The 71,722-nt window shown below is 40.3% G+C and overlaps 4 protein-coding genes across 12 annotated transcripts; 2 read left to right on the plus strand and 2 right to left on the minus strand.

Moving 5' to 3' along the window:
* Positions 1-2,856: 2,856 nt before the first annotated feature.
* LOC103999258 (TATA-box-binding protein) lies at positions 2,857-15,865 on the minus strand. Of its 4 annotated transcripts, none has more exons than XM_009420968.3 (10): positions 15,659-15,860; positions 15,248-15,535; positions 13,605-13,692; positions 12,901-12,972; positions 4,415-4,465; positions 4,215-4,259; positions 4,039-4,131; positions 3,538-3,639; positions 3,382-3,455; positions 2,857-3,296 (listed from the first exon to the last, which is right to left on the minus strand). In XM_009420968.3, coding segments are annotated over exons 2-10 (603 nt in total). In that variant the 5' UTR covers positions 15,325-15,535; positions 15,659-15,860; the 3' UTR covers positions 2,857-3,295. The 4 variants fall into 4 exon arrangements, with proteins under 4 accessions (XP_009419243.1, XP_009419235.1, XP_009419253.1 ...); XM_009420960.3 differs by having other exon boundaries at positions 15,625-15,860; XM_009420978.3 differs by lacking the exon at positions 12,901-12,972 and having other exon boundaries at positions 15,625-15,865.
* Positions 15,866-15,986: 121 nt separating this feature from the next.
* On the plus strand, positions 15,987-35,751 carry LOC135586137 (PHD finger protein ING2-like). 5 transcript variants are annotated; one of them, XM_065136792.1, is made up of 8 exons: positions 15,987-16,370; positions 16,469-16,560; positions 16,659-16,730; positions 18,910-19,130; positions 33,494-33,557; positions 33,951-34,201; positions 34,325-34,363; positions 35,340-35,751. In XM_065136792.1, exons 2-8 carry the CDS (start codon positions 16,515-16,517, stop codon positions 35,439-35,441), a joined length of 795 nt encoding a protein of 264 aa, XP_064992864.1. In that variant the 5' UTR covers positions 15,987-16,370; positions 16,469-16,514; the 3' UTR covers positions 35,442-35,751. The 5 variants fall into 5 exon arrangements, with proteins under 5 accessions (XP_064992864.1, XP_064992863.1, XP_064992865.1 ...); XM_065136791.1 differs by having other exon boundaries at positions 15,987-16,314; positions 16,433-16,560; XM_065136793.1 differs by having other exon boundaries at positions 15,987-16,314; positions 16,433-16,560; positions 18,940-19,130.
* A 1,861-nt stretch (positions 35,752-37,612) lies between these two features.
* On the plus strand, positions 37,613-54,479 carry LOC103999283 (uncharacterized). 2 transcript variants are annotated; one of them, XM_009421010.3, is made up of 5 exons: positions 37,634-37,752; positions 52,556-52,583; positions 52,671-52,781; positions 52,889-52,926; positions 53,934-54,479. In XM_009421010.3, the coding sequence occupies exons 1-5, from the start codon at positions 37,687-37,689 to the stop codon at positions 54,117-54,119; spliced, it is 429 nt and encodes a 142-aa protein (XP_009419285.1). In that variant the 5' UTR covers positions 37,634-37,686; the 3' UTR covers positions 54,120-54,479. The 2 variants fall into 2 exon arrangements, with proteins under 2 accessions (XP_009419278.1, XP_009419285.1); XM_009421003.3 differs by having other exon boundaries at positions 37,613-37,752; positions 52,556-52,781.
* Positions 54,480-57,308: 2,829 nt separating this feature from the next.
* Positions 57,309-58,262, minus strand: LOC135628765 (inactive protein RESTRICTED TEV MOVEMENT 2-like). The gene is made up of 2 exons (XM_065135662.1): positions 58,103-58,262; positions 57,309-58,000 (listed from the first exon to the last, which is right to left on the minus strand). The coding sequence occupies exons 1-2, from the start codon at positions 58,212-58,214 to the stop codon at positions 57,417-57,419; spliced, it is 696 nt and encodes a 231-aa protein (XP_064991734.1). The 5' UTR covers positions 58,215-58,262; the 3' UTR covers positions 57,309-57,416.
* Between the last annotated feature and the right edge of the window lie 13,460 nt (positions 58,263-71,722).

Genomic DNA, 71,722 nt, shown 5'->3' on the forward strand with positions numbered 1-71,722 from the left:
ACCCCTATAGAGTTCCAAAGAGGCCGATCCCCTAAAGAGATCAACCCCAAGTTTAGAAGGTTCTAACATCCTACATGTGAGTTTCTAATAATATGAATATTTCTAGATTATGAATTTTTATAATACTAAAAAGGCATCTTTGATTCCCTTTTTATAATACTTCTATAGTTCTAAGATATCATGTTAATAATTATATATTAATAGAAGATTCAAGAATATAGTGAGATCCCTAGGTAGGGACAAAAGATAATAAGTTTATAATCTTTTTGTTTCTTATTCTTATGGTTAATAGAGAAGAGGGAAAGAAAAGAACTTGAGAAGGGTGACAATACTCTTTAAGAGTTCTTTGCTAGAGGAGAATGTTCCATTCTAGATCTGTCTTCCTAGGTCACTTCTCCTTGCTCCTTGACATTGTTCTCCATCATTTATCAAAGAATTTTAAACTTTAGATCTACAAGTATATCAAAAATTGATGAGGATTTGGCTTAGGGTGGGAGTTCTTTACTATTAGAGGCTTCAAAGTTAAAAGCCTCTTTGGATTATCATATATGAACCATGTTCACCTTAAATATTTTTGAGTTTAGGACCAAGAAAGGGTTGGGAGGAGATCATCGAGGGAGAGGGGAATAACCTTCAAACTTGAAGGTGGAGGATCTTTTGCCGCTAGCGATGAAGGTTCCTTAGAAGAAGAAGCACCGATAGTCATAGGGACCATTGCTAGCAAAAAGGTGCCAACTTCAATAATCTTTATTGCCAAACCAACACCTAGGGTAAAAAAAAAAAAAAGCTTTAGAGGAGCCTCGGGGAAGGAGAAGAGGGGCATTGTTTGGAATAATAATTATATCTAGAGATGAGATAGAGTGATTAAGGGCTTTCTCTTAACCCGAGAGAGATTAACGATAATAGAGATGAAAGGTGATAAAATACTGTCTGCCTTAATTATCTCCGTTATCACGTTTCTACTTAGGGCTAAGGAGAAGCTACTGTAGGAGTTGATAGGAGTAGAGCAATTTTGAGGAACTTTGAATGAGGGGTACCATGCTAGATACATAAGGACTTGGAGGAACCAAATTTGGGTCTCTAGGTGACAACCTTATCCGGGATAACTTTTAGGGCCAACAAGACATCTAAATAGATCGAATTTTGTTGCAAAATACTAGGTGGCTCAACAATTTGGTCAAAATGATGTTAAATTAGAGTATTTTGTCTGTTGCACCTTCTATTAGGCCACTTTTGGATCTTAACCAAAGGTTTGTAGGTCAAGCTGTCTTCTACCTTCAAACAAGGCTTAGGAACCCTAGAGGCGGTCTCAAGATTTGGCTGAGTTTTTGACTAAGAGGAAAAGGTGCAAAGGTCAATCTTGTGATCCACCCTACTATATTTAAAGTATATATTTAGGAGATTTAATAAAGCTATGGATCGAAAGAACTGAGAACTTTCCTCCTTAGTTTAGGAGTCCTAAGGAAGAGGGTGAGAGAGATAAAAAAGAATGCAAACTTTTGCAAACTTACCATAAGTGCACGAAAGAGTTCATCGATTTTGAGGAATTGGATAATTTTTTAGGCAATTTGGTAGAGAATGTTAGGTTGTAACTTTCCAAGAGAAAGGCTAGGGAATTGGATCTATGTGATAGTTTTTTAAAAAATTTTAATAATGAATTAAAAATTTGACTTCCAAGGGATTAACGTTAGGGCTTGCCCTTTAATGAACTAGAGGTCACCAAGGAGGACATAAACCTTTTTTGTCATAAAGTTAAAATAAAAATAAAAGAAGTTGACGGCTAGGTCAATGATTTGACATTTCAAGGGTAAACCCTATAACTTAGGAGAAAAAAAAAACTTTAAGGGAATGATTTTACTAAGGAACTTATCATAAATTGTATTCTTTTAGATCCTCTCGAATAAGGAAAAGTTCTGTCAGGTCAAGCTCAATGGTTAGGGAAGACATGATTTTCTGAAGCTTAGCCTCAAGGGCAAAGTGCAGCCCCCAAGCTCCCACACTATGGGCTCCTCAAAAAGAGTCCACAAAACTATAGCCGAAAGGAGGGACTTGTGAAGGTATTTTAAGGAGGGGAGGCTTACGAAGGAGTAGGGACCTGTGGAGGACCGAGAGAAGTAGCGGGAGGTTTGTGCCTAAAAAAGTCTCACTCATGAAATGAGAGCCAAAGGCATTATTGAGGCATTATTGAGGTAGTTTGAGGCTTCCAAAGAACTCGGACTTATGGAGGGAGCACCGTAAGAGTAGTGAGGGATTCAGGCCTTGAAGGGGAGAGGTTACCAGGTCGGGAGCCAGCAGGGCTGTAGTTCATGGAAGAGGGCGAAGTGACTGAGGGCAGGAGTTTGAGAACAATGGGTTGTGCAGGGAGAAACGGAGGGTTTCGTAGTGAGAACTAACCATGACCTTTTACCCAGATTTCGTAGTGAGAACTTTGGAGGGTGTGAAGGATGAAGACATTTGAACAAGGCAAAGATATCTTTATATGAAGCCGGAGATCTAGACATGAAAAAAGTCTGTCACCGAGGGCAGAAATAATTAGAATAGAAAAGCAAGAGAGAGAGAGAGAGAGAAATAGTTGTCCCCTGTTGAATAAGCAGTGAACTTTGGACCTAAGCCCTGAGCATGAAAGGACGGGGGAAGCGAGGAAGAGGAAGGTTCCGCAGGCAGCACAACTGCATGAAGTTGTATCAGCACATCACTTTATTTCAGATTGCTGCAAATATACACTTGTTTGTATGTCATCTCTTACCTTCAGTTGGGATCTCAACATCCTTCCTTTCTTTCAAAGAAGTACTAACAGTATACAAATCCAGATGATAATGTTGAGTGAATTCCACTCGCCAAAAAACGAAACAATCCTGAACGAATACAAGCAAAATTTGCCAACCTGTGAGCTGCACTATTAGCAGTTCTATGTAGATATTTTCATCCAACAAAATTCCAAGAGTTAACATACATCAAAATACTCCCGATGAAACATCAAGACTTAACTGAGGAATTGGGACATGGATAAGCTATCGAAATTAGTGAACAACAACGAGCAAACCTACCTAATGATCTCTGGCCAGACCAAATATTATGCATACATGGAAAGAAACCCTGCAGATGTGGAAATAACACCGGGGGAAACATTAGATGATAGGTTTTTATTGACGTTATGCCTTGGAGTTTCAGAATGGAACATGCTGTTTTACAACTCAAGCAAGGCAAAACCTCGGATACAACTCAGTACAAGTTCCGGACATCATCTTTATGTACAGATCTGACTCCAGAATATTAGCACCAAAATGCACCAGCATCTGCACAGAGAACACATCTCACATCAATATAGGCAGGGTGGATCGAGAATAAAAGGGTGAACAACTTGTATATGCATGGATATACCATTGCTGGCTTTTCCTGAACTCTGTTAGAACTGGATATATGTTCTCAAATGCGGTGTATGTCTCCTCTCTCACCTGAGATGGAATTCCAGTATATGTAATAGCCATTACCAACTTAGCTAATAGGTTTGTAAAGAGTGTCATGCAAAGTTTTAACCTTAGCTCCAGTGATAACAATTTTTCCTGAGACAAAAATGAGGAGCACAATCTTTGGTTGCTTCATCCGGTAGATCAGACCCGGGAAGAGCTCTGGTTCATACTGTTAGAAGTAACAATCATCAATAGAGAATGTTAAAAACATTGCAACTTGGAAAGATCACAAGGTTTCTGCACAGGTGATTTGAGGAAAAATTTCAGCGAAGAAATAAAAAGAGTCATGTGCTTTGTCTGTCCAGCTAAATCTACTTAACTCAAAAGGAGTGTTTTAAGATAACTCAGTCTTAATGATTGGCTTTACAAGATGGAGCATAGCTTCTTCAACCAAAGACAATTAAGCTTATTTTTTATTGAACTTACTAAGATGAGAATTAATACAAGTAGATGATCCAACATAGAGGAAAAGAAGAAAATTGAAACAATTAGAGATCAAATAGTGCAAACACCTGCAAAATCAACTAAAACCAACAATAGAGCTGAGCCACATAGATCATTTACATACACTGCAGAAGGCACCATGAGAGTATGCAAGGCCTTCTAGTCTTATTGGAAATTTGACGTCACATGAACCAACAATATTCTGAATCTTGAAATCCTAGACATCACATAGAATGTCAGATAGAAATATGCATAAACAACAAAATGACATACCAAAATGAAAAACCTGTGAGCAATTACCTTAAATTTAGCAGGAAAACCAAGTTTCTGAATTATTCGAGCATACTGAAAAAACAAAGATGTCAAGTCAGATTACAATTCCAAGTGCGGTGGCACACACGTAAACTCATACAATACATAATCTTAATACTCTGCCAATACTGAAGTAAAGCTTTAGAGCATTCAAGACAAAAGACGGTCACTTGTACAAGTCATCAGACCTTCCTTGCAGCAAGTTTGGATTGATGCTCGCTCTTAGCTCCGGTACATACCTACCACGTGTATCTAGAATGTCAGCAGAAAAATCACAACCAACAGATGTGTTCAGAAGTTTGCAAATAGAAGGCAACAATGATAGAATAATGGTTGTAAAGCCAATTTAACTACTCCATAAGATAATGGATGCAAAATTATACCATTGCACTCAACCCTAGTTTAGACCAGCGATTTAAAAGGGTGCTCGAGCGAGGCGAGGCGAGGCGAGGCCCGAGCGCCTCGCTAATCTCCCAGGCAGCACGCTTCAAACAAGCGCCGCCTGGGCGCTCGCCCGAGCCCAGGTGTTAGGCGCTTCGGGCAAGCACCTGGGTTAACTAAGGTGACTGAACCAGGATTTTAGCTCTGGTTCGGTCCTGGTTCGATCTCCGATGGTTAGTTGGTTCAATCGAACCAACTAAAACTGCTATAAGTGACAACCGAACCCTAACCCACGCCGTTGTCGTTGCTCGCAAATGTTGCCACTGTTGCCACTCGCACCTCCCGCTGCTCGCCGCTCCTGCTCCCGCTCTCGCTCCTGCTCCTGCTGCCGCTGCTCGCCGCTGTCGCCGCTCGCAAACGCTATCGCCGCTCGCACCTCCCGCTGCTCGCAGCTCCTGCTCCTGCTCCCGCTCGCGCTGCTCGCCGCTGTCGCTGCCTCCTTACACTCCACTGCCGCTGCCTCCTTACACTCCACTGCCGCTTCCTCTTTTCTCAGTCAGTAGGCTCAGCACCCCCTTACACTTCCTTCTTCTCCTTTTGTTAACAGTATACTGTATACTGTTAATATTGTTAGGTTTATTTGAAATTATTAATTTTTAATACTGTTAATAGATTTTCTTAATTTAATAATATATTTTAATTTAAAATTTTAAATAATTATATTTATTAATTATATTATATATTTTTTATATTTTGGTGCCTCGCTTCGCTTGGGCGAGCGCCTAGCGCCTCGGGCATTTTTGGACCTTGACGCCTTTTGGCGTCTAGCACTTTTTAAATCACTGGTTTAGACTTCAGATAATGCAGGTAGTTTAAATGACTTAAGATAGCGCATACATAAGACAATTGACAAATAAATATTCACTTCTTAAAAGATCTAATACAATGGGAACATGACTACACAAAATGCGTTTACGCAGATAATAATCAGCAGCATGATGCATTTTACTTGTGATATACAATAAATAGTAGGCAATCAGATATTGCTATTCTCCTTAAAAGAAGGTACAATGTAGGTGCTATTAATCCACTTAAGATATTGCTAAGAAAAAAAGTAACAACTAAGACTTGTACAGCTTCTAATCTGAAGTCCTTAATAACGAGAGGGACCATCAGCACGATAAAGAATTTGAGGATGATAAACAGGCAATAAAGTAGCAACAATAGCAGTGTATGACAACACAATAAAGCTCACATCATGCTTCCATTCTCAAGACCAAATGTACCATATTTTCTTAACCTTCCAATTGACAGTAGATATTGAGAATGAAAGGTGGAGTCTCAACTGTTGAATTTCGTATTTTGATGATGAAACCAATTGATAAGTGTTTATGTTTTAATATGCGTTTTGAGTGACGCAGGATGCTTCGATCAGGATAAGACAATTAAAGCAGGAAGAATCATGTTGTGCCGGAGGAAAACATGTCAAAAGATTGGACGTCGGGCCGGAGGATCGATCGACGTATCGACAGAAGGCTTCGGGCATCGAGCCAAGAAGAGCGGATATTGCGCCAAGAATATCGGAGTTGCAGAGTCAACTGGCCAATTGGACAATAGGCCGCAAGAGAGGACGATGCACCGAAGAATTGGACGAAACGTCGAGGGACCAATGACTTGTTGGACAACATGATTAATGCTTAGTATTAATTGTATAGATCGAAGTGTATTTTACATGTGCAGGATTAATTACGATAACAAGGCATGAAACAAAATGAAGTCCCGGAGTCAAGGACGCAATTTCGTTGGGAGTTTGAGAGTTCGTCAGAAGTTCTGACGGAACCAACCGAGAAGTCTCGGAGCTTGCCAGAGAAGCTCGTCGGAACTCGCCAAGAAGATCGTCATGAAGTCCAGGAGCTTGCCGGGAGTCCGCCGGAACATTGCCGGAAGATCGCCGGAACATTGTCGGAAGATCGCCGGAAGCTCGTTGGAAGAATAGACTTACGGACTTGTGTAGCTCAGATTATGTCTTAGATTTCGTAGTTAGCACGTAATTGGGTTTGGATTTGGGCCAACCCAATTAGGGGCCAGCAAGGCCCATGTAAGGACTGTGTTGGGCCCAATGAGAGGCCCAAACAGTGCCCTAAGAAGTCTCACCGTCATGGCACAATCTTCGAGACTGTGTCAGGTGGTGGTACCGCCAATCTAGGCGGTTGTACCGCCCCTGGCAAGGTGCCAGGTGGTGGTACCGCCCAGACTGACACTGGGCGATGGTACCACCCAACGCAGGCGTGGTACTGCCCGTGCTCGGGAAACCCGGGATGAGATGTTTTTAGGCTTTAAGTTTGAATCAACTTGAAGCCTATAAATACCCCTCTCATCTCTGATTAAAAGACACAAGCACAGAGAGTTTAAAAGTAGAAAAATGCTGTAGAAATCTCTTGTGAGAATCCTCCTCTAGTCTAAGTGTTAGAATTCTGTAAAAGAGGAGTGAGTGCTTGTAAGGGTTGTCTCCTAAACCCGGTAAAAGGAGAAGAGGGGTGTGTAAGAAGGAGGTTGATCTTCGCCTATTAAAGGAAGATCAATAGTGGATGCCGGTGGCCTCGATGGAGGAGGAATCGGCGGAGTGGATGTAGTTCACGACGACCGAACCACTATAAAATTGGCGTGTTCTTTGGTTTGCATTTACTTCTTGCCATTTACATACTGCAAACTGAATCTTTACTTGCCTACTGCATTCACTTCATAAATGTACGTTTTCAAAGTTAAGTTTCCGAAATCGGTTTTCATCGGAATCGGTTTTAATCGAAACGAAAAGTTTTGAAGACGTGATTTTACCGCTGCACTAATTCACCCCCCCTCTTAATGCCGACCCCGATCCTAACAATTGATATCAGAGCCTCGTGATTTCTCAGTTGGTTTAACACCCAAGAGAAATGGCTCTTTTCGACTTTCAAAAGAGTCACTCTCTCATTCGTCCACCCTTTTCCAATTGGATGGACTACACATATTGGAAAACTCGAATGAAAGTTTTCTTGCTTTCTTTGGATTTGAACTTATGGAACATTGTCGAATCCGATTTTAAAAGGTCTTCTCTTCCAATGAAAGATTGGAATGATTTGGAGAAGAAGACGTTTTCTTTAAATGCTAGAGCTATGAACGCTCTATTTTGCGCTTTAGACAAAAACGAGTTTAATCGGGTTTCTATGTGCGAAACGACTTTCGACATTTGGCACACACTTGAAATCACACACGAAGGCACTAGCAAAGTTAAGGATTCTAAAATTAATTTTTTAATATATGATTTTGAACTTTTTCGAATGAAGCCTAGCGAAACCATTGTTGATATGTATACCCGTTTTACGGATGTTGTCAATGGTTTAAAAGCTCTAGGCAAATATTTTTCGGATTTTGAACTTATAAACAAGATTTTACGTTCTCTTAATAAGAGTTGGGATTCAAAAGTAACGACAATTCAAGAATTAAAAAAATTGAATACCTTTCCGATTAAAGAACTAATAGGGTCTTTGATGACCTATGAAATGACATGCAATGCACGTAAAGAACTTGAGAACCACATTCCAAAGGACAGGAAGGATTTCGGACTAAAAACAATCGAATACCACTCGAGCATAAGCTCAAGTGATAGTAAACTTAAACTACTCACGAACTTTAAAAAGTTAATGAAACAAAAATTAAAGAACAAAAAGAACGCAACTACTTGCTTTGAACGCAGGAAAAAGAACACACTTTGAGATGAATCGAGCTCCTCCGAAGATGAGGAAAAAATCAACAAAGGCGAGGTGGCAAACTACACCTTAACGGCTTTTGACAATGAGGTAATCAAAATGCCTTTAGTTTAATTTGAAATTACATAATGCTTCTCATGACTTATTTTTAATTTAGTTTAAGAAAATTAAATATTTTTTTGAATTGTATGTTTAATGAAAATACAAAAATAAAATTAGATCATGCTTACCTTTCTAATGATTTTAAAAATAATCATGAAAAATACATATTTTATGATAAACAAACAAAATGATTTTGATTGAAAATATGAAATCATGCTTGGTGAAATAATGTAATAATGCTTAATAAATCTATATTTCAAAATTATGCTTGATGATCCTTGCGATATATGGATTATTGATTTTTACCATAATGAAAGTGGGTTTTTTTCGATTTTAAATATGATGCATATTTCTGTTTGAAAAAAAAAAAAAACAAAGGCATGCTTATATGAAACAAACTAAAAAGAGGAAACCTTTCTCCTTGAAAAATTTCTCTATTTTATTGATTTTTTTAAAAAAAACAAGATTAATGAATATATTTGTATCACTTTTTTGAATCTCTTGAAAGTAATGTTAAGATTTTGATGATTTGAATTTGAAATGAATTTTATCAAAATTATGATCTTGATTTCTTGGAATAACATGAGATTACCTTTGATGATCATTTTAATTATTTTGATTCATGGAATTTTTGATTCATGACTTGATCTTTCATTTGTTTATGAGATGGTTGAAATCTTTGTACCTTTGAATTCTTCCCTTCTCCTTTCAATTTTTAAAATTATACATGTTATATGTTGGAGATTTGAAACCATATTTTGACATTATGCATATCCAAGAAATGTTGATTTGACAAATTGAATGAATTGAAAATGAATGATGATTTTTCTCTTGATTATAACTTATGATATTTTTTAAGAATCATCATCTTGATTTCTCGATATTTGATACATGAAATTTTTCTATGAATCAAGATTTTTTCATGCTATGATTCTTCTTGGTATTCACTAAAAATGATGTATTCAAATTAATCATGATATGCTACTTGACATCTTGATAATTTATGACTTGAATTTTATTATGTAAAATTTCTTATATTCATGAAATGTTTATCTCATCACGAAAATTCTCTTGATATTTTGAATGTGATGAAATGAAATTATGCATGAAATACAAATGAGAAGTTAATGATCATACATGATAGGATGTAATGAATTTTGACATTTAGATACCATCATTTGAAAAGCTATGATCATGTTGCCAAAATAATATATCATGAATGTTTGAATATCATGTATGATATACCCATAATGATGATTGATTTATTTGTATCATGTATGAAGTAAGGATACAAATGTAACGTTTTGAAATTGTGCATATTTCAAGTTGAAACCATAATGATGCACAAACATATTGAAATAAAGTTGATAATTTACCTTTGTCATAATCTGAAAATTGATATAAAGGGTCTTCCCTTCTTTTTGACAATGACAAAAGGGGAGATAAAAGATGCTAGCTCGCACAATTCAAGAAGAAAGCAAAAAATTGCACTTCTCAAAAGAGAAGAAAAAACTTGCCTCTTGAACATCTCAAATTGTTAGCTTCCATGTTGTAAAATAATGTAACATTTTTTTAGCTTGCATTTTTGCAAAGGAAGCAAAATAATCGCACTTCTCAAAAGAAAAGAAATTGCTATCTTGAACATCACCAAGAATTGCTAGCTTGAAATCTCAAGAAGCAAAACATGCTAAACTTACATATCTAGCAAAATTTACAAACTTGCAAAACTCAAAATTTTCACTAGTTTACATGATGATAAAACTGGAGATTATGTTTTTCATGCAATGATTGAACTTGTATGCTCAAACACATGAGAATTGGACTTCTCCTTTTTGTTGATGACAAAGAGGGAGAAGTATGTTGATGTTATGCATAATTTGATCATGACATGTTGCTTGGATTTTTGAATCCAAGGGTTTCTATCAATATGGCATATTGATAGGGGGAGTTTGTTTAAACTCCGGGAGTTAAGGTTAACTCCGTCATCAATTAGTTGTCATCATAAAAAAGGGGGAGATTGTTGAATCTCGTATTTTGATGATGAAACCAATTGATAAGTGTTTATATTTTAATATGTGTTTTGAGTGACGTAGGATGCTTCGATCAGGATGAGACAATCAAAGCAGGAAGAATCATGTTGTGCCGGAAGAAAACATGTTAGAAGATTGGACGTTGGGCCGGAGGATCGATCGACGTATCGATAGAAGGCTTCGGGCATCGGACCAAGAAGAACGGATATTGCGCCAAGGATATCGGAGTTGCAGAGTCAACTAGCCGATTGGGCAATAGGCCGCAAGAGAGGACGATGCGCCAAAGAATCGGACGAAGCGTTGAGGGACCAATGACATGCCGGACAACATGATTAATGCTTAGTATTAATTGTCTAGATCGAAGTGTATTTTACATGTGCAGGATTAACTACGATAGTAAGGCATGAAGCAAAATGAAGTCCCGGGGTCAAGGACGCGATTTCGTTGGGAGTTCAAGAGTTCGTCGGAAGTCCGGACGTTCGTCGAAAGTTTTGGCAGAACCAGCCGAGAAGTCTCGAAGCTTGCTAGAGAAGCTCGTCGGAACACGCCAAGAAGATCGTCGTGAAGTCCAGGAGCTTGCCGGGAGTTCGCTAGAACATTGCTGGAAGCTCGTCGGAAGAATAGACTTACGGACTTGTGTAGCTCAGATTATGTCTTAAATTTCGTAGTTAGCACGTAATTGGGTTTGGATTTGGGCCAACCCAATTAGGGGCCAGCAAGGCCCATGTAAAGACTGTGTTGGGCCCAATGAGAGGCCCAAACAGTGCTCCAAGAAGTCTCACTGTCATGGCACAGTCTTCAAGACTGTGTCAGGCGGTGGTACCGCCAGTCTGGGAGATTGTACCACCCTTGGCAGGGTGCCAGGCGGTGGTACCGCCCAGCACAGCACCCTAGGTGGTGGTACCGCCCAGTGCAGTGTCAGTCTCAGACTGACACTGGGCGGTGGTACCGCCCGTGCCCGGGAAACCCGGGATGAGATGTTTTTAGACTCGAAGTTTGAATCAACTTGAAGCCTATAAATACCCCTCTCATCCCTGGTTAAAAGACACAAGCATAGAGAGTTTAAAAGTAGAAAAACGCTGTAGAAATCTCTTGTGAAAATCCTCCTCTAATCTAAGTGTTAGAATTCTGTAAGAGAGGAGTGAGTGCTTGTAAGGGTTGTCTCCTAAACTCGGTAAAAGGAGAAGAGAGGTGTAAGAAGGAGGTTGATTTTCGCCTATTAAAGGAAGATCGATAGTGGATGTCGATGGCCTCGACGGAGGAGGAAGCAGCGAAGTGGATGTAGGTCACAACGACCGAATCACTATAAAATTGACGTGTTCTCTGGTTTGCATTTACTTCCTGCCATTTACATACTACAAACTGAATCTTTACTTGCCTAATGCATTCACCTCATAAACGTACGCTTTCAAAGTTAAGTTTCCGAAATCGGTTTTCATCGGAATCGGTTTTAATCGAAACGAAAAGTTTTGAAGACGTGATTTTACCGCTGCACTAATTCACCCCCCGTCTTAGTGCCGACCCCAATCCTAACATCAACAATCATTTAAAATTACAAATATAATAGATCTTCGCTTCATTTAGAACTTAGTTCCTCCACTGGAAAATGAACAGTCAAATAGTCTTCTGCAAGAAAAAAAGAACAGTCTTTTATTACATTAAAAGGTTTATTAGTAGCAATCCTCAACATTGATATGTGTACATGCTATGACCCTTCTTGTTACATGCAGTTTAAGACAGTTTAGAGGTCAGCTCATGCCCAATCTGAGTTTCAAGCATGTATGCCTGGAAGTATCTAAACCAATCATTATAACTAAAACCACAAATGCAACATCACATTTGATGTGTATTTTTCACTAAAACCACTGACCTGATACACAGAAAAAAAAATATAAATCCTTTTCAGAGCATTCCACATGTTTACACATGATGGCTATTCAATATATCTAATTTCTTACATAATCACATTTTCCTACAGTAAATAAGAAAAATAACATTTACAGCTTTACAGAGTTGTAAATAAGTATCTACAGTACCAGAATGATATTCATGACAGATTCTGAATTTTAAATATGCATCTGTAATATTTACAACTTTACAGAGTTAACTGTGACAATATAAAAAAACTGCGATATTATGTGTGAACAAAGGAACCTACAAGATTTGACAAAATAAAATATACTGATGATGCAAAAAAGCAATAGTTTTCTATCAAGAGACAAAAATATTAAATACACATCCTTCGTATCATTTGAAGAAAAATCTGGCAATCAAGTCTACAAAAAAGGAAAAGTACAACATATGAGATCTATAAATGTATCAATTGACTAGTAGAATAAGTTGATGCACATCCACTATGCCTATGAAAGCCTTCCAACATATAGAGAAAATAAAAATAAAAATAAAAATGTTTACCATTTTTCCTGATGCAAATATCAATGCAGTAGTTTTTGGCTCTCTTATTCTCATGATAACTGCGGCAAAACGCTGCACACAAGGCCATATGCAAAAATCAGCAGTCAACCTCACATCAACTTTTAGAATTGATATCAATTTCCAACATGGCACATTTAAGCAAATGTAGTTTGTGAGAAAACTTACAAGCCAAATACAAGTTTTTATTCTTTTAAAGAAAACTCCAGTTGTTGCAGTTTAAGATCATGAGATTGACAAGCCCTTGACTTTAAGAGCTTGAAATTCACTAAGGCAATAGGATGAGCTTTCTTATAGAAACAATGTTTATCTCAAAGCATGGACACAAAAGAGATAATCATGTGAGACATTTATATGTACTTCAGGTTACATTCAGCATGTCACTGAAAGTTCATAAACATCTCAATATAGTGTGTATTGAGTTTTCTATACAAGGCTTGCTTGTTCAAGTTGGTCCTTTATGATCTCAAAGTTCCTCATCTGATTTTAAATTAAGTTACAACATGAAATACCGATTCCATATGCTGATCATTAATTGTGGTTGATCATGACTTTAGAATCATGTGTCAGGAGAAATTAAAAATAACAAGATGAATGACAGACAACAACAGTGAGACACACAATCCATAAAGTTCAGGAACAGCCCCTGCATCTTAAGAGGATCAACATCTAACTTTACCTCATACCTTGGGATTGTACTCAGCATTACGAGCTTGCAGAGCAATTGCTTTGAGATCCAACTTGCAGTCCAAATTAACAGTTGAAACAATATTCCTGGTGCCAAAAGAAACTCAATGTAAGAAGAACCACTATGACTACGTTGTTACATTGTCAACCAACAGCAATATATACAAACAGGTCTCAGGAAGCAATAGAGGCTCATAATAATCAGTTCACATGCTCAGCAACCTCTAGGCAACATAAAGAACCTACATGTGGATATCAATATTGAGTTTCAAAACAGCTAAGTGTTAGTCTTTGCCAACTGTCAACAATTTGTGCAAGAAAAAAATAAAGGACTGAAACAAAACATCTGGAAATTCATAAAAAAGTTATATTTATGCTTCCTTTTAACACATAAAATTGTCTAAACTACCAATATATGACATCAAAGTAAATGGAAGAATTCAAGCTAATCAATAGGTTAAATAACCAACAGTTTGCCCCCTCTCATATGGATGGCACAAAAATAGGACTGAATACAAGCCAAACCCAGTAACTGTTTTAGGTGCTAAAAGGATAGTTGAGTTTGACAGAGCATGCAAGGGATAATTGAGTTTAATTTATCTCTCTAGGTTATTAACTACTAGAAAAATCCATGAGAAAAACTTTTAGCTGAGTCAAGTTGTGACATAATCTTGGAAGCTGAGCCTGCCTAAGTTCCATTATTTTTTTAAGCTGAGCCTCATATGAAGCTTGATTCATCTTATTTAGGAAATAACAAGAGCTCGCCTGCCCGAGCCACGTTCTATTATCTTTCTTCCACACAAACTTGCAACTGCTGGAATTAATTCATCCACAAAATCTCATAACAGCAGTAGCACAAATTTTACATTTTTGGAACATATTAACTGAAGCAAATCACATATGATGATGGTAAAAGAAAGTATGTGGTACTTAGTTACATATTTCAAGAAAAAATATATATCATTATAAAAGTTCCTTATAACACAAACAAGAGTGAAGCAATCACCGAACACCGATTAGACAGCAAATGCAGTAATTCTTTGCATGTGCCTGAACTGTTTTATCCGGTTTTTCACATTCTTCTCACTCACTTCACAACACAAAAAAGGTCATCTAAATTATATTGAACAACTCCCAGGCAAGCATGAGATCAATTCCCTATCTTCACATAATTTAAGAAGCTATCACAGATCAGCTTGATCGCACTCAGAATAAGTTATGAAAGAGGAAGCAAACATTTTTTTATTAACTAAAGGCTTGGAATTCCATGGAAAAAATGGTTCAACAGTCCTTTGATAATTTCAGAAACAAAGCCCCAGGACATCAATTAAGCTGACAGTGTACCACAAGTATACCAATCCTCAGTCAAACAGAAAGCTCAAGGGCTTCATTTACAATAATCATGCCAATACTGTATACAATCACAGGCACCTGGATCACAAATCTCTTGACAGAATACTAAAACACAAATCATAGCTCCATTAGTACCAGACTGCAGGTTGAGTATGCCTATGTAGTGGGAAAAATCTGGACAATCAGACTCAGAGATACCTGGATTAATTTTGTGTTCTTACATAATATCTAACATGCAAGTTCAGTCCAAGATATTTCTTTAGGAACAATACAGAGAAGAGAGAGTTACTGAAGCGTGGGAACAATGCCAGATGGGTGCTTCGAGAGATCGACCGGTTGGCTCCCCTCAAGGCCCTGATCAGCCATGATCCACTTTCCAACTCCTGAGGTGTCAATTACAACAAAAAAATTCAAGTATATTTGCTCGCTTCTCTTCAAAACCGCATATTGTACTCAAATTCCTTCAAATAACTTGACTTGATCTATAGATCACCGATCTTTCGAATATTTTTCCACTGAACGGGTATCACCAAATACATGCCGCTCCAAATCAACAGCAGGTCGAATAAGGGCGAATCTGATAGGAAGCAGGCAAAGATACTAACATCAGAACGATTTATCGGTGTCGTGACTTCTCGCAGACCAGAATAGAGGACATAAGCAAACCGTCGAAGGATCAAGGCAGAAGTATAGATCTCACGATCGGACCCAATTCATCATCGTATCCGCCGGCACCTCGACGAATTCTAGGTCTGCCCGGATGATTGGAGGTCGGCAAAGGTCAGATTAGAGCGGGAAATGGCTGAAAACTGCATATATAGGCCGACAAATCCAAAAAAATCGGCCTTTTATAGGGAGAGGAACAGATCTGGAGATAAATAGAGGAGCGGAGACGAACAAATGGGACGAGGCGGATGGGAGAGTTCAATCCACGCGATCATATTTAGGGCTTCTTCTTGCATATAAGCCCCCGGAGAGTAGTCTTTTTAAGTTTCTCCTGTGAAGATTCCAGAAAACTTGAATCTGACAATGAGCGCAAAGCCTCACGGAGTCACCCGTGAAACATTAAAATGCTGATGTGGTCATTAGGTACTTCATGCAAGCTTGTGGGCCATCGCATTGTTATTAAGGGCAACATCACCCCTGATAAATTTCTCGAGTTATTCAACCATTCTGTCAAGGGTTTGTATCTATTTTGGGCATTATTTTGAGCAAGGTGTAAGAGTCTTGGGAGTGGGAACTCGTCCTCGCCCTCGCCATCGATCGCCGCTTCCACCGCAGCCGCGATCGGCCGCCGCCCCACTATTTCTCATCCCTCCGCGGCCTTCGCCGCCGGGCCCGGACTTGAAGAGCGCGGTGCGTCGATCCACCGCAATCGCCTCTCTTCTTGGCTTCGTCGTTTTACATATTTGGTAACCGAACGTTTTGATTCGTACAACTTTTGATTTCCCAAAATACCCCTGTCGGTTTGCAGTAACCACTGCGTTAACCTCCGGAATACGAATTGAAGCCCCCTCGTCCCCGATACGGAGAAGTAACCCTAGCCTGAAAGATAGATGGCAATCGCGAGGACCGGGGTCTTCGTCGACGATTATTTGGAATGTAAACGATCTATTCTCTCTTTGCTGATCTTTTTGACGTAGATTTTTGTATCTTTTCTTCTGTTAAGAAAAACCCTTCTTTTGGTTGTTTGAATCAAGATTCGAGCACGTTGGCGGCAGAGCTCCAGAGGCTACTGTCCACCATGAGAGAACTCGACGAACGAGCTCATGGTGTGTGTTTGGTCCTCCCGAAATGATCTCCTCATCCTGGTCATCCAGATTATTCTTGATATGTGATTTATGTGTGAATTATAGTTGCTTTTTTCCTTGTCTGGGAATGAAATGTTTGTTCGGATTAGTGAATGCTAAAACGAATGATCCCTTCAGTTTCTTATTTAGCTTTGTTATATATCCTCTGATTCAAGCTGTCATAATGAGCTAAAGAAGATGGAAAAGATCTCATATTGCTCAATGATGGATGTGATAGTTCCCTTTAGTAGCGTTACACCTTTGATAGGCAAGAAGATTTTACGTGTATGGACAAGAAAATAGAAGTATAAGATTGACTATAGAAACTAATATGTTATGCTTGTATCAGTAAAATATGCATCTTGTCCTTTGATATATATCACAATAAGGAAAATCATTGTAAATTTGTTTTTACTTAAATCCATATTACAATTAAGGTTAGTTTTCCATGGGTTTAAAAAGAATATCTTCTGTCCTAGGAATTTGTATCAATTTCTAGTACTGTAGAGAATTTCAGGTTGATTGCACAATAACAAATTGCTTCTTTCAGTTGATGATGTATGGAACAGTTTGTTTATCCATTCCCATCAAAATTGAGAGGGGCCGCAAAAACATGGAGAAGTCAAACTCTAATTGTAGGTTGTAGGAACATGTATACAAGTACCTGATGTCCTTAGGCACCAGACCTGATTATATTTTATAAGCAATAAATAGTTGTTGATCTAAATGAATGCTTGAGACTATATGTCTTATTTCATGAATCTCAAATGATACAGAGAAGAATCTGCAGTTCTTTTGAGTAAAGGAAAAAAATTAAGTGTGTCATGTCTTGTTTCACACCACACATGTTCTTGTTTTGCTTGACAATTAGATATCAGCAGATAGGTTTCTTCAGTTTTACTTCTTTGAGAATCTTAAAAAATGTAGATGTTTAAGATTTAAATGATCAGAATTTGTGAATTACCAATCCACTATTTATGAAACCCCGATCAATTGTTAGCTACAAGTAACATGGTGGCACGGTTTATTTCACCTCCAGTAACAACATGGTTCAATTTCACATTTGCAAGACTATGCAAACGATTTGGTGGAATATATGGAATTTCTAACTCACTTTTATTTTGTTTTTGTAAATGTTTTCATCTGTAGGTGAGAATTGATATTCTAAGATGAGTTTGTTAGCATGCACATACACATTGTAGAAGAGAATGCCTTAGGAGCATATATTAACATGAAGTTTGGTAGGCAGAGCACCAATAACCAACATTTTTAAGAAGGTTCCTCCTAGTTGGTACTATCTACACAACGTCCTGGTAAGAAGCTGACTTAATGATAATGTGAAATATAGGAGAAAAGAAATTGCTTAAGTAGATAACCTATATTACCTTGTTATAAATGTAGTTTTGAATTCAAACTGACTCCCTACTGATTCTTTTATATATATAGATATATAAGTATATGTATATTATCAAGTTTTGAATTCCAACTCACTTACTACTGATTAAGCTATGCTATTCTGTTCAAAATTTACAATTAATTTTTATTTGTCTCTCATGGATGCATATTTTAATTTTTTTTCCCTAATCCTTTTATTAGTATGCTATATAGTTTAAATAAATATGATATGTATGTGATCATTTTTTGATATATATGCTTTTCTATTTGAATATTTTTACATACATGTGTACACACACAAACACAAGATGAATTCTGATTTTATGGCTTATAATTATGTTTTCTGAGTACACATTACTCTTTAAATCTACTAGGTTTTCAAACAGAATATCTTTAGAGATTTGAAAAGTATATTGAAAGAAAAGCATATCAAAGAAGTACAAATACAAAAAGATGATCATATTATGAATGGAATAGTTGATGAACTATTTTTCCCTGTAGTGACAAATGCTTATATTTTGTTCCAGTTTATTTAGTTCTTAATTTTAATGTGCATGCAAAATCTGCTGTTATAAAATGTGCTTTCCAGTTACAATGGACCAACCTTCCCTATTAGTAATCTTTGATGTATACAGGACCTGGTATAAAATATCCATTGTAAGGAAGGCAAAGCTGTTGAATATTATTTTCTTAATAACTATTTCTGTATAGTTCCAAATTTCAGTGTATTGATGTTATCCTCCTTTCTTTTTCTAAATATCTTCAGTTATTCTTGTACACCTGACTTTGTATGCAGGTATTATAAACCAGACAAAAGAACAGACAAGGTATTGTTTAGGAATGCCTTCTCACTACTCAAAGAAGGTAATCCATGAAGATGATGAGGCAGAATTCGAGAAGATGAAAAAAGAGATCGAAGCTAGCCAGGAAAATGCATTGAGCCTGTGCACAGAGAAAGTTTTGCTAGCCCAACAAGCTTATGAACTGGTAACCAACCTTTTGCTATGACAGGAGTTCTCGAAATCATCTCAATAGTTAACCCTAGTTTATTGCTACAAGTACATGGTTTTGTGTATGAAGCATTCTAAAAATTAATAGCAAAGTTTTCAGACCATTGACCAGAACTGACCTGCCATGAACTTAGAAGACTAACTTGTGACCTACTTTGTTAATCAACAATTTATGATATGTTGATCCTGATTTGAAAGTGCCTAGATGAAGGGTGTTACAAGCTTTATATTGGAATAGTATCAGTTTCAATTGCTCCATTGTAAAACACTGAATTTCAATTATGAGACATCTTAATCTGCAAACAGATTCGTTAAATCTCCTCTGGACTAATTTATCATTCAGCATGTTTAGACCAAAGCTCTACAGTGTTCTCAGAATCCTGATTTGCTTTCCTACATTTACTTCATTTCTATACAATCTAGGATATCTGAAGCATATCAATAGGATCAACATGATTGTCTGTTTATTTGCAATATAATTTGCAAAGTAATGGACTCTAGAAACAAGAAATTGTCTTTCATTGTGTTACTCTTCTTTATTCCTTGATTTCATGCACTATTGTTAGTGAGGGAAGATAATTTGCATAGTTGTACTTGTACTTTGGTCACTTTTATCATGCAAACGGGAAATTGTCAAGCAAAAAATAATTACAACATTTGCAAAAGAAATTTGTAAAATGTGCAGACTAAAAAGGTTCTTGGCATCTTGACAAACTAATCCTTGCTAGTTATCTTCATACATCTCCATAGTGGCACGCATTGTTAAGAAGGTGATAGCTGCCAATCTCATAAGTGAGTTATCTTCATCAAGTTGCTTACCTTCCTGACCTGTCCCGTCAGTCTATGAGCACCTTCATCTTCATAGGTTTTTTTCACATACATCTCTATATATAGTGCTTTTTATGCTTATTTAGGGAATGTGCTTTGCCATAAAACCTAAAAGAATAAATTTTTGACCACCTCACTGTGTTTCTGATACAATTTTGCATGAAGTATAGTCCATACTCCATGAACACCTAGGTAAGATTCAGGGTATCGAGAAAATGTGGAACACATTATGTGCACAGAAGAGGATCAAAGTATGCTTCCCTAGTCTCCATTTGAAGATTTCAATCCCTGGATGTCTAACCAATGGAATGCACTTAGTTTAGTAAGAATCCACCAAACTGCATTACTTTTGAGATTTTTTTTCTTAACATGGAACATATTATGGGCACAGAAGAGAATAGAATGTTAGGATCAAGAGCGGCACTAAGAGGGGGGATGAATTAATGCAGCGGAAAACTTTCGTGATTTCAGAAAATTGTTCATTTCGTTTAAAACCGATTCTGACGAAAATGGTTTCGATTCAATCAGTTTCGGAGAGAAGTTGAACTTGAAAGCTTTCGTAAAAGTGCAAGAGAAGATTAAGGAGGTTTGCAGTAAAGTAAATTGCACAAATGAAAAGCAAACCGGAATTTAGAGTGGTTCGGTCAAGGTGACCTACATCCACTTTCGGATTCCTCCTTTAACGAGGTCACCGGCATCCACTAAAGGCCTTCCTTCAATAGGTGAAGCCAAACACCTCTTTACAGCATTTTCTCCTTTTCTCGGGTTTAGGAGACAACCCTTACAAGTCTCACTCCTCTTTCTTGGATGGTTACAAGGCTAAGAGATGAAGGAGGAAAACTCTAACTTTTATAACACTTTTATAACTCAAAAATTCAAGATTAAGCCAATATTTTCATGCCCTTTCATGTAGAAAAGGGTGGGGTTTTTATAGGCCCCAATGGCTTCAAAATTGGAGCCAAAAAGTATCACATCCCGGGAATCTCGAGTACTAGCGGTACCACCGCCGTTACTAGGCGGTACTACCGTCGCTGATCTGACTCTGGACGGTACCACCGCCCAAAAATCCAAGGGCACAGCCTTCTAGGCGGTGCCACCGTCGGCCATGTTTTCAGGGGCTGAATTGGGTGCTCAATTCATCCCAATTCAACCCTATTAAGAGCCCAGTTGGCCCCTAATTAAGTTAGTGGGATCACCTCCCAATCCTAACTTAATTTACGCTCTAACTACGATAATTAAGACATAATTTACTGTGCTTCTTGTTTCGGTGCGTCAATTGCTCTTCCGGTGAGCTTCCGACGTACTTTCGGCGAACATCCGATGAACTCTCGGCAATGTTTTGGCGGACTCCCGGCAAACTCCTAGACTTTACGACAATTTTCTTGGCGAGTTCCGACGAGCTTCTTTGGCAAGCTCCTAGACTTATCGGTTGGTTCCGGCAGAACTTCCGACGAACTGACACGGACTTAGCTGGTTTTACCTAAGTCGTGCGGCACCCTTGCACGTCCGTCCGCAAAGGTCAGCCTCCCCGAAGCCTCCCATTGTCCCTTAGGACCAACAAAGAGAGAACGGGTTAAAGAGAACGCCTCAATCGGGATCCACAAGCAAACATGTCCGAAAAACACTTCATAGACAATGCAAATTACAAACAGACTTTACAAGCTCTGAACAGTGGCACAACAAAGGGTAAAATGGTCCATTACAGACCGAAAAGCTCTCGCACGTGTCCACATGACACAACCTTTATTTACAAGCGTAAAGAGGCCACCAACCCAACTAAAATGGGACTTATAAGCCTTCGGCTGCCCCTCTACACACTGTACAAGGCATGAACATGCCAACAGATACGGACAGATATAAGCATTACATCAAACATCCTGTTTCAAAGTTTATCCGTGACATTCTCCCCCACTTATCCCTTCGACGTCCTCGTCGAAGCCTTTGTGAACACTGCAACTCTTCGCCTTTGCTGAGTCTTCAATCTTCTGCTCCAGCTGCAATGCGCCTCCTGGCTCCCAGTTGCTCTCCGCTGCTGTTTCTGAGTAGTCGAACCTTTGATCCGCCATGCTGCTTCAACTCGCCAATGACTCTGACTCTGGTGTGAGGTTGGCTGAGTTGTTTTGATCCTCGTTGATTCCTATGGATCCACCAAATGAAGGAAAAGACCATCCTTACTGCGCCAGTCTCTCAAAATTTCCACATGCTGCTTGAACTGGGTAGATGCTTGTTGGAGCTTTAACGAGCATCGCCTCGCAAACTTCTGAAGTTTTGGGTCCTTCCTCCACAAAATCTGCTCATTGACTCTTCTTTCGGTTAGTTGTCACATCCAAGTAGGTTCGCATCACTTCCGCTTTCGATTGGCATTTTGTTGGGAAATGAAGCGGACAATCTACTCTCAGTAGCACTGATCACCGTCGGTGAGGATTTGACAACTATTGTCTTCCATTATCTTCGAAGGGTCTTTGAACTTGTGCAGGGCTCCTCTGCTGGATGGATAAGAGAATTGGGGTACTCGGTTTCGCCCATTCTCTTAAGAGTTGAGAAGGCAAAGGTTACTTGACTTCGCCCGCCTCCTCGAGGTTGTACTTCATGCATCGAGCTGGTTACTGGCCTTCGCTTGCTCTTTGCTCACACTTCTGAAGCACTTGAAGTGTTTGCACTCCTTGCATTGAGTTAGTTACTGTGATTCACCTTCTCAATGCCATTGAACTTCTGGAATGCAGGAAGTTTTCACCCCAACTTGGAGTAATTCTCTGATAGATGAGGTCGCCTTTGGGATTGTACCGTCTTCTCCATCAACCCTGCCGCCTACTCCACTGAGTAGCAAAGGTACAGCACCGCGTACTGCCTGCTTCGTTTCTTGGTCGTGCACTCTTGCATGACCCGAAGTCCTTCACTTACGGCTATCTTGATGAGAAACTTGTTGACACCGGTCTTACGAAGTTTCTTGGCCTCTGCCCTTCAGCCTTGTCTCGGTACTTGGAGATTGCCTCTGCATGCTCCACCTCCTCGGCCCCTTTCATGACCAAGCGCTCTCCCTCCATGAGAGCAAGGGATCAGTGACTTGCACGGAAGTCCCGCCTTTGCGGTACCATGGCGCTGCCATGCCCATGGCCCTACTATCCGTCGTCTCGTCTCTGTATCCCTTTTCTTCACAATCAGTAGAGATGTCTCTGTGGCACTCCTCTGAGTCCACCTCCATTCTAACTGATGCTTGATTTTGGGTAGCTAAGTCCCTTTGGACTCGTCGTCGCTTCCTCGCCCCTTTCGACCCCCTGCTTCAACACCTCTGTGTTCTCCAAGCAGTCCGTTTGGTCGATGGAAAGACAGACTGTAACTCCCATGCATGGCCTCTGCCATCACGTTGTAGAGTTTGCACCGATTCTGTTCTCCTTAGCTTCCTTGGTAGCAACGTTCGTTTACTCGACCTTGTCCTCTGACTTGTCGAGCTCCCTTAAGCGAATATGAGCTTTGGACCAGTCCAACTCTCCAGCTGCTTCGATCATACCTCTGCATGATCAAGTCCCTCTCATGGAACTCACTGGTACTTGCATTCGAACTTTTCCCTTGGTGGAACCCAACCCCCATATGCTGATGACCAAGGTTTTCATCCGATGCAAAATTCGATGCATGCTTAGAAGACCCGCCTCTGCGATACCATGGCCTTCACTCCTTGAATCCATAGCCCTTCTTGCCGTCGTGTTGTTCACCGAAGTGGAGCTCCCAGTAGCTCCCGATCATACCTCCATATGATCTCATCCCTCATGGGACCGATTGTGTGTATCGCATTGCCACGAACTGTTCCACCACGATCCGCTGTACCATGTCACCTCCTGGTGACATCTTCATTGCATTCTGATCCTTGTGGAATAAACTCGAATTGTGAACCCTCCATGTGTGGCCTTTGCCAATACATCGCAGGGTCCCTTCCACCTTCGATTTTGTTCGCTCCTCTGGCAATCGATCTTCATCCACCCACTCCTGGGTCACACCTAGATGAAGCACCGCTCTAGGACAGTCCGTCGCCTAGTAGCTCTCGAAGTCCACCGACTTCACTGTAATCTGTGCACCATTGTCTGGATCCTGGGCCTCTGCCCCCTACCAGCACAATCTCCGCTGCGCACTGCTTCCTTCATAGCAACTCAAATGGCAACACTGTGGCATATTCTTCAAGAGTACCCGCCTCTGCGTCCTCTTGCCCCGTGCTAAGGCCCTTCTGAACCCAACTTCGCCTCCGCAAATTGAGTCGCCTTAGTTCCTCCATCAAATGCTTCTCCGAGTTAAGGTGCATGTGCCGCGAAGCTCCCTTCGTCTTTGGCACCATGCAAGATGAGTCCGCTCCGTTAGAAAGAAGGACCCATGGAACAACATGATCCTACTCTTGCCTCTGCAAGAGTTCATGTCCTTGACCTCTGTCTAAGGAAAGCACTGTGCCTCTGCTCCATGTTCCAACTTCTATGCCGGCTCCCTTCATGCGGCTTGGGTACTTCGCCAAGTTACACCCAAGTTGCTCCGCTCCTCGTTTTTGCATTGAGTCGATGGTGGCTCTCGCACCCACCATTTCACGGGTCAGCCCTCCCTTGAGTCCGATCTCCACATCGACTCCAAGTGTACCTTCATAAGTTGCTTTAGGTCGCTCCCCCACTTGATCTCGCAATGCATCCACCAATGCATTCTCTAAGCGAGATCATGCGACGACTCCTCGCCGCTTGCTCAGTCCATCGAGCTTCGTGGAGTTGTTGTTTGTTGAGGTACTCCTCCTCAACATGTGAGGTCCATGTCACATGATTCTCCCTCTGGAGAGCCGAGACTTATCCCTCCTGGATAACTGTCCCGTTGGAGCAATATCTCTCTTCGTTTTGGAGACCACCATCCCCTTGGACTACTCCGAACTGCTGAACAAACTGTGCACTGTTCTGCCTCCTGCAAATGCACTTGCTAGATTGCGACTTCATGTCAATACAGCCCCCGCTGCACCCCTCAAGGCCTAGCAACATGCTGAACTCGTTGCACACTTCAGCTTCCGACGGACGTATCCTTCACATGCCGAAGAGAAAGTTTCAATGCTCCATAGCGCCGAGTTTCGGTCGCCTTGGGATGGCCACGAACATTCCATCGTCCGCATACAAGCCCATGCATGAGTACCAAATTCTTCGAGTTAGCAATTCCCCTCACCTCTGTGAGCTTTGCATAACTCTTTTGGTCGTTGAGCAACTCATTCCACCTTACATGGTCTCATTCTTGCCAAGCGCCTCGCTTGCCTAGAGCACCATCAAGTATAGTTGTCAACGTTGAGCCGTAGTTCAAACTCAGCCATCCCAACCTTTGTGCGCTCCAAATTCTTCCAAGCTTGCCTGTTCTCGTGGTGCCTCTTGCGCGAAGGGTTGGCCATTCCTCTGAATGTCAATCTCAGATGCTCGCTCCTCTAAGCGACTCTTTTCCCTACATCTCCATGCCCGTTTTCCCTCAAACGGTCGCGCGTGTGCTGACTGCCCTCAACGCAGCCCCACTAGGTCCCCCACGTTTGCATGTCAAGTGTTTCTATGAGTGCTTGTCCCGCTCTGATACCATATGACACGGACTTAGCTGGTTTTGCCTAAGTCGTGCGGCACCCTTGCGCGTCCGTCCGCAAAGGTCAGCTTCCCCGAAGCCTCCCATTGTCCCTTAGGACCAACAAAGAGAGAACGGGTTAAAGAGAACGCCTCAATCGGGATCCACAAGCAAACATGTCCGAAAAACACTTCATAGACAATGCAAATTACAAACAGACTTTACAAGCTCTGAACAGTGGCACAACAAAGGGTAAAATGGTCTATTACAGATCGAAAAGCTCTCGCACGTGTCCACATGACACAACCTTTATTTACAAGCCTAAAGAGGCCACCAACCCAACTAAAATGGGACTTATAAGCCTTCGGCTGCCCCTCTACACGCTGTACAAGGCATGAACATGCCAACAGACACGGACAGATATAAGCATTACATCAAACATCCTGTTTCAAAGTTTGTCCGTGACAGAACGTTCAGACTTCCGTTGAACTCTCAAACTCCTAATGAGATCTCGATCTTGACTCCAGCACAACACCTGTTTTATGTCTTACTGCTATCGTAGTTAATCCTACACACTTTTCTCAACATATAGATTAGATCAAACAAATTACAATTAACTTCATAATCAAAATCATTCAACAATCTCCCCCTTTTTTATGATGACGGAGTTAACCTTAACTCCCCCTATCTATATGTCATATTTGAGAAAAGACATTCTTGAATTTAAGGCCTTTGAATTCAAGAAACAAACCGATAAGATAAGTTAATTAAACTTATCAACATGCACATCATGATTCCTATCATGATCTATCATTCTCAAAATACGATGCCAAGTATTTCTCAAAATGATGTCAAGGCATGACATCCATTTTCAAGTATGATATTTCAAATATGAAGATGACAAAGATAGCAATTCATCATTCTATGGCAAGATATCAATTACAAAATAGCAAGTGAAGCTCTAGATATCTTATCATAATGAAAGAAATTTATCAAGCAAACATTTCAAGTATATATGATGAAATACATTGCATTCATTTGTCATCAATTTACCACATTTTGGTATTATTTCTCTCCCTTTGTCATCAACAAAAAAGAGAACAATTTAACAATACAAGTGTGGTAAAAAAAATCAAGCAAGTTTCACACTCAAAAGTTCTCATCATTAAATGTTATCAACATTAAAATGATAGATTCTAACAACTTCTCCCCCTTTGTCATCACATTTTGTATAAAAAAGAGAAAAGAAGGTAAGGAGGGAATCCATTGAACTAAATTTGTGAAATGATTTGAATCAAGTCGAAAAACGATAAATAAGTTTTCATTAAAACATGCTTTCATTTTGACAAAGAGAAGGGATTCATAAAAAGGATCGAGATATCCATATGAAATCAAATCCCCACGAAAATTATCACACTCGTGCTTTCATTATCACACACGAGAATTCATCTTTCAATAATTAATATATCCATTGGAATTCCTTCAATTTTCATAACAAGAATTCATGGGAGAGGAGTATCACATGAAGGAGAAATTCACCAATAAAACTTCATAGTGAGAAGAGCATTACATCAAATCTATTTCTCATTAAAAATTCATAAGAGTGGAATCCATAAGAGATGCATTTGTCAATTCCTTCCATGTATCAAACATCAAGATGTGTATAAACACTTCATGCATTTATAAAATGTTTTGTCATAGTCTTTCATCACTACTTGCATGAGGTAATATCATTAGTGCTTGTAGCACTCAAAAGTTAAGAATCCGATGTATGATTAAAACTTCTCAATATTCAATAGAAATCATAATCATCAAAGTAAACATGATATTGCATCATTGTATGATTACATACTCATCATTTAAAGAGATCACAACATCATAAAAACTTTCAGCATCAAAGCACAAAATTCCAACATCAAAGTAAACATTTTATTGAAGCACACAATCTTATCATCATGTAAAATTTGCATCATAAAATTATCAGCACAGAATTTAAGTGAGTGATCCAAAGAATCAAGAAAGTCCGAAAACGAAATTTAACAAATTCATACATTCGGACAAATTAACATTCCTAACTTCGCAAATGATCATCAAATAATGAGTCAGGTTATAAATACCAAAAGTTGAATGTATCAAGGAATTTATTCATTTAAAAGATTTATTAAGTCTAATTCTTAGAGTGATACATTCATCAAAGTAAACACAGAATTTCACCATCTGAGTAGGCAACATAAGATTACAACATAAAAGAGATTACAATGAAATTTTTGCATCAAAGTAAGCAGCATTTTAAGATTACAAACAGCAAGGTAATCAACATAAGATTACAACATAAAAGTAAGCATAATACAATAGAGAGATTTCATCTTTTGCTCATTCAGGTAGTGGTAAGTTAAAATGTCTAAACTAGGTATTAAACTATTGGTGAATCTGTTGCAACTCAGTTAAGATTTAATCTTAGCATTGTTCAAGTCGATCTTGTCGTTGTTCAAAACGATCCATCTGAGTCCCTATGTCGTCGATAGATGAGGGGGGAGGTGCTTGCTCTACTGGAGGTGATTCCTCAAAGGGATCAGTTGGAGGAGATAGATTACTCCTAAAAATTGGTGTTTCAGGTTCTGGTTCTGGTTGGAGGGGATCAGTCCTTCTAGGCAGTCTAGTTCATATACCATTTCTGAATGTACATCTCATCCGTCGAAATATATTTCTATTTATGATACTAAATCTGTCTAGTTTTATAACTTCTTCGTCGGGTGGAATGGCAATATCATAGGCATGGAGTAGTCTTATGATTAAGCCACCATATGGAAGCATCATGTCCTTTTTTGATAGTTCAATCATGTTTTGTTGGATTAGGTAACCAAAACAATTGTTATGTCCCTTCATAATACATGGTACCTAGTTCCATTTGGCTTACTTCATCATAATGATATTGCTTTGGGAGAATGATACTTATCAGGATGTAATGAAGTATTTTGGTGCTTAAAGTTAGTAAATGTTCGTAGCTTTTTGGAAGAATCGTTAAGTTAGGATTGCCAAAAATTGTTCCTAAGGCATTAACGTAAGTAGTCACAACTGTTTCATCATCCCATTGTCCTCTAAAATATCACCCTCTTTCTTTTACTGGAATTCCTATGATGTTGCAAATGGTTCTATCCGTAATTGGTATATGATGTCCTAATAGATAGGTAGATACCCTTTCATCTTTATCTATATGTAAATTATTATAAAATAGCCTAACAAGCCTAGGGTAGATAGGTTCACTCATTTGAAGGATTGGGAGAATGTCTAGATTAGCAAACCATTAAATAGATTCCAAATCACTTAATTCGTCTAAATCAACATATTTATCCTTATGAACATGTCTAGACTCTATGGATGAAAATTTTAGGGCATGTTGATTAGAATTAAAAAGTAGGGAGTCATAATTTTCATCTAATCTCCTCTTCCCTTTGTCCCTAGAGGATCTTCTAGAAGCCATGAGACTAAACACATAAATGATGAGAGAACTACACATAAGAGGCAAGATCTATCAATAAATTGATAGAAGAGGTTTGAGAATTACTCTTGTAGTAATCTTCTTGAAAGGTTGAGATTGATCCTTGGATTTGAAGAAGGGGAGGGTTTCCTCGAGTTTCTAGAGGAGGATCAAGGAGAATGAGGGGTGGAGAGGTGTTTAGAGGTGTGAGGAAGGAATGTAGGAGGGCTTGGGGTCGGTTCTATTATCGACCATAAGTGCCTTTTTATAGGGCAAAGTTATGGGCGGTGCCACCGCCTACAACCAGTGCCCACTGGCGGTGTCACCGTCGGTGCACTGTTTTAAACCCTGCGGCTTCTCAATAGAAACAGTGCCATTGCCAGGGCACTATTTTCCTCAACTTATCACTTTTCTTTTTAAAGCATTATGGCTTCCCAATAGGCAAGAAGTCTTGCTTGCTCTTTCAAGCAGCATCATAGTCATTTTGTGGTGCGAATGCTTGTTCGCGTGAATCTCGTACCAAGTCAGTTTTCGTAAATGGGAGGGAGAAGTAGAGAACTCTTATTGAAATTATTAATTCATAAAAGACCAATCATATCAATGTTCCATGAATCATATTTGTAATGAGAGATAATAGCAAATGAAGACTTATTTTTTAAATGTCAAGAAATCCAGAAATTTTGAGAAAGGAACTCATGTATAAAAATTCTCAAGTTTCAAATATTGAGAGATTATGATCAAGTGTTTATCACTTAAGATTTCAAATAATAATTGCATCATCAAGTCATCAAACATGATCTTGTTTTAATTCTAATAATCTTTTCTTAGTGTGTTTTCCTTTTTTTTTGTTTTTGGCTTAGAGCTTTATGAGATATTTTAGATCTCTGGTCATAAGCCTTGAGCATCCAAAATCAAAGTATCATCTCTTGCTCCTAGCTTGTGATGGTGCATTTTTCTACAAAAAGAGATGATTTTTAGGTACCCATTTGACCTTGGGTGCCTCAAAAATCGATTTGCATAGCTTATCATGTTGCATTGAGTCATTTGAGATTCTTTTAGGAACCCAAATCAATTTATGTGGACTATATTTCTTGAATGGACATTTGTACGCAACATGTCCAAATTTGCAACAAAAGTTGCATTTGGTGTGAGGTGATACATGCAAGGTTTGCCGTATCGGACTGTACCGCCCGATACGGGCGGTACGTACCGGTCCGACAGGCCAGCGGTACGCGGACCGCCCCGTACCATACCAAGTACTGTAGCAGTGTATAGTAACATTGTAGCAGTGTACAGTGCTCGGTACACGTGAGTGTACCGCTCGGTACACCTGGGTATACCGAGCGGTATACCGTACCGTACCGGTACCGAGCCCGGGTCGAAACGCCGGTACGGTACGGTACGGCGAACCTTGGATACATGCAAGGTAGGGGGCATTTAATAAAGCTGGTTGGATTTTGGTGAGAGCTACTCACAAATTCAATTCCGCCTTTTTTTATGAACGTGACCTTTATTGGCAAGGATCATGTTCAAGGACATGTTACTAACCTCAAATTTCTTCAAGATTTCTTTGAGTAGCAAGTTTTCCTTTTGAAGTATTTTTAGTTCATGGCATTTTGTGCAAGAAGCTAAGATATTTTCATGCTCAATCTTTACTCTATCAAAGTCGCTAATAAGAGAAGCATGTTCCTTTTTCAAAGAGTTGTACTTTTTACTTAAGGTTCTACATTCATCAAATAATTCATGAAATGCACTTAAAAGCTCATCAAAAGTTAAATTTGCGTCTAATGAATTTGTTACCTCATCTCCAATAGCCATTAGCGCATAGTGAGCAACTTGCTCGGTGTTGGTTGGCTCCTCTTCTTCAGAAGCACTTGAGTCGTCCCATGTAGCTTTGAGAGCCTTCTTCATTGGTTGCCTCCTCTTTGCTTGGAGACATTCACTCTTGAAGTGTCCCGGCTTCTTGCATTCATAACATATCACTTGTTCTTTCTTAGGTTCAAATTTATTTTTAGTATCATTTTTAAATTTATTTCTTTTTATAAATCGTTTGAACTTCTTTGTTAAGAGTGTCACGTCATCATCAAAGTGGTCTTCTTGTGTTCTCACTTGAGTTTTCTTTCAAGTGGTCTTCTTGTGTTCTCAGTGTCATATCCTTCCTGTTCTTTGGAAGGGTGTCCTCAATCTTTTCATGAGCTTTACATATCATTTCATAGGTCATTAGTGACCCAATTAGTTCTTCAAGAGGAAAATTATTTAGATCGTTGGCCTCTTGAATGGTCGTTACTTTAGGGTCCCAACTTTTTGGAAGGGATCTTAAAATCTTATTAACAAGTTTAAAATCTGAGAAACTTTTACCAAGTCCTTTTAGACCATTGACGACATCCGTAAATCGGGTGTACATGTCTCCAATGGTCTCACTCGGTTTCATTTAAAACAACTCATAAGAATGCACTAAAAGATTAATTTTTGACTCCTTCACTCTATTAGTGCCTTCATGAGTCACTTCGAGTGTGTGCCAAATGTCAAAAACCGTTTCACAAATCAATACTCGATTAAACTCGTTTTTATCTAATGTACAAAACAAGACATTCATAGCCTTTGCGTTTAAAGCGAAAGTCTTCTTCTCCAACTCATTTCAATTGTTCATTCAACAATATTCCATAATTCAAAATCCATTGAAATTAAGAAGATCCTCATTCTAGTCTTCCAATATGTGTAATCCGTTCCATTGAACATAGGCGGACGCGTAATTGAATGGCCCTCTAGGTTGCCAGCAAATGTCATCTCTCTTGGGTTTAAAACCAAATGAGAGTGAACCTTGCTATGATACCAATTGTTAGGATCAAGAGCGGTACTAAGAGGGGGGGGTGAATTAGTGCAGCGGAAAACTTTCGCGATTTCAGAAAATTGTTAGTTTCGTTTAAAATCGATTTCGACGAATATGGTTTCGATTCAATCAGTTTCGGAGAGAAGTTGAACTTGAAAGCTTTCGTAAAAGTGCAAGAGAAGATTAAGGAGGTTTGTAGTAAAATAAATTGCACAAATGAAAAGCAAACCGGAATTTAGAGTGGTTCGGTCAAGGTGACCTACATCCACTTTCGGATTCCTCCTCCGACGAGGTCACCAGCGTCCACTAAAGGCCTTCCTTCAATAGGTGAAGATCGAACACCTCTTTACAACACTTTCTCTTTTTCTCGGGTTTAGGAGATAACCCTTACAAGTCTCACTCCTCTTTCTTGGATGGTTACAAGGCTAAGAGATGAATGAGGAGAACTCTAACTTTTACAACACTTTTATGACTCAAGAATTCAAGATTAAGGCAATATTTTCGTGCTCTTTCATGCAGAAAAGGGTGGGGTTTTTATAGGCCCCAATGGCTTCAAAATTGGAGCAAAAAAGTATCGCATCCCCGGAATCCGGGGTACTGGCGGTACCACCGCCATTACTAGGCGGTACTACCATCGTTGATCTGACTCTAAGCGGTACCACCGCTCTTTCATGCAGAAAATGGTGAGGTTTTTATAGGCCCCAATGGCTTCAAAATTGGAGCAAAAAAGTATCACATCTCCGGAATCCGGGGTACTGGCGGTACCACCGCCGTTACTGGGCGGTACTACCGCCGCTGATCTGACTCTAGGCGGTACCACCGCTGGCAGCATTGCTGCCGGCGGTACCACCGCCCAGAAATCCAGGGGCACTGGCTTCCAGGCGATGCCACCGCCGGCCATGCTTTCAGGGGCTGAATTGGGTGCTCAATTCAGCCCAATTCAGCCCTGTTAAGGGCCCAGTTGGCCCCTAATTAAGTTAGTGGGATCATCTCCCAATCCTAACTTAATTTACGCTCTAACTATGATAATTAAGACATAATTTATAGTGCTTCTTGTTCCGATGCGTCAATTGCTCTTCCAACGAGCTTCCGGCGTACTTCCGGCGAACATCCGACGAACTCTCGGCAATGTTCCGGCGGACTCCCGACAAGCTCCTGGACTTTACGACTATCTTCTTGGCGAGTTCCGACGAGCTTCTTTGGCAAGCTCCTGGACTTCTCGGTTGGTTCCGGCAGAACTTCCGACAAACGTCCGGACTTCCGTCGAACTCTCGAACTCCTAATGAGATCTCGATCTTGACTCCGGCACAACACCTGTTTTATGTCTTACTGCTATCATAGTTAATCCTGCACACTTTTCTCAACATATAGATTAGATCAAACAAATTACAATTGACTTCATCATCAAAATCCGAGATTCAACATAGAAGACCCGCTATGTTAAGCTCATTTAAATATTTCATTACTTGGATATTTAGTACATGGAACTCACCTTAGTCTTCTCATATTTCATTACTCTAGAATGTGTTATCTACTTTTCAGATTTTGGCCAAGATTTATAGAAAATTAGCATGATGCTACTTTCCTGTTTCTATAATTTATTTGGATGCACTTAGATGTAGGTCCTCCTCAGCTAAGTTGGGATGTCATGCAGATAGAGGGCCATTTGAAGCGCCTAGATGAGGATTTGAACCAGTTTGCAGAAGACTTAAAGCAAGGTATTGTAATTTTTCTTGGCAGTTATTCTGATTAAGTCCTAGTTCTCTTGTTTAATCTGATGCTACCTGATGGTAATCTAACCATCAACTGGGCCCTAGCCTAGTGGTCAGTTCCCCACTTCATCTTGAAGAGTTTCCATGTCTGAATTCTTGTGGATGTCATGCCAAGTATTTGACATGGGTAGTTCTCCAGGAGTTGGCGCTGCTGAATTCAAAACAGTTGCATTTATAATCATATTTCTGCAACTTATGTAAAGGTTACTCTGGAAATAATTAATCTTTTTTGTTTACTGACTTAATAAATGTGATGCTTTGCTACTAATTAGAAGGCTAATAGAGTTTTCTGTCCTTTAAATTGGATAACTCAACCAATACTTCGTTATTGTTGAACAGAAGGAAAGATTCCACCAGATGAACCAGCTATTCGTCCTCCACTTCCTATAGTGAATAGGGATGAAAAACGCAAGGGAGGTTATTTAACTCCTCAACCAAAGAGGCTCAGAGAAAGGGATTGGGATAGAGACCGGGATATGGATATAGAACTTATGCCTCCTCCAGGTAGTGATAGAAAAAATATTCCAGCATCTGCTGACGTTGATCAACCTATTGACCCAAATGAGCCAACATATTGTGTCTGCCATCAGGTTTCGTATTGACCTTTATAGACTATCTAATACGAGCTGTTCATAAATGTAGTTTTTCTTTCATAACGACGTCCATAATACTATGATATCATAAATGAAACCCTTTGCTTTCTCTATTTCCAGGTGTCATTTGGAGATATGATCGCATGTGACAATGAAAATGTAAGCTTCCAGGCTATTTGGTTTATTTCTTGCATTTCTGGACATCACCTTTTAGAACATTTTCTTCCAAGAGGCTTTTTGCATGTCAAGCTTTTTGTTTGCTTCACCTTTTATTTGTTAAAAAAGCTTCCAATCAATGAAGTGCCTGACTTAATCGCAGTGAAGGTTGATTTAAGAATTTATGCTAGCACACTTGTTCTTTTTCTATTCTCCTCTTCTGATTTTTCATTTGAAAATGTTATTATTCCCACGTAGCATTACATCCATTCATTTTTAGGTATCCCTCCACTGCTCTAAAGCATTAAGTTTGATTCCATAGTCATTTAGTTGTTTTCATATCTTCATATCGTGCATAATTTTTTTATGCACCTTGAAGCCATGGAGCACATTTCCGTAAATGGATATCGGGTTCTTAATGTTACATCCTCTGGAATTTACTTATCATATAAGTGATTTACAAATGGTGCCAATGCTAAGGAACCAGCCTTCTTCTCCTCCATCCTAAATTGGTAACATACATCTGAAACAAGAATTTGTTTTACTTGTTCACTTATTTTTCACATTAAAAAACAAATAATGCCATATTGGAACTCTTTTGATCGTTCCATTTTATTCTGTTTGTAACATTCTCCTACCAGATGAGGAAAATCTACTTAAACAATGCCAATAACCTTGTAGTTGGTTTCTTAGTTTGTGTTTTGTAGGTGGATGCAAGATGTATATTTGTGAAATTATATTATGGTGGACATACTGATGGATTTCCATGTTCTGCCACTATTGAATATTTTCTTATATGTACCCCCATTCCACCTTTATTATTTCTGATTTACTATATAAATTTAAAAGCACATATTTGCATATTTTTTAGTGTATCATCTCTTTTGAAATATTGTTAACATTTTTTTGCATGTCTAATGTTACTTTGATCTTATATCTGTCATTTTCAATCTGCAATTTTTTTTTCGTTGGGGTCCAGTGTGAAGGAGGTGAATGGTTCCATTATTCATGTGTCGGACTCACTCCAGAAACAAGATTTAAAGGGAAGTGGTTCTGCCCAACCTGTCGGAATCAACAATGAATTCTAGAATAGTCGGCCTGGGTAGAAAGAGGTGGTCTCCTACGAGTTCAACAGCCCATCAGCAATAGCCATTTTTTTTTCTTTTTCCTGCAACATTCTTAAGCTGTGGGAAACACCTTGTTGTATCGATGTATATTGCACGATAGTTAAGTGGTATCTTCTCACTGAAGAAGCTCTTTTCTGAAACGACATGAGCATAACTGTGCCGGTTATGTTTGGCACCAGTACTGGTTTCTGGTTGTCCAGAAATTATCATAGATGTTGCCCCAATTTCTTTCTTCAATTATCGCAAAACTGTGCTCGACTTAAATGTAGTCGTGTATGACGTTGGTTCTTCAAATTATAAGAGTTATTAAGCTCAGAAAAAAGGAGTGGTTCCCCTTACAGCTGTGATTATTTCCATGTATAAACTGCTCTTGAAAGATGAGACTGGTGGGTTTGCAGTAGTATTGTCTCTCGGAGAGGATACAATCAACATTTGGTATTGCAAAACAATACTAGTTTTAAGGAATTGGTATTGCAAAACAATACTAGTTTTAAGGAATTGTTATAGGACAAAAATGTGAGTGCGATCGGAATTTTGTTCGATTAAATGCGACTCATGGTTTCTACATTGCAAAGTTTCGATTAACTCAAGAAACTGAATAGTTTGTACTCACATAACAAAAATTGTAATTCTTTTTTCTATCTATCCAAAGTGTCGAACCATGTAAATTCTATTTTTATTATTTATATTTATATTAATGATTCTTTAGATTATATTTTAGAATCGACAAGTCTATCATTGTAAGAGACATTTTGTTCTTCCTCGGTTTTCTTTCAATCTTACCGTTCCTACAGGGAGGAAGGTCGAGAGTAGAATCTGTTGGAGGAATGTTCAGAGCCATCAGACCAATTCAACGGAGAAGAAATTGCCTCAAGTAGTGAATGACAAGCCATCAGGATTGAGAACAGTGTTTAGAACCACCTCTTCCTCTTTCCACATTTCTGCAAGGAGAGATGGCGTAAGCTATGTGCAGTTGCTTCAGTGACACTGGCACCGGTGCTCTTGGCAATTCTATTGAATTCCAAGAGGAAGATGCTGGTTCACAAAAAAGCTTGTTAATCTGTATTTTCTGTTGGTACTATTAATTGTCTTTGTCGTATATATATATATATATATATATATATATATATATATATATATATATATATATATATATATATATATATATATATATATATATATATAACACTAGGTAGAAAAGGAATTCGGATACTCGTGGCCCATGTTTAACTATTGATAGGGCGTATTTTGGCCCTATGTAAACCACTGATAGATGTTGCCGACCGACGCGATACCGTACGCCTCCAGAAGCGCGGGGTGCATGCCACGTCAAGCTCCAACGGTGCGACTGCACAGCCTGACCACCTCAAAAGCTGGGGGCGGTGTCGTATACTGTTAGGGCAGTGCTGTCTGACGCCGCTCAAGCACCCTCGAAGACACTATCTCATCAAAGAGGTTATTCTGCCCCCAGAGTCAACGGCTATGTCGGACTAGGGCCCAATCAATTCCCGCACGTAGGTATAAATACCCTCGACCAGATCTAGGAAAAAGGAGAGGAAGAAGAAAATGGAATAAAACCCAATCTAACTTGCTCGTCGGAGGGGCCAAAGTCGGGATACACCTGACGAAGGCCTTTTTGCAGGGAGGTGGTCACCATCAAGCCACAGGCGCCTTCACCCCGACGACTGAGGAGGGTGACCCAATGGCTTGGATTCGATAGGTGTCAGTTTTGTCTCCCATTCCAAAGAGGAGCCCGCGTGATGAGGAAGATCGCCATCTATCCTAGAGACGAGCGGACACGTCTTCCCACATATAGAGCTCGAGATCGACGGACCTTGAAAAGTCAACCCTCGCATTCCTACCAGAAGTTCCCAACGTCGGCGCGTGGGGTTAACCGTGCTGACTCATCAGAGTCACGATACCTTCGTTAAGTAACAACTATGTTTGAACATATTATCTAAATATCTCGGTTTATTATTTTTATTATTTTTCTAAGTAGAATTTAGAGTACATTAGTACAAAAATCCGACTCGGCAAGAAGACCCACTCCAAAAATGAAGGGTGAGATGCGACCAACTCAGTTGAACAACACATCTCAACCGTTAGATCACAACTCGAGGGCATTGTGTGTACCGTGGTCAACTCGGGATCGACAACAACCAGGGAGAGGGAGAAGACAGAGAGAAGGGAGTCGCGTCCATGGACAATGAAGGCCGCGACGAGGAGGAGGAGAGGGGGAAGTCTGCCGAGTCCTCACAGCCTCCGGTCAGTCGATCTTCTCTTCTCTTGAAAACGACTAGCTTTGTCATCTATTGTGGATCTTTCATCTGATCTTATCCATCTCTTGTGAGAAGGATTACATAATCTTTCATAGGTTTCGTAAAATTGAACTCAAACAAGAAAGGTTTACGTAATATTTAACATGTTTTGTATTGAATTTAAATGGTGTACTCGAAAAATTCTCTCTTGTTACTGAGATTTTCCATTTGAGGGGGTTATATTCATCATGCCAATTGGTAGGAGAATGGAGTTGCAGATCAAATGCTTCGATTTCCCCTTTCCATGATGTTAATTAGTGATCTAAAAGGTACTGTTGGTGAATCTTTACGCCGTGGTCGAGGAATCAGCACGGCTCGGTCCGATCCCGTAAGGTTGCCCAGGTGGAGAGTCGGGTGGAAGAAACGAACGTCGGGTCGGGTTTAGCTGTGGGCTTCACTGCTCGCTTCTCATAGCCAGCCCCTGCACTCAGGATGAGGACAGGAGGGGGATTTTCATACTCGGCCCCTCCAAAGCTAAAGTTAGAATGAAGTGGAATGATAGAGAGTTTAGTGTTCGATCCCCCCTCATTAGTCAGAGGGTTGGCTTTTATATCTGCTCTGGGGTGGTCGGTCGTACTCGGTCCTTTAATGGTCGTTAACTCCTCGGAAGGCTGACTTGTATTCTGTAGGCGTGCGCCGACCAACCCATATTAGTCGACACCGAGGGGCGCCGCTCGGGTTGGCACCGTCCCGAGTTTTGCAGAATGACTCTAGGGTGTCCGACATCGTACGGGTTGGCGCTATGGGATGTCGTTCGGGTCGGCACCATGCTGTCACGACCTTAGCTGGAATTGCCTAAGGCGTGCGGCACCCTTGCGGCCGAAGACGCGAACTTAGCTTGCGTTGCCTAAGTCGCGAGTCACCCATGTGGCAAAGACGCGAACTTAGCTTGCGTTGCCTAAGTCGCGCTTCGCCCTTGCGATCTTGCTCCGTAAGGATCAGCCCACTTTGTAACCTCTCGCAGGTCCCGAAGGACCTGTAAAAGAGAAAGAGAGTTAGATCGAAAGAACGAGCAACGGACAAGTCCCGAAGTCTCGCGAAAAGGAAAGCTTTACAAGCAATTAGTCGAACACCTTGTGTTCACAAGAGAAAAGAGGGAGAGGGAGAAAAACAAGGCTTTCAAGGATGAACGAACAGCTGCAAGCCCACAAACAGCCGCTCACCTGGTCCCGGGCGCAAAACCAAGTTCCCGTAAAGGTCACGTGCGAACTTGCGAAAGAGTGTTCAACGCCCGGTATATAACCGAAGCCCCATCCAGCCATGTGCCACCCGGGGGGTTCCTGGGGTCTGAGATGGCTGACATTTTGGTGAGCGGAGGCAGCTCTCCGCTCACCTCCCGCGGCACGCGAAAACGGAGCTGTTTTGGACTGTTTTGGGGCTGTTTTGCTCGGTTCGGTGAACGGTCGCTTTGCAACGCTGCAGCTTGTTCGAACTTACATATTTACAAGCAAAATGACCCAAAACCATGAGAAAATATGCTGTCAAGCAGCTGTACATGCGGGTGGGAGCGACGAACGGTTCGTTGAACGGAGTTGTTGCGGGTGTGCGACGACCGTTCGTGACATTCTCCCCCACTTAAACTGTCGACGCCCTCGTCGACGCTTGTTGGTAGTTGTTGATGACTTCTTCTTCATGTCGCAGGGTGTCTTCAGGCTCCCAACTGGCTTCAGTTCGGGGAAGCTTTCGCCACTTCACCAAGTACTCTGTCTGTTCCGCTCCGCTGGGTAGCTTTATCTTACGATCCGGCAGAATGGTTTCCACTCGCTTCTCGTAGGAGGCTGTGATGGGAGGAAGCCGAGTTGGAACACTTCGAGAAGCATCTTGCGGATCCGAATGGTAGGCCTTCAGGTTGCTGGCGTGAAGAACGTTGTGAATTTTGAACCACGCCGGCAGCTGCAACTTGTAAGAAACATTGCCTACTCTGCTGATAATTGGGAAGGGCCCTTCATACTTACGCACCAATCCTTTGTAAACTCTGTTCCTGAAGAATTGGAGTGATGCTGGTTGGAGCTTTACCAACACCAAATCGCCAACTTTGAACTCTTGTGGTCGCCTCCCCAAGTCTGCCCACTTCTTCATCCGTTTTGCCGCCTTCTCCAAGTAAGCTCGCGCAATATCGGCATTTCGATGCCACTCCTTTGCGAAATGATAGGCTGATGGACTACTCCCAGTATACCCAATTGCCATAGTGTGCGGAGTCGACGGTTGTTGTCCTGTGATAATTTCGAAGGGGCTCTTGTTGGATGTAGAGCTCCGCTGCAAGTTGGAGAATTGGGCGATGTCCAACAGCTTCACCCAATCTCGTTGATTGGCACTCACGTAGTGCCGGAGATACTGCTCCAAGAGCGAATTTATTCTTTCAGTCTGGCCATCCGTCTGGGGGTGGAGGCTTGTAGAGAAGTATAACTTTGACCCCAACAATTTGAATAGCTCGGTCCAGAATCGTCCCAGGAACCGAGCGTCACGATCGCTAATGATATTGTGTGGGACTCCCCAATACTTCACTACACCCTTCATCATCAGTCTGGCCGCCTCTTCAGCTGAACAGTGTAGGGGAGCAGCAATGAAAGTTGCATACTTTGAAAACCGATCGACCACCACGAGTATCGATCCAAGTCCCCCTACAGGTGGCAAGCTTGATATGAAGTCTAAGGAAATGCTCTCCCATGGCCTTTCTGGTATGGGCAACGGCTCCAAAAGTCCCACCGGCTTCCGCTGCTCCGCCTTGTCTTGTTGGCAAGTAAGGCATGTTCGAACATACTCCTCCACATCAATCCCCATCTTTGGCCAGTAGAAGGCCCTCTCCACGAGAGCCAACGTTCTGTGAATGTCGGGGTGTCCAGCCCAAAGGGAATCGTGACACTCTTTTAAGAGTTCACGCCTTAAATTGTCCACTCGGGGAACATAAACCCTATTCCCTTTTGTGTAAACAAGTCCCTCCTGGACCCAAAATCGTCGTGCCTTGCCTTCTTTGATGAGCTGCATCAGGATAACTGCCTGGGGATCACTATACAGTCCATCTCTGATTCGGGAAAGGAAGTTGGAGTGTAACTGACTTGCTTGGCCTCTGCCCTCCAGTTGTGCAGCATTCACGCATTCCACTTTCCGACTCAGCGCATCGGCCACGACATTCGCCTTCCCGGGCTTGTATTCCATTGCCATATCAAATTCAGCCAGGAAGTCCTGCCACCGTGCTTGCTTTGGGGAGAGCTTCTTCTGAGTTTGGAAATAACTCAGGGCGATATTGTCTGTCCTCAGCACAAATCGCGACCCAAGAAGGTAGTGTCGCCAAACTCGTAGACAGTGGATCACTACTGTCATCTCCTTCTCATGCACTGGATACCGCCTCTCGGTCTCGTTGAGTTTGCGGCTCTCGTAGGCCACCGGATGACCTTCCTGCATGAGTACTCCTCCAATAGCGAAGTCCGAAGCATCTGTGTGGACTTCAAAGGGCTCTCCATAGTTTGGCAATTTGAGCACTGGTTCTTCTAGGACAGCAGCTTTCAGGTCTTGGAATGCTATCTCACATTTGTCCGACCACTTCCAAGGCTGCTCCTTCTTCAGCAACTCCGTCAGTGCGGTTGCCCGCTTCGAATACCCGGCAATGAAGCGTCGATAGTAGTTGACGAAACCAAGGAAGGATCTCAACTCTAGCACCTTCTTTGGAGTTCGCCATTCCGCAACTGCTTGCACCTTCGACTTGTCCATCCGAATGGAGCCATCACCGATTCGATACCCCAAGAATAGGATCTCAGTTTGAGCAAAGTAGCATTTCTCCCTTTTTACGAACAACGTGTTCTCCCTGAGAACCTTGAAAATCGTCCGAAGGTGCTTGACATGCTCCTCGAGCGTTTGGCTGTAGACGACGATATCGTCCAAGTAGACGACCACGAACTTATCCAAATACTCCTTGAATAGCTGGTTCATGAGAGTACAGAATGTGGCCGGAGCGTTGGTTAAGCCAAAAGGCATCACCAAGAACTCAAACGCTCCATACCTGGTCACACAAGTAGTCTTTGCTTCGTCGCCTTCAGCAATGCGCACCTGCCAATATCCCGACCGAAGGTCGAGTTTTGAGAAATACTTCGCCTTGCCCAATTGATCGAACAAGTCTGCAATGAGCGGGATGGGATACTTGTTCTTCACTGTTACTTTGTTGAGGGCTCGGTAGTCGACGCATAATCGGAGGCTCCCATCTTGTTTCTTCTGGAAGAGAACTGGAGCTCCGAAAGGTGCTTTTGAGCTGCGGATGAGACCATCGCTTAGCAGTTCACCTAACTGCTTTCTGAGTTCTGCCAACTCTGGCGGGGGCATGCGGTAGGGTGGTCTCGCTGGAGGCTTCACTCCTGGCTCCAGCTCGATACTGTGATCCACGCCTCTGCGTGGTGGAAGAGTCTTCGGCAACTCGGGTGGCATAACGTCTTTGAACTCCTTCAGGACGTTCGCCACCACAGCAGGTTCTTGAATGGCCTCTTCGTTGAGTGGCTCTAGCTTCATAGCAGCCACGAATGTCAGTTCGTCCTTTCGCACCCCTTTCTTCAATTGTAATGTCGAAATATGTTGGGGCTCCTTGGTTCCTCTCCGAGAGACGGGAACCACGCAGGGGTCATCGCCTCCCATCATACATAGGGAGTTCAAGAACGGCATCGGCACCAACTTCGCCGCGTGCATAAACTCCATTCCAAGGATCACTTGGAAGTCGTCCAGTGGCACGGCCATCATGTTGGTGTTTCCGCTCCAAGTCCCGATTTTGATAGGCACACCCTTCGCCAACCCGGAGATTCGCCTGGCCTCCGAGTTCACCGCTTTCATTTGGCTTGGGCTCTTCTCCAAGGTCAACCCAAGTCGCTGTGCTTCGCGATCGGCTATGAAGTTGTGGGTAGCGCCCGTATCCACCATTGCACGGGTCGTTTGGCCATTTAGCTTAATGTCCACATACATCAGCTCGCTACTTCCTGCTTTTTGTGCCTTCGTCTTCATGTTCTCCCCCACTTGACCCCGCATAGCGTTCAGCAACCGCATTGCTCCCATTCGGGGTCCTTGCGACTCCTCATCGTCGCTGCTGGATTCAGAACTGCTTAAGCTAAGGGCGACAACTTTGCCCTTGTCCGATCGGGGAGGGTGGATGGAAGCCGTCAATGCATTGAGTGCCTGTTTTTGTGGGCACTCCCTTACCATGTGCGGTCCTCCGCACAAGAAGCATCCTTCAGGTTTTGAGGCCTTGCCTTTCGGGTTCGGCCCTTTGTGGGAGCTCTTCTTCTTCTGTTCGCCCCCGAGCTCCTTCCCTCGAGAATGTTTTGGAGGGCGATTGCCTGAAGACTGTTTCCTTCTCGCTGGGTCTTCAGAGGAAACAAAGTCGGTAAGCCTTTCTGCAGCTGTAATTGCCCCGACTACATCGGTAACATTCCTTCGATTCAACTCCTATTGAGCCCATGGTTTCAAACCATCAAGGAAGCTGAACAACTTGTCCTTCTCGGACATGTCCTGTATGTCCAGCATTAGTGCAGAAAACTGCTTCACATAGTCTCGGATGGTGGTACTTTGGCGGAGTTGTCTCAACTTCCTTCTTGCGACGAACTCTGTGTTCTCCGGTAGGAACTGAGTTCTCAACTCCCGCTTCAAGTCTTCCCATGTGTCGACTCGACACCGACCTTGTTGGATTTCCTCCCAACGAGTTCGCCACCAAAGTTTCGCATCTCCATTCAGATACATTGTTGCTATAGAAACTTTGGTATTTTCAGAATCGGGCCTCGTAGCTCGGAAGTATTGCTCAATGTCGAACAGAAAGTTCTCGAGCTCCTTGGCATCTCTAGCCCCTCCATATCCATGGGGCTCAGGTGCCCTCAAATTTTATGGCGGTGCAGCGCGGGTGTTGCCTCCTCCCGCATTTAGCGTTCTTATAAGCATGGCCACCTTTGCGGTGAGTTCCGCCACAACATCTTGTAAGTGCTGCACGGAGTCCTTGGTGTCATCAGACAGTCGGTCGACTAGGGCCTCGACCTTGTCGATCCTGGACTCCGCTTCCTCTTGCGAGCTCTCTACCTCAACAAGTCTTTGTTGGCCATGGTAGAGTTCCTCCATGCTCGCTTCCAGAACATCCAGGCGGGTTTCCGCCGTCGTGAGTCTCTCCTTATGACTCTTTTTCCCAGTTAGCGCACCAGATTGTGCTTCCTCCGCTCGCGGAGAGTTGCCAACTTCTCGCTCATCCTGTTCGCTGCCGCGATCCTCGTGAGCGGCTCCAACAGCATGAGAGCGAGTGTGCACATGCAGCCCACCTGCGGCTGCTTGGGGCAAGGGTTCGGCTTGCCCCGTCTTGCTTGATTCGCCACGATGCTTTGCCATGGCGAAGTTGCGAAGTTCGTTCGCTGTTCGATCGAAGAGCTTGCCCGCTCTGATACCACAATGTCACGACCTTAGCTGGAATTGCCTAAGGCGTGCGGCACCCTTGCGGTCGAAGACGCGAACTTAGCTTGCGTTGCCTAAGTCGCGCTTCGCCCTTGCGATCTTGCTCCGTAAGGATCAGCCCACTTTGTAACCTCTCGCAGGTCCCGAAGGACCTGTAAAAGAGAAAGAGAGTTAGATCGAAAGAACGAGCAACGGACAAGTCCCGAAGTCTCGCGAAAAGGAAAGCTTTACAAGCAATTCGTCGAACACCTTGTGTGCACAAGAGAAAAGAGGGAGAGGGAGAAAAACAAGGCTTTCAAGGATGAACGAACAGCTGCAAGCCCACAAACAGCCGCTCACCTGGTCCCGGGCGCAAAACCAAGTTCCCGTAAAGGTCACGTGCGAACTTGCGAAAGAGTGTTCAACGCCCGGTATATAACCGAAGCCCCATCCAGCCATGTGCCACCCGGGGGGTTCCTGGGGTCTGAGATGGCTGACATTTTGGTGAGCGGAGGCAGCTCTCCGCTCACCTCCCGCGGCACGCGAAAACGGAGCTGTTTTGGGCTGTTTTGGGGCTGTTTTGCTCGGTTCGGTGAACGGTCGCTTTGCAACGCTGCAGCTTGTTCGAACTTACATATTTACAAGTAAAATGACCCAAAACCATGAGAAAACATGCTGTCAAGCAGCTGTACATGCGGGTGGGAGCGACGAACGGTTCGTTGAACGGAGTTGTTGCGGGTGTGCGACGACCGTTCGTGACAATGCGACGCCATCCCGAGTTTTACGGAGCGGCTCCGGTGTGTCCGGCACCAAGCGCCAACTGACCCGTACTGGTTGGCACTGAGGGGCGCCGCTTGGGTCGGCACCGTGTAGCGTCGTCCCGAGTTTTGCGGAACAGCTCCAAGGTGTCCGATGTTGACCTGTACGCCTCGTCCGGGTTTGAGGTGTCGCTCTGCGTCAGCCCGGTGGCCCTCTATCTGTTGCCACGTGAGGGGTGTCAAAATATGTCGTATCATTCTCCCCCCGCAGCACCCCCCACCCCCCTGCCCCTTGAAGAAGGCATGCATCGGGTTCCTCTCCAAGGGGCCCGGTGCATGGCGTGATGCGTCTTGCAGGTTGGGTCGATTGTTGTGTTTGGATTGGTAGTCTAGCAGCTGGTTGGTCAGGGACTTCCTCCTTGGTGCCGATCAGGTTGATGAACATCCCCAAAAGGCTGAGTTGACCGATCTATACGTCTTGGATGTAGGGCTAGCCCAACAATTATTCCGAAATCCCAGGTTGAAGGACACTCGCTTGGATGCAGACTTGTCCGAGCAACATTGCTCGGATCTGCCTTTGATTGAGCAACACTACTGGGGATTGGCCTAGCCGAGCGGCATGGCTTGGGCATTGGCTTGGCCGAGCATTACTACTCAGGCCCATGTTTGGCCGGGCAACTATTCGAGTGATGACAAAGTGCAGCATCGATGGGCTGCCTGTGACTGATCGAGCAACACTACTCGAGCACTAGTGATTGGCCTAGTTGAGCAACGTGGCTCGGGCATTAGCTTGGCCTAGCAACACTACTCAGGCACTTGGTTGGCCGAGTAGATATTAAAATGATGATTGAGCGTAGCGCCGATGGACTGCGTGTAATTGGCCGAGCAACACTACTCAGGCACTAGGGATTGGCCTGGCCGAGCCACGTGGCTCTGGCATTTGTTTGGCCGAGTAGTACTACTCAGTCACTTAGTTGGCCAAGCAGCTGCTAAAATGATGACTGAGCGCTGCGTGTGATTGGCCGAGCAACACTACTTAGGCACTGGGGACTGGCCTGATCGAGCAGCACTACTCAGGCACTAGGGACTTGTTAGGACTCTAGCTAGGAGAGTCCTAATTGAGAGGGACATTCATGTAAAACCTACCTAAGCCGACCTCTATTAAAGAGATGAAGAGGCCGACTAGGGTTAGGAGGTTGTTTCTTAGAGAAGAATTAGGAGTTGTAAAGGAATATGAGTCTTAAGTAGGAGTCATATTAGGAGTTGGTTAGAAGTAGAAGTCTTTAGTAGGAGTTCTATTAGGAGTTTGGATTTAGAAGCCCTATACATAGCCATGTATTCCTCCTCTTTTCATAAGCAATCGATGAATCTCTTTTGCAGCCTTTGAGTAGCAACTTGGAGGGAGGAACCCCTATAAAGTTCCAAGGAGGTCAATCCTCTAAAGAGATCAACCCCAAGTTAAGAATCTGTAAGGGTTCTAACACCTGATATCAGAGCAGCGTTCTTAGCGTCTCGTTGCCCTTCTACAGCCATCCACCAGCCCTCCACAACCACCCAAAATAATTCCCACAATTGCTTAAAAGATCGTCGCCAAATTCCGTCGTCATCTCCACCACCGCAGATCATCCTTTGATCCTCCCGTGAATTGCAACAGGTTCTGGTTTTCTACCTTACTACTGCTGCAATTTAGTTATCCTTATTCGAAAATCCAAAAAAAAAAATTATTCCTATATTGCTGCATAAACTTTTCGTTGTAAAGTTTTCATCTCTACTACGAAAGATATATTGCAGAATTCCAACCGCATAGCACAGTCTGTTTGATCTTCCTACTGCATTTTTTCTATCCAAATATCTACGAAATTTTTATGACAGCTTTAACACTTCCTAAGAGTAGATTTCCCTTTAGTTTTGTAAAAAACTTCTCAATATAAACCATTGATCTTTTACGTCTAAACTGCTATACTTGAAAATCTGCACTGTAAAATTTCAGCCGCAGAGCATAGTTTGTTTAATCTTGTTACTACGTTTTTTCTGTCCAAATCTCTATAAAATTTTTATGATAGCTTTGACACTTCCTAACAGTGGATTTCCCTTTAGTTTCATCGAAAAATTCTTAATATAAACCACTGATCTTTTATGTCTAATCTGCTACACTTGAAAATCTGTGCTGCAGAAAATTTCAGCCACATATTGTTGCCTTAACCCATCTATTTACAATCTTTTTTGAATAAAATTTCTTATACACTTTATAGATCATATTGGCTTTTATCTAAGATTGATATATTGAGGAATTCATCTCTAAAAACGATTTTGTGTTGCTGCAAATTTTCGTTGTAAACTACTGAAATTTTTCGATGAGAATTCTGCTATCGCAACTTGCACCAATTTCCTTGCTGTTATACTGCCAAAATTTTCTTGATTCAATTGGACATCCTTGTTGTCATATAAATTGAGATTTTGCTGTCAATTCCCTCCTCAAATTTCTCAAGTTTTTGGTGAAAATTTCATCGAGAAATTGTTGTTTCTTTGACGACAATTCTGCTCTTACAAGACAACACATACCTGCAGCAACTTCCATTGATTCCTATCAAACCTTTGCTGCCATCTACCATAGATCTAAAACTTTCATCCACAGCCCTAAAATTCCACCAAACCACACCCTCAAACTGCACCCAAAACAACCACAAAACAAGCCTAAACCGCAACCTACATCCACCAATCCACCAACCCTTTCGACCATCACTTCTCTCAACCTATACATGTCTTTAACCCGACAATAAAAAAGAGATCTTAATATCACAGATTTGGAAGCATATACTATGGCATTTAAGGAGGCAATCAATGCTAAATTCGAAGTTTTCGAGGCGCGAATGAAAAATAAGATTCAGACTCTCTTTACTGAACTTAATTTGGGCCGACCACCAAGCCCGAAGAAATCATATCAAGGGGAGAGCTCTAACCAATCGCACCAAGCCCGAAGAGATGACTTCCAAGAGAGGGGAGGTTCTATAATCGATCCCAACTATCCACGCATGAGGGTGAACTTCCCTAGATGGGAAGGAGTCCCAATTGGTTGGATCTCGCGCGCGGAGCGATATTTTCGGTACCACAAAACCGCGGACGCATCTATGGTAAAAATTATGGCTATACATCTTGAAGGGGATGTCATACAGTGGTTTGACTGGTTTGAACACACTCATGGAATCCTCTCATGGTGACAATTCAAAGAAGGACTGCTAATCCGCTTCGGACCAACTGATTACGAGAACATTGACGGACAACTAGCAAAGATCCGACAAACCTCCACCATTCAGGAGCACTAAACAAGGTTTGAAAGGTTATCTAATCAAACTCGTGGCTGATCTCAAAAACAACTATTGGGGACCTTCATTGAGGGCTTGAAGCCGGAGATCCGGGGAGAAGTTAAAGCGTGACAACCGTACACGCTTATGGCAGCCATCTCTTTCGTACGACATTAAGAGGAGCGATTGAACCATGAAGCTCGGAGGACTAGGGTTGCTCCTGTACCAGCAACACTGAAGCCTTCAGGCCCCCCACTGTCGATCGAGTCCTTGCACTAAAGAGGTTGACAAGAGAAGAGCTTCGAGAACGATATGCGAAGGGGTTATGTTGGCATTGCGATGAGCCGTGAGCATCGCTGTAGTAAAGGGAGACTTCTTATGATTGAACCAGTAGAAGAAGAGGTCATTGAACATCCAGAAGAGAGCCTTGAACATGAAGAAGAAGATGCTGAAGAAGAGCCACAACCGATCGAAGTTACGGTACATGCACTAGCCGGCTACTCAAACCCGTAAACGATGAAAGTTGGAGGCCTTCTCAAACAACAATCGATCACTGTTCTCATTAACACGGGCAGTACTAATAACTTCATAAATAGTAAGGTTGCTGTCCGGATGGCCTTATCTATCGGGAATTGCAGTAGGTTTGACGTTAAGGTCGCCGACGGATGGATTTTGAAGTATGATCGTAGGCGCTCGCGAGTGAAACTGTTGCTGCAGGACCAAAAGATAATTGCATATTTCTTTCTCCAACCTCTTGATGATCATGAGGCCATGCTCAGAATTAAATGGTTGACGACATTAGGTGATGTTTCTTGAAATTTTATGTAACTAATTATGAAATTTTACAATAAGGAGAAACAAGTGATATTGCACGCGAAACATGGGAGCGACGTAACGACGATTTGCACATAACAAATGAAGAAGGTTTTGCATAAAGCATGCAGCGGCTTTTTGGTACAACTTGAGCAGCAAACTAAGGGAGAGCCAATAGAATTTGAAGATCCAAACCTACTTCCTTTGCTTGTTGAATTTTCAGATATATTTGACGAACCGCACAACCTACCTCTTACCCGTCGGCATGATCATTATATAACGATTCTTCCAAGCAAACCTCCAGCAAATACTCGGCCATATCAGTATCTACATCTCCAGAAGGATGAAATAGAAAGGATTGTAAAAGATATGCTTGAAACATGAGTTATTCAGCCAAGTTACAGCCTCTACTCTTCACTGGTGCTACTTGTACGCAAGAAGGACGGAACATGGCGAATATGCGTTGATTACCGAGCTCTCATGTTTTGCTAGATGAAAGGGAGCACAAATCTTCATAAAGCTGGACCTTTGATCAGGGTTTCATCAAATACGAGTGTGCGAAAAAGACATACCGAAAACCGCCTTTCGAACACACAACGATCACTACAAATTTTTGCTTTTTTCAACAAAAGGTGAAATATCTTGGGCATATCATATCAAAGGAAGGTGTGATGGTGGACCCCTCTAAAATAGAAGCAATGCAGAACTGGTCGACCCCGAGGAACATAAAATTGCTATATGGCTTTCTGGGTTTAATAGGCTACTACCGCAAGTTCGTGAAAAACTATGGAAAGATTAGTGCACCACTTACTTCCTTCCTGAAAAAAGATGTCTTCCAATGGTCGGACAAAGCCTCCACTGCCTTTGACAAACTTAAGGTAGCCATGACGACGACGCTGGCGCTAGCACTACTAGATTTCAACCGACCCTTCATTATTGAGGCCGATGCATCTAGAGTCGGAATTGGAGCTATTCTCATGCAAGATGGTCGACCACTTGCATACACTAGCAAGGCATTGTCTCCCTCCCATCAAAATATATCAACATATGATAAGGAGATGCTCACCATTGTGCACGCAACAAGGAGATGGAGACCCTACTTGATCAGCCGACGATTTCAAATTAAAACTGATCATTAAAGCCTCAAGTACTTTTTGGAGTAAAAGATATCATCCCCTGAGCAGCAAAAATGGGTAACAAAACTTCTTGAATTTGATTATGAAATGACTTACAAAAAGGGGAAAGAGAATGTTGTTGCAGATGCGCTTTCATAGTTACCCGAACAAGCTGAATTTTCGGTCGTTTCACTTCCGACCAGCGACTTCCTTGAGGATATTAAGATGGAATGGCAGGTAGATCCGGAGACCAGTAAGATAATAAAAAAATTGGAGGAAGCACCAAGCTCCGTGGCTCATTACAATTGAGACTCAAAAGAATTACGCTATAAGGGTCGCATTGTGCTTATGACAAATTCTACTTGCATCTTCACGAGCAAATTTTGGATAAAGTTATTCCATATGCAGGGTACTAAATTGAAAAGGAGTACAGCATATCACCCATAAACCGACGGTCAGACGGAAGTTGTAAATAGGTGCTTGGAGATAGCCCAAAGCCACCTACCAAATATGACTACCCAAGGAGAACTCCAGACCCAGCCAAGTGCTATTATTGATCGACGGATCATGACTCGACGACGACGACCCACTACTGAAGTGCTAATACAGTGGGCGAACCTACCAACAGAAGATGCCACTTGAGAGAACTATGACGACTTGAAGATCAAATTCTCAGAATTCATGAATCGTTGGTCTCGAGGACAAGGCTGATTTGAAGAGGGCGGGTCTGTTAGGACTCTGGCTAGGAGAGTCCTAATTGAGAGGGATATTCATGTAAAACCTACATAAGCTGACCCCTATTAAAGAGGTGAAGAGGCCAGCTAGGGTTAGGAGGTTGTTTCTTAGAGAAGAATTAGGAGTTGTAAAGGAATATGAGTCTTGAGTAGGAGTCCTATTAGGAGTTAGGGTTTAGAAGCCCTATAAATAACCATGTATTCCTCCTCTTTTCATAAGCAATAGATGAATCTTTTCTGCAGCCTTTGAGCAGCAACTTAGAGGGAGGAACCCCTATAGAGTTCCAAGGAGGCCGATCCCCTAAAGAGATCAACCTCAAGTTTAGAATCTGTAAGGATTCTAACAGGACTAGCCTGGCCGAGCAACATGGCTCGGGCATTTGTTTGGTCGAGCAGCACTACTCAGTCACTTAGTTGGTCGAGCAGCTGCTAAAATGATGACTGAGTGCAGTGCTGATGGGCTGTGTGTGACTGGCCGAGCAACACTACTCGGGCACTGGGGACTGGCCTAGCCGAGCAGCTGCTAAAATGATGACTGAGCGCAGCGCCGATGGGTAGCGTGTGACTAGTCGAGTAACACTACTCAGTCACTTAATTGGCCGAGCAATTGCTAAAATAATGACTGACCGCGGTGCTGATGGGCTGCGTGTGATTGGCCAAGCAACACTACTTGAGCATTAGGGACTGGCCTGGCCGAGCAACTGCTAAAATGATGGCTGAGCGCAGCGTCAATGGGCTGCGTGTGATTGGTTGAGCAACACTACTCAGGCACTAGTTTGGGTAAGAAGGTATCCGATCTCTACAAGATGTCTTTGAGTGGGAGATTTTGAATTTTTGGCATTTTGGAGAATGGAAGAAAAGCCGGCTTCGACTTTGGCTTTGGCGGGAGCTCTAGTTCTTGATTGGGTTTCGAATCTTTTGAGCAGGATTCTCGAGTCCTTTTGCATATCTTCTCGTCGCCTTGCCTGGGAGTTTGGGCCTGGGCACTCCTTCTCATGAGCCATTATGATGAAATGAGTTGTCTTCCTCTTTTGAGTAGGCGAAGGGTTGCTTCGGGCAGTGGATTTTTCTTTATAAGTCCCCCTGCCGGCTCCATTTTTCTCATTCGCTTTGTGGTTTTCCTGGTTCTCTTCCTCAGTCATCGTCGTCCTCATTTTTCCTCAGTTATTTAGCGGTTCAGGTCGGTCGGGATGTCCTCTTCTTCTTCCTCGTCCTCCTCCTCTTTGTCTCCTTCTTCTTCTTCAAGTAGTCCTGGGGGAAGTAGCCCGTTGTCGGGTTGGGCCTCCCCGGTGAACGAGAAGGTCGTGCGGGCCCTTCAAGTTTCGAAATCGCTGCATGATTTCGATTATATTGTGACCAAGGAACTGCTTGGCCGCATCTGAGAGCACTATAGCATCCCGGCCGATTATGAGCTTCATGCTCCTCTGTTAGGGCAGTTGTGAAATTGTGAAATTGGGCAGATATGAGACGCATATGAAGTTCGATAATTTGCTTATTGTGAAATTGGGCAGGATCACCATGGTTATTGTGCTTAGCATATTGTATACTCTGTTGACCTTCCGAGGCTACACTTACGACAGATGAAATGTTTCTGCTTTCCATCTGTATTTCTATTTGTTGTATTGAACTTCTCTCTTGGGACAGTTTTTGGAGGTTCTTTGCAGGAGCTCAGGTAAGGTTAGGAGGTTCGCAGCTGGAACCACTGCTGGATATGCATTGTATGTGATCAATTGTAAATTGGATATCGGGGTTGCCCCAGGTTTGCATATTGAGGCTGTAAAGGAAGGGGAGGAACCTGTGGTCTTTGGTCCTAATTCCATTCTTGTTAACTACGGGAAAGGTTGGAATTTGCAGACTGTTACTGATGAAGGTATATAGTCGACACTGAATTTTACAAGATTCAGTTGTATATTAAACAATTGTCTGGAAGTTGATATTACAAATGTGTTTCTTATAATTATATTCTTCTAATCTCAGGGCATGACAAATCAATAGGAATGCTGCAGAATTCAAAGGTACTTCCAGACATCACTATATGTTTGTTTGTTAATCTTCAGCCATGCTTTCCTGAAACTATAGCAGATTATAATATTGATTGTATTGCTAGAATATTCACTAAATGTTACTTCTTAGAGTCTTGTGGGCAAAAAAATAACAAAGAGGGTCATATTGAATAATCTAAGCAAGAGAACATGACAAACCAAAAGCGATGGTTTTTTTCAAGCTGTCAACTTTTTAGTTTTAGGTTTATTTTTCCATGGGCTTACTTCTGTGGCATAAGTTGTTATCATTAGTGGTAATTCCATGCTATTTCTCCATTGGCTGGCTTCATGGAGTAGGTTGTTATCCATAGTGAAAGTCATTTAATGCCTTTTAGGGGATTATGAGGTTTACGGTGTATTCATCTTTGTTAAAAGAAAATTCACATTAAAGACCTTTTGAAAAAGAGATACATTGAAGCCACAGGAACAGAAAGATTGATTTGATGTCTTGAAGACAGCTTAGATCTTCATATTCCAGCTCACAAAAAGTGCATTAGAGGTGCCATTTGGAGATATAATAGATGAAGGCCGAAAGGGAACTCCTAATAGGTCTCTTAAAATTTCTATAGCACACATCATCTCTGGAAAAATTTGAAAACTCTGCACTACATGGTCCTGTTAAGTAGCTAGTTAGCCTTGCTAGCATGCTTTACGTCTATACAATCCCCAAAGTAGTAGTGGTTTTCTAAAGCAGAACTCGGCTTATGACAATTGAACGGTATACTTTTGTCCTATCTCGAAACTAAAATGTGAGAAATTATGAAGAAATAAGAATATGTATGATAGCGTCTTGCCAGAAAAATGCCATCAGGACCTGCTTAGATAACTGATATTTATTATCAAAACAAAAAGTTCTGCTGCTGCTAAATTTTCAAGCGGCCTGAATATATGATTTATTACTCATTTGTGTAATCTTCTGTTATTATTTTGTAGACAAATTGAATGAGTGCATCTTTGCTGTCTGTCTTGGAATTTTGCAGAAATCACCCAACTTCCAATCCTTCAAGAAGCCGATGACTATGAATCAGCCAAATTCAACTATCAGTTTTCAGTATATTGGGAAGATACTACTAGCCTTTGCCTTCATGTTCCTGCTTGGAGGAATATTCACCTTCTTCTTGGAAAACCTCCCAGCTATGAACCTCTCAGCTGTATCAAGTCTATAACTTCATCAACTGTGTTGTTCTCTAGCATTCAGTTTGTGAATTATTGGATGTCCAAGCCAGCTCTCTGTGGAGTGTCATAAAATCATTCCTAACATCACCATATATTGGATTATTTGTATTTCTTATCTTTAGTTTTTGCAAGGATGAACATGTGGAAGTCTTCCCTCATAATTAGCCTTAGAAAACATCTTGGTTGTCTTTTGGACATTTTTATATGCATATTCACAAGGAAAATGTTGGTCTGAATTAAAGTTTTATTTTTGAAGTTTGTATTGATGATTCTCTTGTACCAAAAAACACTTCTACATAGCCTGAAAACTGTGTTAGAGGTGGTTAACTGCAGGGTATGTTTTGGACTTATACATTGGTTCTAAGTGCAGAAAAATTTGTTCATTAAAAACTGTAAATATTGTGTTTACTTGTGATATGTTGGTTGTTTGTGGTGGAATGAGGAGAGGGGGTGTCAATTCAAACTGGAGCAGCACAATGTCATTTGTTTGGTGTTGACTTTAATGGAGTTGGTCAGAGATGATAGATTCTGATTCTCTTCATCCTAGTTAACCAAAGAATTGTAGATGATTAAGTTGCGAGAATAATTTATAACCTTAGTAATGCTAAAACTCCACCTCCCCATCATCTGGAAGCACAATATCATGTTCCAATTATGAAAAGACAAAAAAGAGGCTCTCATGAATGCTTGCTCAATGTTGTCAATCAAAAAAATTCAGATGTAAATGAAGAAAGCAAAATCAAAACAAAATGAAGGATAAAAACTGCAAAAGAGAGAAGGAAACTAAAAGGCTTACACCAGATGGAAAATATTAATCACAAATATGCAGAAAACTTTAGCAGAGAAAGCTTAGATTATTTGTATACTCTTTATACTGCTGGCTACCAACTTCAGGATTATGTTCTTAGGTCATTATTTTCTCCATTTAATTTGAGACAAAAGAATTTACATCAGCCAGAGATTATGTGGCAGTTAACAAGATTTACTATTTGGTCTTTTGATCCATCATCAACTATAGCTTCTCCTAGCAATGTAATTATGTTTAAGATAAAATAGAGCTGTAAACACTTTACGGAGGATATAATGATGTTGATCATCCAACAAATAAGGCCAAGGAAAAGTTTGCTTATGTGATAGATATATCCAAATATCTTCTCCAATTCATATAATCCAATCTTAGGAATTAGATGCTGCACTATATCTCATTCCATTTCATATAATGGCAGTTATTATAATACTTCATTAGAACACTACCACTGATCCATAGAATTTGCAGATAACCTGAACGATATTATTATTAACATACACTTTAATGTTGCTACAAGCAAAAGCAAAAATGTTCGTCCCCAAATGATGTGCTCTTTGTTTTGGTATAATCACATCAACATCATGCAAGACTACATAAAGCCAACTCTATGACGGGAGAAGATTGGCGCCCTCTGGACAATTAATGATACAAACTAATTAATCTCATGCAGCTCCATATTACTCCCTCAACTTTCGAGGTGAAAGATGGAAAGAAGATGAAGAACATGGAGTCAGAACATTGCGGGCAAGAATGTCCCCCAAGAAGTCGTAGCGCCAACCAAGAACGGTTCGCTCTCCTCGGTGCCCCGCTACCTTAGCCGGCTGCGAAGGCATCCCAACTCATCGACGAGTGGTGCGAGCTCGGCCAAGAAACCGTGGCGTCAACAACGAAGGGCTCCTCGACGGTGCCACACCGCTCAAGACTGTCCTCCTCACTGCTCCGGTGGCTGCAGTCGCCTACGGGGGTCTCCACAAGTGAGGACGGTCCCCAAGAAGTCGTTGCACCGACCAAGAACGGTTCCCCCGCCTCGGTGCCCCCATTGCTGCTGCTGGCCGCGGTAGCCTCAGCCCGCGCTTGCGCCAGATCCTCGGCGCGAGCAATTGCTTTACGCCGGAGCTCCTCAAGAAATCTCAGTCTTCGGACGGGATCTTCCATCCCCGTCGCCTTCACCGAGCCACACTCCTCCCTGCCATCTTGATTGCCATCGTGTTCTCGCGCCAGGCGGAGGTAGCGACGGATGGCGTCATCGCCAAAGGAGAAGGCCTTACCGCAGGAGGTAAAGGCGACGACGGCGACGTCGGCACTGCAGACGGCGCCGAGCTCCTCCGCCTTGGAGAAGAGGCCTTGGCGCCTTTTGGCGAAGGTGACGCGTCTTCGTTTAGCATTCTCTACAACCCTCATCTCCAGATTCCTCCGTTTCTTCTTCGACGACGAGGAAGACGACTCCGGAGACATCAAGAACCTATGACTTCTCGAAAGCAGGTCTGCGGAAACGTCGAAGCCAATGGGGGTTTTGATGATGGCTCTCCGGCATACCAGCACACCCACACCCGCGGGCCCCCTTGACGGGCCCACTATGTTGGTCCAATCACAGTAACCGACGCGCGGCGGGTGTGACATGTATTAAGGTTAACAAAATTAAATTAATAAAATTTGTCCGAATCTTGATGAAGATTTAAATTAATGAAATTGTAAGATTTAAATTAAGATAATTATTTTCATATATCTCTTGTTAATTTTTGAAGTCCAGTATGTGTACTCTTGTGAACCTAAAAACATGTTTACATGACTTCATAATTAATCTTCATAAATTGATCAACATTTGGCACATTAATATCCTCTAAAAATGCTTATGTTGTAAAAGTGTTAATTGTTGTTTTTTTATTTATCGATATCAATATATTTGGAAGATCTTAATGTATGTAGGGATGTTAATATTTGCAAGGGTATATGCATCGTTTCAAAATTTTACAAAAATAAATACGAAACACTCCCTCTAAATATTCAGCATTGATAACTACGAAAAAATAATTTGCATGATCAAATGAAACTGAGAGACGGATATAAATGATTGAAGCCAAAAAAGAAAAACTTGATTGCAGACACTGTGAAAACCATCTGTTGCAGACGATAGTGGCGTGGCCCCCTTGTCATGAAGTAGAACTATGTTCTTCTACCGAGAGAGGAGTAGTGGCTCTAATTCTAATGCATACATGCATGCGAAGAATAGCAATCTCAGACGAGGTGTTCTTCTACCAAAGATCACCAGTCCAATCAAAAAAAGGTTTGTCGAATGATAAAAGCTACTGTGACAAAATTTATCACCAGTTCACAGGTTTATATCAATAAAGGCAAAAAACACATTGTCACATACAATTTTAAGCAACAACTGCAACTTTTATCTTCGTCTTCTTAGCAAGTGTTATTACAAATTACAACTCATGATGCATTCATTCGATATGAGGAGGAGACACAACGCTCAGCTATCTTTGGGACTCGGTTTGCAGTGCAGATACAATCCCAGTCCCACCGAAACCACCATAGTCAGAACCAAGGCTTGTATGACCTGCCTTGCTTGGTACGTTCCCGAGTTCAGCTTGCCTATTTTAAGCTTCAGCTTCACTAGCTTGCGTTTGCCACCACAATAGCTTGCTGGTGTGACTGCTGCTTTCTTCCCTGCATCGATCCTTTCGGTGCCTTCCTTACCATCTTCATCTCCATCCTTGCCTGCCACCTTCTCCGTGCCTTTCGGCTCTTTGAGCTGATCCTTCTTATCTTCCGCCACCTTCTGTGCATCAGATTCTTGGTTCTTCTTCACATCCTGTTGCTTCACGGCCTCCGCCGGCTCATCTTGCACGGCGGCCATGCCGGACGACTTTGGCAGCGTGATTTCGAGAAGTCCGTTGTAGAACTTGGCACGGATGCGGTCGAGGGTGCTGCGGTCGGGCACTTGGAATTCCTTGTGGAAGCGGCTCCACTTGGTGTCGGTCAAGGGGCGCTCTCCGGTCATTTCTAGTTTCCCATGTCTGTTGAACTTGACCTTGAGCTGGTCCTTGCTGAAACCTATGTGGAGAAAGAAAGAAGAACAAAACAGCTTCTTATTCTCAAGAAAAATGGATGAATTTGATGTGTTTAACGACCGAAATCTATAGCAGAAGAAGGTGCCTGCGACATTAACGACGAGGATGTCCTCGTCTTTCTCCCGAAGCAGTTCATGCTGAGGAACGAAGTCCTCGTAGACGCGCTGTGGGAGGGTCGATCTCTGCCTTGTTTCCATGCGAGGCTGTTTACGTAGGTGCTGTGTTGGGGGTCGAACGCCTGCAGTGCGATGGATCGGACGAAAATGATGGACACAAAACAGTGCAAGGTCGACTATATATAGATATGTATACTTGTACAAGATAAGGATACTTTGGGTTTGAAATACATCACCGGTACATTGTTCCTTGTGGTCTAGTTGTTGTAAAGGCTGGGCTATTCCATCTCCATGGGGCTTCTACTTAGGTCGCCTCATAGCATGGGGAAGGGAGGTTCCTTGTTTGGTCTCCACTCTTCTACTTCCCCAGCTTAAATTAATGGCTATGTTTCTTGGATCATAAGCCAGAAGTTCTTGTAATGTAATGAACCATTACATTGCTACAGTCAACATGAGACAGAAAGCAATCCAAGAAACACATGTTAGACCAGCCATTGCCTTTCTCTCATACCGTTCCTGCTTCTCATGTTCTAGCAGTGTTTATGACCAGCTCACAAAGCTTGTTGAGCCTTTTCCCTTCTCTGATGTATCAAAATCCAGAATGACTATTATTTTGAGACACCTTACCTCAATATTAAATGATGACACCTTAGCATCGTGTAATTGATACTTTAGTATCATATGATCGATATCTCTCGCATAATTGACTCATAGTATCATGAGACCGATATCTTTGTCACCACCTTACTATCATATTGTTTGTACAACTTTGTCTTAAAACATTACGACCTTACTCATGATTGTTATATTATTCGAAATTGGTGTGACACGATTGTACCAAATATCAATATAATTATTTCTATCATCAAATTCATGATCTTGAGTATAATATTTTTAAGTTACACTATAAAAAGATCTCTCTTAGGAATCTAATTCTCTAGTACATTTAGCTCTTACAGATTTGATATTCAGTTGACATTATTAAATCGAAAGTTAACTTATGTTTTACTGAATATACTTCCAATATAGTTTTGTAAGATTTTTGACATATTCTGAAGTATATAGATTTAAAACGTTTGAATTTAACGTCATCTGATATTGAAACAAACATGAAATGAATCTTGATTGACTCCGAACATTTTCAGCATATTTTTACTTGACGAACAACCAAAATGTCTTATAAGAGGTTCGTTTCCATGCGTGATCTACCATCATTAGCTGTCTAATATACCCAAGCGGCGCGTAGTTGTTTTTTTTTCTCCTGAATCATGCACCAATACAATTCTCTTTTGCTATTGCTGCGGCCAGCAGTGTCTCATCATGGTCATCTATCTACCAGAAAGAGATGGCAACCATACACACATATCGGTATCTGACCTTTCTGGCTAGCTTCTACATGTGGAACATACACATTTCTTTTTGGTTTTAATTATTAAATCTATATCTATGTGGACAAGCTGCATTTGATAAACTTCTCATTCATTGTCTTCCTCGTTTTTATCACAAGTATCAGACAGTAAGAAACTGAAGCTGAGATCTTGTGCTAGTTGCGATAAATAAAAGATCAGATCTGCGCGCAGATTTGTCGTAGACATTTGTCATAGTAGTCCACGGGAATGAACGGATCTGCACACACCATCCGACAGTCAAACATGACCGAATCTCCTTTCGGAAGTCAACTGTCCTTCGCCAACATAAAAGCAAGCCCAGAAATGATAGAGGTAGAAAGCCTCTCGATCTCACCCACTTCCCCTTCCCTCTATTACATCCTGGTAGCTCCTTTGTTTCTTTAACCAAAGCTCCACTCAGTAGCAAATATAATAAAACAGTCTTCACTTGATAGCTCTTTCTTCTCAGTAAGCAGTAAGGCCCGAGCCAACAGATCCATTAAGGATAAGGGAACAACAGCAGGTATATATTTTTTATGGGATAAAAAAAATTTGTATACAAATAAATACAAATACGATATAATACGTAGTAGAATTAAATAAAAATTATAATCATATAGAATATCAAGATTTACATAGAAAAAACTCTCCAACGAAAAAGATAAAAAATCATATGCAAACTAAGAAGTAGATTTACTATAAAAATAATAAACGTATAAATCTCAAAGTCTCTTGCCCAAAACTCAAGCGATAATCATAAGAAAATAATATAGATATAAAGATTACGTCACCGTGCATAATATCTAAAAACTTCTCAAGTGATCATAATAAAAATCTATTACAAATATGATATAACATGATATGAGAATACTACTTAGATGATTGAGAATGACCTCGACATTATCTCCATCTTCTTCTCTTTTTCTTCTCTTTTTCTTCTATCCTTTACCACCATTGATATGGTTTCTCCCTTTTTCTCAGCCATGTTCGCGGTTGTTACTATCCTCTTTTTCTTAGCCCTAGTCACCACAAGTTTAGGTTACAAGAGTTATAGTTTTAATGATGATATAGGTTGTGGGTTATTAAAGCCCACTATGGACTGAACTAATGAGTCATGTGTCCAACAACCTCTCCTTTCAGCCCATAAGAGAGATTGTCTCATGGACTCCTTAATATGAAGGTTTATCGACTAATCATTGGCATATCTCATGTCTTTTTTTAGTAAGGTTTTTGTCAACATGTCTATCTTGTTATCATCCATATAAATATATGAATTTTCTAATGTTGTAATTGTTTTATTTTAAATACATTTCAAATTCAGTGGTATCTGATATCTATATGCTTTAACTTGGAATGAAAAGTTGAGTTCTTATCTAAATAGATGACACTCTAGATGTCACAATGCACTATATAAATTTTTTATTTTAGTTTCATCCATAATATTTATTTGCAAACCTTTATAGTAGCAATATATTCTGCCTCTATGATGAATAGAGCAATATACCTTTGCAATATGGATTATCATGACATAGCTCTCCCTATAAAAGTGAGTACAAAACCTAATATGGACTTCCTCGTATCAATATCTCTTATCATATCTGCATTTGTGTAACTTGTCAATATAAGGGATCCATCTCCAAAGCTTAAACAAACTTTGAAGCTCTCTCTAAAATATCTAAAGATCCACTTCACTGCTACATGGTGCTCTTTTGTTTGAATTGATAAGAAATCTACTACTAACATCCATTGCATATACGATATCTGACATCGTATATACCATCGCGTACATTAGACTTCCGACTACTAAAGTATAAGGAACCTTTTGCATTTTCTCCTTCTCACCATTGATAGATTCTACTTTGAACAAAACTTGAAGTGACCTGACAGAGAAGAATCAGTTGACTTTGCATTGCTCATACTAAACCTAACTAATACCTTCATAACATATTTCTCTTGTGACAATCAATTCTTCTTATTTTTTTCTATCATGGGAAATCTACATACCTAATATTTACTTTATTAGCCCCATGTCATTCGTTACAAAGGACTCACTCAATTCCTTCTTTAATATATTAATTGTAGACATATGTTTTTTAAGGATAAGCATATCATCAATATAAAGTAAGAGAATAATAAAATTCTCACCAAACCGTTTGATTTGATGTACACACAATGATATGAAATTATTCTTTTTATTTATTTTCAATTATAAATAAATTAAACTTTTTATACCATTGTCTTAAAGCTTGCTTCGGCCCATATAAACTCTTTCTCAACTTACAGATAAAATTTTCCTTACTTTTGACTTTGAAGCCTTCTGGTTGCTCCATATAAATTTTCTCCTCTAAATCACCATAAAGGAAAGCTATCTTCATATCTAACTATTCAATATCTAAGTCTAGACTAGCAATAATACCAAGAGCAATACAGATGAAAGATATTTTAATAATAGAAGAAATACTCTTTTCAAAGTCAATATCTTTCTTTTGACCAAAACCTTTCACAACTAATCTAGCTTTGTACTTTGGTTGAAAACATTGTTCCTGAGCCTTTAACTTAAAAACTTATTTATTCTTCGAGACCTTCCTTCCCTTTGGTTGGTTTTTCTATAGAGCATCTATATTTTCCTGCATAGCAACTAACCACATCTTTTTCTACTCACTTTCAACTGTCTTCTAGGAACTCTCTGGTTCACCTGCATCAGTAAGCATCATATACTCATATGTAGAGTATTTTATGGAAGGTTGACATTGTTTGGAAGATCTTCTCAACTTAGGTTATGCGGAAACTTGATCATCATCTTTTTCCTACTTAATATGTCCTGCAGGTAGATCAATATCAACCTTTATACTATCTTCCTATACATCTCTCCCATCACCCTGATGTACTGGAGGAATAACGAGGTCACAGTCTGCTAATCCTTCTGTAGAAGTTTTAGTTGGTGCCTCCTTCAAATCCTCAAGGGTTTGATTATAAAAAAGACTAAGATAACCAAGTTAACTACATGTCTCACATCCTTAAGTGCCAACTTATAGTCAAGGTTGGTCTTTATATGGATATCAACTATGTTAATAATACCTTCCATGCTATAGTTGCCCATCTTGATAACACCAAAAATTCTAGACTTGTAAGTAGCAAAGAAATCTCTTTGTGATGTAGCATAGTAAGAAGCACATATGTTAGTAACCCACTTAAGATTTTAACATACACAAGAAAAAATATCATCAAAAGGAGATAAAATCAAATAATCACCACCCTGCACTATAGCTATGGTATTCTCTTTTGACTCTATAAACTTCACTTTTTTTTTTTCTTTCTCTTCTTAGATTGCTTGCATTGATTCTTATAATGTCTTTTCTCACCACAATTGTAGCAAACAATATCTTTTTTTTATCTTGACTTGATTCTACTCATACGTGAGTTACTTCTATCCTTGGACTTTGACCTTCTTTTATTCGATGAAACAAGTGCCTATGAATCAATTTGAGTTGATGAATTCTTTCTCCTCAACTCCTTATTTAACAAAATATTTGTTACTTGACTCATGGTAACACTACTATCTAGTACAAAATTACTAAGCGATACCACTAGTCTCTCCCAACTTTCTAACAATGAACTAAGAAATAACAATACCTGTAACTCATTATCAATAGACATTTTCATATAGGATAACTAGTTAGTAATACTGTGCATTTCATTTAAATGCTCAGTAATAGAAGCTTCTTCTTTGTATTTTAGCTTCACAAGTTTTTTGATCAAGAAAGTATTATTGCCAGTCATTTTTCTCTCATAAAGACTTTCCGATTTTCTTCAAAGAGAGTATGTAGAACTTTCGATATAAACATGGTGAAAGATACTATCATCGAGCCACTATCGAATAAACCTAATTGTTTTTTGGTCTAACATTTGCCCACTCATCATTAGGAGTTTGTTAGAAGTAGGAGTCTTGAGTATGAGTCATATTAGGAGTTAGGGTTTAGAAGCCCTATAAATAGCCATGTATTCCTTCTCTTTTGTTAAGTAATAGATGAATCTTTTCTGCAGTCTTTAAGCAGTAATTTGGAGGAATGAACCCCTATAGAGTTCCAAGAAGGCCGATCCCCTAAAGAGATCAACCCCAAGCTTAGAATCTGCAAGGGTTCTACCAAAGGATAACTGAATTGCACCAGTAATAAGGTAGGAAACTAGAACCTGTTAATTCACAGGGATATCAAAGGATGATCTATGGTGGTGGAGATGACGGTAGAATTTGGTGACGATCTTTTAAGCAATTATGGGAATTGCTTTGGCGGTTGTTAAGGGCTGATGGATGGTTGTAGAAGGGCAGTGAGACACCAAGAATGCTGCTCTGATACCAGGAGTTAAAACCCTTACAGATTCTAAACTTGGGGTTGATCTCTTTAGATGATCAATCTCCTTGAAACTCTATAGGGGTTCCTCCCTCCAAGTTGCTGCTCAAAGGCTGCATAAAATATTCATCTATTGCTTAAGAAAAGATGAGGAATATATGGCTATTTATAAGACTTCTAAACCTGAACTCCTAATAGGACTCCTACTTCTGACTAACTCCTAATTAGACTCCTACTCAAGACTCCTATTCTTTTACAACTCCTAATTCTTCTCTAAGAAACAACCTCCTAACCCTAGTTGGCCTCTTCACCTCTTTAATAGGAGTCGACTTAGGTAAGTTTTACATAAATGCTCCTATCTATTAGGACTCTCCTAGCTAAAGTCATAATAAGTCGATAGGCAAATTTGGTCGAGGAAGAACTTAAACCTTTAAAAGTTTACGAGGCGATGCTCGTTAAAGCTCTAACAAGCATCCACCCAATTCAAGCAGCATGAGACATTTGGGAGACTGAAGTATAGTAAGGATGGTCTTTTTCTTCATCTGAAGGATCCGCAAGAACCAACTAGGATCAACACAACTTAGCCAACCCCACACTAGAGTTAGAGTAATTGGCGAGTTGAAGCAGTATGGCGGATCAAAAGTTTAACTACTCAACAACAACAGTAGAGAGCAGCTAGGAGCCAAGAGGCGCATTGCAGTTGGAGCAGAAGATTGAAGACTTAACAAAGGTGATGAGTTGTAGTATCGGCAAAGACTTCGACGAGGACGTCAAAGGAATAAGTAGGGGAGAATGTCATGGACAAAATTCTAAACAAGATGTGTGATGTAATGCTTATATATGTCTGTATCTTTTGGTTTGTTTATGCTTTGCACAACATGTAGAGGGACGGTTGAAGGCTTAACAGCCCCATTTTAGTTGGGTTTGGTGGCCTTTTTAGGCTTGTAAATAAATATTGTGTCATGTGGGCACCTATGAGAGATATTTGGTTTGTAGTGGATCATTTTGACCCTTTGTTGTGTAACCATTTTGTAAAGTATGTTTGTAATTTGCATTGGCTATGAAGTATATTTTGAAATGATTGCTTGTAGATCCTGAGTGAGGCACTTTTTGTAATCACCGATAATTTCTTCATTAATATAAATTAATTACTATAAATGATGTATTGCTTTATTATTACCTTATACTATAGTTAAGAAAATAATTAAATTTAGTTTCCTTAATCATATGGATAAATTAGGAATTCTACTAATTAATTAAATTATTAATGGATTTATTTCCTAATGAGTGACTTGATATTTAGGAAGTAAATAGTTTACATTCTATTTTCATGTGTAAACTATAAAAAAAATATTATATTTCTCTCTTTGTGTGTGAATGGAAAATAAAAATAAATTAAAAATAAGAATTAAATTATTGTGGAGATCACATCTTCTCTTATATAAAGGGGATTATTCCTCCCTCATTCTTCATCGAGCCTAACAATATAAGGATCGAGGAGAGGACTTCCTGAGAAAATGATATCGAGGAAAGGATAGCCGAAGAGAGGTAGGATCCTTTCTTTTTAATTAGCTTTGATTTATGTTTCGAAATCTTGATGTTGAGATCGTTATAATTTTATAATATATTATGATGTTTTAATTTTAAAATTTCATGATTAGTAAATAATAATAATTGATTTGTGATGTTAGAATGATTATTTGATTTATATTGATCTCTTAAATTTAAGTAAATTTAATATTAATTTAATTATTAAAATTCTTATTTTTGGATTAGCATAATAATTCTAATTTATTTAATTAGATATATCTATGTTTCAAGAATTATGTGTGAATTTCTATAATGTAATTAGGTTTAAATTTAAGTTAATCAATTTAAAGTTTTAATTAATGGATTTGAGTCATTCTTTAATAATTTTAAATGTTAAAATCTAATTTAATAAGAGGAAACTAATTGGGGTCTGACTTGAGTCAAGTTGATCGATCATATCGAATCGACTCGGCCCATGTGACCAAGTACAACCTAGCCCATATGATTGGGCATGACCCAACATATGTCACCAAGTAAGAGCCAGCCCATATGGCAAGGTACGACCCAACCCATATGACTAGGCATAACCCAACCCATGTGGCTAAGTACGATCTAGTCCATGTGGACATGTATGACCTAACCTATGTGGTAAGGTACGACTCAACCATGTGGCTAGGCATGAACAACTCATATGGCTAGGTACAATCCAGTCTATGTGGTCATGTATGACCCAACTCATATAGTAAGGTACGACCCAACTATGTGGCTAGGCATCGACCAACTTATGCGGCTAGGTATGACCAAATCCATGTAGTCAGGTACGACCCCAACTCATGTGTCTATGTATGACTAACTCGTGAGCCAAGCATGACCTAGTTCAATGGTAAGGCTCAGCCCAACTTATAAGTGAGGCTTAACCTAGTCCATGAAGTTAAGTATGTCTAGCTATGCGATTGGCATTAGACACATCGTCGCTCCTCTATCTAGCTCGTTGTACTTAACTCAATCTACTTGGAATAGACATATGCAGTGTATGTGACCTATCCAAGACTTAGGTGGGTTGGTTCGATTTGGGCTAACATTATATGACATAGTCCAATACCCTCTCCCTTTATTGGTTTGAGCTTGTTAATTGACTAAATCAGATAGGTATGATTGGTTAAAGCTAGTTTAGGGTGATTCCAAACTAACTTGACTAATTCAAACCTACTTAACCTAATTGAGATCAATCAAATCTAAATTAGACCAGTTTATGGTGATTCCAGATCGGTTCTATAAGGATTTGTGGTTGGTTCCATTAGATCATAATCGAATTAAGTTTGGTTTAAGTCAATTGAGTTATTCCAATTAGGGTTTTGGTTGATTGAGGACCATTGAGAGATTGATGTTTCATGCATTTATGATTTGATGAATTTAAAGGTTTTATCTGAAGATGTCATTTGAAAATAATTATTGGTTTATATGTTCTTATGTTTATGATATTGATATGATTAGATAATAGATGTGACTAAATTAGTTATTCACATTGGGAATGCAGCTTGTGAAAGGAGCTACGAGCCTATCACAGTGTAGAGCCACTTATAAATATAGTATAATAGATTTACATAAATATGTTCTCTCATAATATTTAATTATATTAATTTCTTGATGCATGTGTGAGTGAATGGATGAGTGTAAATGAATGATCATAGATGTTTATGTATCCCTGCCGAGGGCAGCTATTGCGATTCCCTTCGGGGATTAGCGGGTCATCAGACGTGATGGTTAGATGGTTTCTCCATATACTGTTAGGAGAAATGTGTCTCTACTTGGACGGGTGAGGGATACCACTCCATCCACTGTTGGGAGTGCGATATGGATTATCTCCATCCGTTGTTGGGAGGAATCCATCCCATGGAGTATGCCTCTTCATCCACTATTAGGAGAGTATGGTATGATGTACGCCTTTGTTATATGGTTATTATGTATGTGTTGCATGTGGTTGATGCATGATTTTATTTATTATATAAGAAATTATCAACGTCTTGTGCATGAGTTTAATGATGAATAGATATATTTTCTTATTAAATTATTGATATTTGTTTATATTTCATGAATATTGAAGAATATTTTTATGATTTTTGTAAGGTTCCTACCTGTGTGGTTGCTGATATGTTTTTATTTTATATTTATTTTTAGAGTAATCTACTACTATGTAATAGATTTGAAGATTGGGTGGGAGAGACTTATGACCCTACCAAGAAGATAGTTATCATTTTTTTAGTTAATAGAATATTTACTACCGTAAAGACAAGGATTTGAATTCAAAGAAAAAAGAAAATTATAAAGTTTATTACGTAAATGATGGATAATAAAATATTAAATGTGACACTTTCTCTAACTCGTTTTCTCTTTTTGTAGGTCTTAAGGAACCTATGAGGTTTCGGGGAGGCTGATATTTACGAAAGGATACGAAAATGTACTGCACGACTTAGGCAAAACCAATTAAGTCTGTGATAATACCCCTATAATTTTTTTGATCAAAACTTTTTCTATCATAGTCCATAGTCCATATCTAATTTTGTTGAAGTGCTCGTTAATATGTTAATACTGTAAATAAATTTTTAACTAATAATATAATTTTGTTTCTTAAATCGTCCTTCGTGCTTTCTAAGATTTGAATCACTTGCTCTATAAAGAATACGTCATCTCGAAGTTAGTAAGACATAACATAAGATGGTCTTTGAAGTTTCTACGAAGCATTAATACATGGAATATACGATGAATTCTTACAAAAAAAACTAATACAAGGCTAAATGATACACCACATATCCAACCTCCTAAGGGTCGATGAATATGGAGTTACTTTATCTTTTTGATCAAATCTGATAGCTCCCCTTTTAGTGATACTTTAAAAAAGATATGTTCCTCGACCTTGAAATCCAAATCTCTTTGTATTCAATCCATATAGCCAGACTTTGAGATTTTAACAATCTCTTATGGATTCTTTGGATAATATTAGTATCCTTTGTATTAACTAATCAGGTCTCATAAGTTTTCAGTTTCCAACAACATCCCAATATATTATCCTTTGGATAATATATTGATGATTTATATTTTCTTTCATAAAGAGCATCCAAAGGGCCTAACTTTTATAGTGGCAGCTATTATTCTAAACAAATTTAATTAGGTCTGCATGCATATCCCATCTACCACATATATCTAAGCCACAAGCTCTTATTGTTCCCTCAAATTAACTGTCAGTTTGGAAGTAAAAAATTATATTAAATTTTAATTGTGTATTGAAAACTTTCTCCAAACTTCTCCAATCCCTAGATATAAACCTCGGATCCCTATCACAAATGATACTAACTGATGTTTTATGGTATTAGATTATCTCTTTAACATATAAGTCTATTGGTTTATTCAAAGAACAACTCTTGTTAACATGAAGAAAATTGATAGATTTAGTGAGTTAATTCATAATTATCCAAATTTCATCATGTCTCTTTAATCTGACATAATCTCATCATAAAAATATATGGTAACTTATTCTCATTTTTATTCAGGAATAAGTATCTTTTACAGTTTTTCTGTATGTGCTTAGTGCATTAACCTGCTGATAAACTAAACATTTGAAGATAAAACTCTACTAACCTTTCTTTATACTCAACCACCGATTACTCCTAATCGATTTATCAAAATAGAAATAAGAAAAGAAAACACCACCTTGATGGAGGAGAAAGAACCTCTTTAATAGAAGTAGTTCTATTATATGGCGGAGAGAGAACAAAAATAAACTGACAATTGCAGGCTAAAGATCCAAGTGTAATCACATCTTGCAACTAAATGCAAACTAGTTCTAAAAGCAATCAACTAAACAATTTTCAAGAGAATATGAGAGAGATGAACTTTTCAGCATTATTGCTCTAAATGCTCATGAAGATTGTAAGGAATTGTAGGTGAGCTGCTTCGCCATTAGAACTCAAAAGTGTAATTATTGGTTGATAGTTCAGGAATGCTACATTAAATGAACTTACTAACTGAGAAGCAAAATGAATCATTGGAAAATATGATAGAGATGGAGACACTGACATGGGGTTCGAGTCAATTCTTGGTGTATAGGAATGTGTGCACGGGTTGGCAGCATTGCAGAAGGCTTGTCAAGACATAGTCGAAGAGAAGTGGAAGATGTGAGAAGGAGTTCGGGTTCGAGATCGTCGACCGCATCCAAGTTATCTCCGTTGCCACTGGTAGGCCTCTCTCATCCCATCGATCTCAAAGAAGTGATGGAAAGGAAACTATTTCTTTTTTTTTTTTTTCTTACTCATAAAATTAAAAGACACTATAAATATGCTTAGATCGTAAGAGCAACGATATAAACCTAACACAGATTAGATTCATAAAATAGATTGACCTATAATAAAATAAAATAAAAAAGTTGAAAGAAGTGAAGTCGGAAGGCATTTCTAGTTGGCCAATATTGAGAAAAATGTCCCAAGATATAACCGGGATTCGTCCTCCTGCCCGTATGTGGAGGATTATAGAAACATTTTAGCACCATCTAAATCTAAGATAAAAATATAAAAAATGAATGAATGAATGAATAATAGAAGGGCAAGAAGAAGAATAAATTAAAAATATTAAATCAAACCTATATCATTTGGATGATTTAGGCCCAATCATCCCTTCTACCAAATAACTTGATAGACTTAAAAGAAGACGATATTAATAAGGAGAACTACTGTTTGTGAGACTAAATGGAAGAAAAGTTGAAAGAAAAATATATAGAAGAATAAAATAAAAATATTAAATCAAACTTATATCAAATTCAATTCATATGTTTGGATGATTTATGTCCAATCACCTCTTCTACTAAACATTTTAATAGACTTAAGAAAGATGATCTATGATCTAATAAGAAGGATTGTTTCCTTCAAGTACAATGTGAGATTAAAAGGACGAAAAATTGAAAGATGAATAAATAGAATAATGGACGGTTTTCCTTAAAGGATAAGGACTGTTTAGAAAAATGGATTATTTCTTTTGCTTTCGATGTGAGATTTAAAGGTAAAAAATTGAAAGATGAATAGATAAAATGATTGACTGTTTTTCTTGAGGAGAATCATTGTTTAGAAAAATGGATTATTTCCTTTAGTGAGACTAAAAATTGAAATGTTGAAAGATGAATATATAAAAACAAAAATAAGAAAAAGGAAGAAGAATAAAATAAAATAATTAAATTTAAACTTATATCAAACTAAATTTCTTAGATGATTTAGATCTAACCAATCTATAAAATTCAAAGGACTAATTTTAGATTAAAATAGCTATCTTTAATATTTTGATTCCGCTAACAAAAATATCACAGAAGGATTCTAGCAAATTATAAGAGGTAATCTATAACTAAACTAAATTTAACATAGATTATCTAAATAAAAAAAATAAAATTTCCTAGGATTAACAGTCTCAACAGTATTACAAAGGGAAAGAATAAATTTTGTGTTTTTCCACCCACCATACATCCAATGATATTATCTTCGTTGCACCAGCAGCCGCTGCTGGGCACGGCCGCATCCCAAGTCACTGACGACTGCTGCGAGCTTTGACAACAAGCCATGGCTTCAACAAAAAAAGGCTCTTCCGTCCCCTTCATAGCATGCAACAATATCATCTTCGAGGAACCCGCTGCTGCAGCCGGCCGCGGTTGCATCCCAACTCGGCCAAGAATGGTGGCTTGAACAACGAAAGGCTCTTCCACAACGCCACACCGTGCAGGAATGTCCTCCTCACGACTTGCGTAGCTGCAGCTGGTCACGGGGGCCTCAGCAAGCGGGGACGACCATTGCGAGCTCCCCCAAGAAGTCGTCGTCATACTGACCAAGAACGAGCCGCCATCGTTGGTGCTCAAGATGCTGCAGTCAGCCTGCAAGCTCGGCCAAGAACTCATGGCGCCGCCACTCGTCACAAGTTGGCCAAAAGTGTGGACGACCATTGCGAGTTCCACCAAGAATGGTTCGCCCTCCTCTGTGCTCCAGCCTTCTGCAGCCAGCCATGGCGGCATCCAAACTCATCGATGAACGGTGTGTTGAGAATTGATTCATAGTAGTTATTTAGGTAGGTACCATGTTATAGATAGTTACAAGCATATTTTAAGAAGTGGCCTATGATCTAGGAGTTATAGGATAGTTCCTACACCTAACTCAACTATGGATGACATGATGGAATGAGATAGTTACCACTAGATCTTATAAATTGGACCTTCATGAAGTAAGATGGTGAGTGTGCACTTGGGAATATCTGGTAAGTATTTTATGTCTTTTCTCTTGTTTAAATACTACGT

This window comes from Musa acuminata, chromosome BXJ3-1, assembly GCF_036884655.1.
Source record: "Musa acuminata AAA Group cultivar baxijiao chromosome BXJ3-1, Cavendish_Baxijiao_AAA, whole genome shotgun sequence".
Taxonomy (NCBI): domain Eukaryota; kingdom Viridiplantae; phylum Streptophyta; class Magnoliopsida; order Zingiberales; family Musaceae; genus Musa; species Musa acuminata.

Coding starts and splice junctions, on each gene's coding strand:
- LOC103999258 (XM_009420968.3), bottom strand. CDS start 15,324: ATGGCTGATCAGGGCCTTGAGGGGAGCCAACCGGTCGATCTCTCGAAG. Junction 13,693..15,247: donor GGCATTGTTCCCACGCTTCA/GTAACTCTCTCT, acceptor TTTTGGCACCAG/GAATATTGTTTCAACTGTTA. Junction 4,260..4,414: donor CCAAACTTGCTGCAAGGAAG/GTCTGATGACTT, acceptor TTGTTTTTTCAG/TATGCTCGAATAATTCAGAA.
- LOC135586137 (XM_065136792.1), top strand. CDS start 16,515: ATGGCAATCGCGAGGACCGGGGTCTTCGTCGACGATTATTTGGAAT. Junction 19,131..33,493: donor CCCAACAAGCTTATGAACTG/GTAACCAACCTT, acceptor GATGTCATGCAG/ATAGAGGGCCATTTGAAGCG. Junction 33,558..33,950: donor TGCAGAAGACTTAAAGCAAG/GTATTGTAATTT, acceptor ATTGTTGAACAG/AAGGAAAGATTCCACCAGAT.
- LOC103999283 (XM_009421003.3), top strand. CDS start 37,687: ATGGACAATGAAGGCCGCGACGAGGAGGAGGAGAGGGGGAAGTCTGCC. Junction 52,782..52,888: donor GCAGACTGTTACTGATGAAG/GTATATAGTCGA, acceptor TTCTAATCTCAG/GGCATGACAAATCAATAGGA. Junction 52,927..53,933: donor GAATGCTGCAGAATTCAAAG/GTACTTCCAGAC, acceptor GGAATTTTGCAG/AAATCACCCAACTTCCAATC.
- LOC135628765 (XM_065135662.1), bottom strand. CDS start 58,214: ATGGAAACAAGGCAGAGATCGACCCTCCCACAGCGCGTCTACGAGGAC. Junction 58,001..58,102: donor CCTCGTCGTTAATGTCGCAG/GCACCTTCTTCT, acceptor TTCTCCACATAG/GTTTCAGCAAGGACCAGCTC.